Consider the following 72,089-nt stretch of genomic DNA (forward strand, 5'->3'; position numbering starts at 1 on the left):
TTTGAAAAACGAAAATTAAAAAAATAAATCCAATGGCAGCCCCTCAGTCAAATCTGGTCAGCCCACTTCAGCCCTATACATTTCGGCCATTTGAAAATAGACAATCTACTTGTAGATCTGCTATTTTTAAATATTTGAGGTTTGAAAACTTTCGTTCTGCATAATGAGTATAGGCTACTTTCTACTTTTGGTACTTTAACTACATTTTGATTTGATGATACTTTTGTACTTTTTACTCAAGTAAATGTTGTATTCCGGACTTTTACCTGTAGGTAACAGAGTATTTCTACATTGCAGTATTGATACTTTTAATTAAGTAAGACATGTGAGTACTTTTTCCAACACTGCCTACCATGCCAGTGCAGTGGAATTTTGAACCCCTACTAGACCATAGGCTGCTACAGTAGTAGGCTAATTCAATACTGCCATCTTGTGGTTATTCACCTATTCTACAACATTCATAAAATACTAAATATTCTGTCATATTCTTATGGTATTTGCAATAAAGGGATGGTCCGGGTCTCAGGACAGTTCTGTGATGAAGCAATGTGTCCTGAATCTGATCATTTGAAGAAAAAAAATCACACCTGTGTGAAGTGGCACTAATATATTAAAGTCTAACTCACGTTGATTAGGTGATGTAATGGTGATGTAAAACAAACGGTGACAAAACAAACATTAAATTCTCTTTATTGTTAATGGCATTTAATGTTTGTGTTAGGGACAAGATGATGTAAATTTTCCCTTCATTGTCAATGGCGTTTTTAAAACAAACATTGAACTAAAAACAAATATTAATCCTGTATATAAAATTGGTGGTAGTAGGCTACATAACACCCTCAACAGCCTGTTCTTTAATTCTCCTCAAGCTGGTCACCACACACTGTGGGAGTAGGATGGAATTCCACTCCTCAACCAGGATTTGTCGCAAGTCGGTAAACGTGGTTGTATTAGTCACTTTAGCACGAACAGCAGGCAAGCTGATCCCACAAAAGTTCAAAGTTCACTTTTCTCCCTCCTTTTGCACTCCCTCTATCGGCTCCCGGTTGCTGCCCACACCAAGTACAAAACACTGATGTTGTTGGCCTACAGGCAATGAAAGGCACGCTACCCCGGCCCATACTGTACCTTCAAAGCCTGATCCAACCCTACAACCCGCTCACTCAGATCAGCTAACACAGGAAGACTGTCTGAACCAACGCTCCATTGTCCTAGCCCTAGACCTATGTAGACTCTTCTCAGTCCTGCTCCCAAACTGTGGAATAAACCCCTCAATGCAGTCAGAATCAGAACTATAGACTCACACCGTAATCTGAAGACTAATCTCTTCAGACTCCACCTCACCCCCTAGGCCTAGTAGCATGTCATCCCTCGATCCCTCTACCCCTTCTTGCCACCTTCTCTCTCGATACTAGGCTAGTAACTGACCAAGATGAAGATATGGAAGGCTACGACTATGTAGACATTATTAGTCACTCCTCATGTTTTGTTTCTTAGGTTTGTTTTTCTTGACCATAAATGTTAAATGTAATTCAGATGCCTGTTATTTCGACAGATGCCAAGGTTAATTGTTTACCAAGGTTTCTTTGACTATATGCATGCACCTCATGGTACCATACCACCACAGACGCCCTAAAAAACAGGCTCCAGACATCCCAAAACAAAGAGGTCAGGCTACTGCTTGGCCTTACTCCTATACAACTCACCTTACGCCTGTTCATTTTGATAGGTTGGGATGGCTTATGGTAGACAACAGAAACAGAGTACAGCAACTTGCAATGTGCCTGGTCTACAAGTCAAGACACCCATGTACCTGTCAAATTACTTCCTAAACATCACCGCCACACACAATCATAACACCAAAAGAAGCTATACAAATCACATTCAACCCAGATTTGGCTCAAACGGGGTTGCATTCATTTCACTTCTATGCCACAAAAATGTGGAATGCCCTACCAACAGTCGTAAAGGAATGTGAATCCTACTCTCCTTCTAAACTTACAGTATATGGGTCAATGGGTGGCTGCAATTTGAAACTGGTCCCAGGAACTCCTAACCGACTGTCCGTTGATGTGATGTTTTTATGATGTTTTTGCATAGTACCGTATATTTGTATGTCATTGTCAATTCAGATGAATTGAATATGAAGGAAGACCCCAATGGAAACAAGCCATGCTTTCTTGCATAGTACATACAGTCAAACACGGTCTAGGATAGGCTGTTGTTGCATGTTTTCATGTTTCCATTCGTTTGCCATTCGTTTGCCATTCGCATTCCATAGGATGCAAATGTTTCCATTCGCATCCTATATGTATTCAATTTTCTACGCCTTTTGAATTTGACTCAAAAGGCCTAGATGGTGCAGTGCTGTGTGACAGTGCGAGTGAAATGCCTGTGGCTGCAAGAGTTAATACTTTTCAAGCTGTTTTCCAGAACTTAAAGATTCATGTGTTGCTTGGATGAGTCTATGAATAGCCTTGGGAGACATTGGCTTAAAAGCCTGTATTTATAACTGTCACAAATGCCTGTACATTTGGACCAGTGTTGTTTTCGTCGACTAAAAATAAGACGAAAAATGCTCGTCGACTACCTTTTTTCACTGACAAAAACGAATGGAAACTAAATGAAAACTAAGCTACGATGACTATTGCTGACTACTGCTATTGTGATTGATAATAAATTATTGTCAAGACTGTTGGCAACTTGGCAGGCCATTTCTCAGCCTATTTTCTCTGATCATAAACCCCACTGTGTTCTTTCTAATACTGACAGGCGAGACATCAATCGAGTCTAGATATGGTTTTGCACATTTTTCATGATGTGCAAACCCAGAGGCTCTGCGGCCCTTGTGTATCAATGCTCAATGCTCATCCCACAAATACATGTTCCTTACAACCATTTAAAAGTGAACACCATTAATTAATTAATCGCGCGAGATTGTCGCGTGCCAAAAATCATCAGATCTACAACTCGTCGACTTGTCGCGGCACGGGACGTTGATTTCTTGTAGATCTGTTTTTTTGGCACGCGACATCGTCGTACCCGGCCGGAGAGGCTCTCTCTATTGGCTGAGATGAGGCTACGATCATCGCCGGTCGCTGAACGCCTCCCGCGTTGCGCCATTTTGAAAGTGTATGCAGGCAGGGGAGAGGCAGGCAGCCAGGCAGGGAGAGACGGGCGAAGGGAAGAAGAAACCTCAAAGTGCAGTTCAAAGTCTGACAAATAAAGCTACACGGAAAGATTCGCCGTTGACTTTTCTCTTTGTTTGTAAACTGTTTTGGAGCTGTTTAAATCATCCTCGTGGATCGTAGTGCAAGAGGAGCCCTCGCAAGGTGTTCCGGTTACAGGTTCGCTGCTGCTAACGCCTCCTCTTAGCTAGCCGCCTAGCTTCCTCCACTGGTCTCCGGTCAGTCAGAACACTACACTACAGAACCACCCCAGCCATCCTGAACAACAGGGCCCCAAACAACCCGCAACAAACACCCCCTTCCTTCGCTCACCATGGCAGGTAAAAATAAATAAACGGATATTGTTGAAGCAAACCTTATTTAAGATGTCTGAAATAAAGTTGTATTATTCTGGATAACTACCAGGTTCCCTGCTGAGCATACAGGTGATATTATTTATTGTATGCTACCGATGCTAACGCTAGTTAGCCAGCCATACTTCTAGTTGCAAGATGCTGCGGTGTGATGGATGTCTGTCTACATCTCCCCCAGAACTCAAGTTGTTACACATGCAAAACAAATTTGTAGATGCGGGTAATCACTATATCAACGAACACTTAAATGAGGTAAAATGGGTAAATGTGTGGCCTTCCTTCCACCCTCATCAATGATGACTGAAGCGAGTTAGCCGCAAGCTAACGCGTGCAAAGTTGTCAGATCATGTTGGTGTGTGTAATTTGTGATTTTGTTTTGTGCTTTCGTACAGGAGCTGGTGGTGGGAGCAATGATGTGCAATGGTGCTTCTCTCAAGTTAAAGGAGCTATCGATGACGATGTTGCCGAAGGTAGGTCCATGTGATCGATGGTTAATAATAGCTCACAGGAGCACCTGCCTTGTTCGAATCGCCTTCTGGCTTAGCTTGCCTGAAGGTAATAATATTGCTTTCAGTAAATAAATAAAAACTACATGGCGTTTTGCGCTTCTGTACTTGTAAAGCGAAGGTATTTTAGACTCGCATCAACATTGTAATGTTGTCTCATTATGAAGGGAGGAGGGTTCAGTCTTCAAAGCAATCAATGTGGTGGTTTGGACTTGTTGCAGACAAAGGGCATCTTATCATTTCCCGAAACAAGACAGTTGTTAAGCTAACCCTTTGGATATTTCAAATCACGTTGCTTGTAACATTGTGTGTAACATAGTATCTGTGTCCTGTATTGACAGTGACAATTGGGGTAAGTGTGATTCCAGGTTTCAACTAGTGGCTGAGATGAGAATCAACCTGCCTTGCAGTTCTCGATGCACTGCTTTGATCTGTGGTCTTTAATTTGAGGCATATTTACGCAAAAATAAATGTATACCCTTGGTAACATTTTTGATGGTGCATGATCAAGTTTAATGAAAAATATTTTCCCTATACAAAGGGGAAAATGTACAGAATGTCTGCTAATGAGGGGTTGGTAGTTCCCTGTATCCATTTATCCAGTGAGTATTATAGTGATGCACACAATTCTGAAATGCATCTGTTTTAGTATGTGATGGATTCTTATTTGTGACGTACACTGCATGGTTGTTTACAGTAAATTGTGCCTGAGAACAAGGGTAACTGTTAGCCTGTCCTTATTGTGTCAATACACAAAGCAATATGGAGGCTTAATCGCAAGACTTGACACTAGGCTTGTGCAAGTTTTCCTTGTTGCCTTAAAAAAACATTCCTTCATTCTCCACTCTTTCACTCCCATTGTCTCGTATGCAAGTGCATGGAGTCAAGTTGTACAGGCCTGGGGCCATTTGTGTGGAAGCAGAGCAACTTGTGTGATTGTCTATTTTAAGGATACAGCTGAGATTTGTGCCAGGCTGTGATAAAGGATTGATTGTTATATTGTGGGATTGATGATACTCGTCTTGATTCAGTAGCTGCAGATGGCAAGTCATTTTTTCTCATACTAAGGGCCAATTTTTAATGTAAACAATACTTTTCACATTGCACATGATTATAATATATCATATTATCATGCTAGAAGATTATATCGGATAATTGGGCAAAATTGTGAAACTGTTGCTATTTGGAATTTGCTGAAAATATCACTTTATAAGATGCTCTGCGTTGACATCCACAAATTCCAGTAAACAGTCAATGGGTTCCATTGCCATCTCTGGTAGCTGGGCTCTTTGTCCCAACTGTCAAAATCAATGACTGCAAACTGGGGGAAAGATCTTTTGAAAATATGACTGTGGGCACAGAAAGAAATGTCTCTGTTGGGCTTATATAGGTGGTTGAATGATTTGTCTAAAAATACATGTGAAATGGCAGGAAACAAAAGCCTATAGATTAGCCTGTAATTACACTGGTCCCATTTAGAACTAGAGAGCATTAGCATTTGCTGTAGAATTTGTCGGCACATATGGCAAATGGGGAGTGGTTTGAATAATCGTCAGTAATTCAATTTCAATGTCTTTCTGACAGCTGACATCATATCTACTGTTGAATTCAACCACTCTGGAGAGCTACTAGCCACTGGGGACAAAGGAGGCCGAGTTGTCATCTTTCAGCAGGAGCCAGAGGTAAGTTGCTGTGACTCATTAGGGTTGATGTGAATCTGTGGCCTCCTGAAGCTTTGTCTTCATGTAGACAATAGCACATTTTTGATATGTAGAGCCCTACCGATCCCAGATTTGTGGGTCCGATCCCGATTTCTGAGAGTTCTAATCTAAACCATCAATTACCAATGTTTTGACTGCCATTTTTGTAGAAAGTGCAAAATCTTCTCTTCTATTTTTTAAAACAATTGAAAATGTTAATCTAATAAAGAAATTAAATTACATGGGTTATTGTGTGAGTTTATTGTAGGTGTGACACATTGAATGAATACATCTTAGTCATCAAATAACCGGTTCAGTGTTGTAACCCATCATTAAATTATTTTTTATAACTTCAACCAAAATGCCAACACGTATCTTTGTTCCATATGAAATGGAAAGTTGTGTTTCTGGCTGCTGTACATATTAAGCAATTTCAAGATGTCTTGGCTTGGGATAAATAAATGAGCATTTATCATGATTTTGTACTTTTACCATCATTTGATATAAATTAAAGTCAATGATGAATTGACGTCTCGTTGTAGTTCTGTGATGTGACGGTTTCATGTCATTAGTCCGGCAACTCGCATTGCTACCAACCGCACGCAAAGCCACATAGTTCGAGTAATGGGATGTCAGCCTTATGGGCAGTCTCCGATATGACTTGGGAACTCACTGTGGTGTTGTGTGTCATTGTTTAGAGTAAAAATCAGCCACAGTGCCGTGGAGAGTACAATGTTTACAGCACCTTCCAGAGTCACGAGCCTGAGTTCGACTACCTGAAAAGCCTTGAGATTGAGGAGAAAATCAACAAGATCCGGTGGTTGCCTCAGAAGAATGCAGCACAGTTCCTCTTGTCCACCAATGGTTAGTAACGAGTAAGAGTGTCATAACACTGTAAAATCCTGACTGTTAAGGTAGAGGCGGGAAAATAAATTGAGCAAGTGAGGACAGCATGCAGGTGTTTTTTATTCTTTGATTTGAACGTATGCTTCACCAGTGCACATTTAGTCTTAGCTTCTCTAAAACCTGTCTGCCAGCATTCTGTACAGCTGCTGAGTGAAGACTTTATCGGTATTGTTTTTATTGCCAAGTATGTTTGTATTGCCAAGTATGTCTACTTTGGACAAAGTAGAAATTTGACTCTGAGGTTGGTGTATTACACTGAAGGAACAATATAGGAAATAAATATATATATTTATAATGACATATGAAGTTACTACAATATATGTGTACATTATAGACCTGGGGTTCTCAACCTTTTTTATAACTGGACCAACTCGGTACTAATACTTGTAAATACAGCGGCATTATGACCGACAGTACAAACTAATGCTATGACGCTGCAATGATTTAATTACATATTCTGCTTAAACGACTCTTCTAAGATTAAGGAAACACAGAAAATAGCCAAAATGGAAGACAAGACAAGGCCAAACCTTATGTGACCGGCCCACAAATCGCCATTGTTAATACTTAATTCAAATTGGCAGGTATGTGTGTGTCGATCAGTAATTTGGCTAAAATAAAATCTAAATGATGAAAAAGGTCTAAAAAATAAAATCAATTTTAATTTATAGTTTAAAATATTTTGTCAGTTTCTGCATCCCACTGTGAGAAGCCCTGAGGACCACTGGCTGCTATAAGTGTACACAGAGGGGGGTAACATATAATTTACATACCACAATGAATAAATTGACCATGTTACGACCTGGCTGAGGCACTCGGGCCGCATTTAGATGGCGACCATCTCCAGATAAAACGGTAAAGTCCTGTTGCGTTCTAATTTTTTATTGACCCTTTACACGAGAACGCACACTTTATGAAAACGCTATAATGTCGCTAGGTGGCGGTAACAGGCTGCCAAATAGACCAGTCACCCACGTACAAGAAGAAAAACCATGTAGCCCCCCTTCACGCAACCCTATCAGGGTTTTGCTTCCAGAACACAACGTGGTTGTGGCCGTCGCTCGCTGCCTGCCTTCTACTAACGCAATACGCATCGAGGTGACAGACAGACAGACAGGCTGACAGGCAGCCCAGAGCATGCAGGTAGAGCGTGCCACAGGATGGTTATATATTTTATAATACCTTAGGCTACATAAACGCTGCTGCCGCCTATCACAATTAAGGCATTTTATTTACATCATGGTTTTACATTCACCATCTGCTGATGAGCAGCACTTTGTAGGCGAGGAGGGAGGCTTGTTCAGGAACTCCATTATATCTCATATGGCTCTGCATCAATGTAATAAACATATGCGCTGTGAGCCAACGTGATCCATGATGTCATAAGTTTTGCGGATTCACCGTTTTCCCTGTTTACACGGAGAAGGGATAAAACGGCGTATTCAAAGATTTCCACTCTGGGAGGTGGTTTCACTTTGTTGCGTTTTTACCTCCTGAAAACACTGTTCTCGTCTAAAGGGACACCAGCAAACGATACTTTATTTAGCCGTTTTCTATGAACACCATTCTCGTCTAAAGACCACCTCAGACTGGGTAACAGCCTGGGCACACTTGAACTTCCATGCGCGGACAGAAGAAGCTGTCTTTTACGTAATTTCCGGCTTTTTAGACAGCTGGTGGATGAAAATGAAGCTTTTTCGGGAATCTGGCCGATGCGGCAATCTGCCGCGTGGGTGGACCTTCATTTCCATCCACCAGCTGTCTAAAAAGCCGGAAGAGACCCCGGGAGTCAGCTTCCTTTGGCTGCACATGTGCGCATGGAATCTTAGATGTGCCCATACCCTAAATCAGTGTTGCTTCTTAAAACTTAAATTTATTGAAAGTCCTTTCCATGAATCAATTTTGTATTTAACTTGATGTTTTTATTCACTGCACTTAATATTTTATGCGCGTCATCATGTTTTTGTTTTTATTCAGTTTTATGTGAAGCACTTAGTAACTTTGGGTTGATAGGTGCTTTATAAATAACGTTTATTATAATAAGTAAATGAATTTCACCTGTCACTGAACCCTGGTGATTTATGTCTCCATGTTTGCAGACAAAACTATAAAGCTGTGGAAAATTAGTGAGCGAGACAAGAGACCAGAGGGCTACAACTTGAAGGAAGAAGATGGACGTTACAGAGATCCCCATACTGTCACAACACTACGGGTGTGTAGGCTGGCAGCAAGAGATGTGACTGATCATGTTTGGAATTTTCATCAAAGCCCTTGATGTGCATAGTTTTAAAAATGTTCAAATCACTTTGGTAGAGGTTTGGGCTGTGTATAGTTATCTTGTCATGATGTAACTCCAAATATTGGTGAGATATCTTTGATAGTCTGTCCATTGATTAGAAATTTGACATTCCAAAATCTCATCCCTGTTGAGTGTTGACTTAGTCCACAGTCTCCTTTAGCACATAAATGAATGCAAACAAAACAGATTCTGCTAATGTATAACACTACAAAACCAAGTTCTGCATTATTCATTTCTTTAAATAAAAATTAATTAATTAATTTTTGATTTTGCTATTTGAAAAGAAAAAACAGCGTTCTTAATGTTATACATTGAACATAACGTTAAACAAAGTTGATTCTGACAATGTGAATTAGTACTGTCTAGTCTTTGTCTTGCACTGTATGTGAGGTCTTTTAATTTAATTAAAAGCATTTGAAGCTTGTGCGTAAGACTCCTTCCAAAACCTGAGGATTAATTGTTGCACATCTCCCTTTTGGCTTCAGGTACCGGTGTTTCGGCCCATGGACTTGATGGTGGAGGCCAGTCCCAGGCGGGTGTTTGCTAATGCTCACACCTACCATATCAACTCAATCTCTGTCAATAGTGATTGTGAGACCTATCTGTCTGCAGATGACCTGCGTATAAACCTCTGGCACTTGGAGATCACTGATCGCAGCTTTAGTAAGTCTTGTAAAGACTTCTGATTCAATGGGGAAAACCGGGAAAGCATTTTCGATTTTTGCGTTGGCTATTCAAAAAATGGCAGATGCACAAGCTCACATCCCGTCACTTTGTGCATGCTGCAAGCTTGTACATCTACCATTTTTGAACACCAATTTGATGTTTTATTATGGGGTTGGGGGCATGGTGTGAAAGCAACTACCTAGGTTCCACTTGTATTTAATTTGTTAATTTCTATGGTTCCCTGGGAACTAGTGTAGTCCCTTGACCTGCAAACCTTTTTTCAGACATTGTTGACATAAAGCCAGCAAACATGGAGGAGTTGACTGAAGTGATCACAGCAGCGGAATTCCACCCCAACCAGTGCAACACTTTCGTCTACAGCAGCAGTAAAGGAACAATCCGATTGTGTGACATGAGGGCATCAGCACTCTGTGATCAGCACTCCAAAAGTAAGCGACATTTTCCATGTCTACCATGCCCACAGGTGAGATGTTGAAAGCTGTGACAGAACCAATGTTGAAGTCGGGCGGAGGGGGGGGGATATTACAGGAATAGACACTGCCAAAATTAACGCAGATGCAGCTTTCCTTCTGTTACAAAGTGTTTTTTTAATGGGCACACAGCGGCCACATTGAAATAGCTAATGTCTCTTTAAATCTTCTAACGGCTCCTTTAACTGTTCTAGATTCTGAATACAATGTTAATTGGATAACTGTGGCAAGGCTAGCTAATAAGGACTGCCAGTAAGGACTGACCTCTGGGGATGTATCCATTTATGGGCTTACTACCCATTAGTACCTCTTCCTTTTGTTCGAGTACTGCCTTTTTTCCCCATTCAGACATTGTTCATCTCAGATTAAATGATTACTGAACAATTCCAGACAATTATTTTCAGACTGACCATGGTGTGCTAAACTGACGACCATCCCCATTTTTGTATCAGTGTTCGAGGAGCCAGAGGATCCAAACAACCGCTCGTTCTTCTCTGAAATTATCTCCTCCATCTCGGATGTGAAGTTCAGCCACAGTGGACGTTACATGATGACCCGTGACTACTTGTCTGTCAAAATCTGGGATCTCAACATGGAGACTCGGCCAGTAGAGACGTATCAGGTCTGTGTATGCTGCATAATTGATATGATTTTTGGTACTGCAAGCTGAAATTCATTGTTCTTGAAATAATTACTTTTATCCATGATCATTAATGTTAACAAATGTTGAATTGATAGTCCTTCAGGTTCATTTCATGTAGGCACAGTAAATCTAGTCGTTTGGAGGCTTAGACCATTTCGCCTTGCTTATTTTGAAAGCAATGGCTTCTCAAAAACATTTCTATCATGGAAAAGTTCATTTTCAAGGGGAAACCTTCATATATTCTAGATTCATTGCACATAAAGTGAAATATTTAAAACTTTTTTTAGATGATTATGGCATACAGCACATGAAAATCTAAAATCCCTATCTCAAAATATCAGAATATTCCATGAGACCACAAAAAAAGTTTTATTATGCAGTAATGTCGACAATCTGAAAAGTATGTTAATTTACACACGTAATACTTGGTCTGGGCTACTTTTGAACAAACAAGTTAATTAACCCTGAGCGGCAAGGACTGAGTTCTCCGTTCAATCAATAGAGGGTATGTGCGTGACATCATCAAACCAGGAAGTTATGCAGGAACGCCTACTGAGTGGCAAAATACTACTTTCCTGGCCTTGACAGCCCATACATCCACACAGAACAGAATCTGATTGCATTAAACAACGTTAAACAATGTTAAACTCACTTTGCCTGTTGCTTTGCCACTCGATTTGCCACTCGATGTGCCATTCACTTTAAGCATGCGCATACCCTCTATTAGTAACGCCCAGTGCTCAGGACGGAGATCGCATCGCTCCACAGGCTGGGAGCGTCTGTTGCGCAACATTCGATGTTTTCCGGTGGGACGTCATCGAAAATGTTCCCCATTTTAGCGGATGAGATCGAAAATCTTAAAACGTGAATAACTCTTGATCTAAACCATTCCGTACAATTCTAAGTAATGATTATGTGTTAGACGGCCCATCGCGGTCCCGTCGCTAAGCGCGTTAGAATGAATCATACATCCCGTTGTTGTCATGGTTGTTTTGGCTACATCAAGCTACTTCAGCTTCATCCGGGATAGCATCCGGTCCGTCGCTAAATGTGCTCCGCTGCTATAAATCGCTGAGCTCTGATTTAATGGATTAAATAACCCTGGGCGTTCGGGGGTTAATGGGACGTGGCATGGAGGTGATCAGCCTGTTGAGATGTTATGGAAGCCCTAAATGCATCCTCTTGATAATGTTCACTGTTGAGATGTTATGGAAGCCCTAAATGCATCCTCTTCATCACTGTTGAGATGTTATGGAAGCCCTAAATGCATCCTCTTCATCACTGTTGAGATGTTATGGAAGCCCTAAATGCATCCTCTTGTTAATGCAACAGATTCTCTGCGGGGTTCCTGTCAGGCCAGTTGGTCAGTTAAGGACAGTAATACCATGGCCCGTACACCAATTACTCGTAGTTGGCACGGTGTCCAGCTGGAAAAGGAAATTAGCGTCTCCATAAAGCTTGTCAACATACAGAAGCTCAAAGTGCTCTAAAATGAAATCTCCTCCTAGATGGCTGTGTGTGAAGTTGTCCCTGTCAGTGATTATTTAGGATACCATGTCATCTGCTAGTGTTGGTCCACTGTGATTCTGATTCTGTGTTTTATCAAGTCCAAAGTCATCACTGCCATGAATAAAACATTGCATAGCTGGGTGGGGCATGCATTTCCAACTTGCATCGTTCCCGAGTAGGCAGGTGCCCCCGGTCTAGTACAGATAAATTAAGAGAAACTGCAGTTGGTGCTTAATTGTTTAGGTTTGAATTGTACCCTGGATGTCCGCTCACTATACTGCTCCATCTGGTGGACAATTTAAATGAATACACTTTTATTTCTGACATTTGGTGAGCCAAGATACATTTTCTGTCCTTAAGCTTTCCTGACATGAATGTGGATCAATAATGAATGTTCATCAATTCATTGTGTACATCCTTACTTTGACATTTTCATCATAGTATGAATTTCGACTATCCCTCAATTGCTTTCTTCTAACAGGTGCATGAATATCTCAGGAGTAAGTTGTGCTCACTCTATGAAAACGACTGCATCTTTGACAAGTTTGAGTGCTGTTGGAACGGTAATGACAGGTGAGAACCATATTTTCTTGTGTTTGGTGTAAAACCAGAGATTAAAGTTGTGATTGTTATGAAATAGTAACCAAATGTGCAGTTGTGACTTGTGACTGGGGCAGCGGTGGCCGAATGGTTTGCGGAGCGGTCTTGTTATCGGAAGGTCGCCAGTTCGTATCCCCGGACCGGCACGTTAAAATTACCACCACTGAAGTGCCCTTGAGCAAGGCATTGAACCCCTACCATGAAATGTTCTATGAGCAGGGTCTGGCTGTAAACAAGTTCGTCGAGCTTAGTCCATTCACCCTGGGTAAACAAAGAACTTTGCTTTTGCTTTGACTATCTTTTTTTCTTCATTTTGTTCTCTATATTTTGTTCTCTATTTTGTTCATCTTCCGAAGTTCCTCTGGCAATATCCAAGGCACATAATATGCATGACATACATTTTCTTGGTGGTTCTATTTAAACACTCTTTAAAACCAGCAGCTACAGGCCTTCGGAAGCACTGTCTATATCGGCTCCATGCTGAGCATATGGCTGTCCTAGTAGAAGAGCATATGCGTTCATAATGGAGTGAAATCATTTTTCTTTTTTACAATCCTTATTTTGGGCATGTCATTATATGCACATTTCCCCCCAAACTAGTAACAGTAGATCTACAAGCTCACAATAGGACTTGTTGTGAGTTTGTAGATCGTCTATTATTGTTATTTGTCATATGACGGGACAGGACTTGGTAAGTAGTAAGTACATTTTATTTTGGTCCACAGAGCTTAGACTTTGCCTACTCATTGGAGAGTAACAAATGTACAACAAAACAAAATGTTTCTAGGCTTCATACTATGTGGCTTACTGACCACATAATATGATTCCAGTTTACACAAGGATAACCTACTCTGTGGCTAATTGGCCGCAGAATATGGTTCTAGTTGTACATTAAAATATTGATATACATATACCAGTTATCAATTATCATTCACTTTTATATATTCAATTAAGTAATTGAATATATTGAATTGGTTGTTAAGAGTCTTAAGACTGATGCTATTCCTGCCCCACTACTAGAGAGATGTGCTGAGAGATGTATTGTGTGAGCAGTGACCAACCTTGCGTGACGTCATGTATAGTTTTCGGTGGTCACATCTTCACCGAAAACTGGACTATGAATAGGCCTTTATTCTCCCTGATTTCATTCCCTTGCAGCGTGGTGATGACCGGCTCCTACAACAACTTCTTCAGGATGTTCGACCGAGGCTACCGGCAGGACATGACCCTGGAGGCATCGCGAGAGAACAGCAAGCCACGGTCTGTCCTGAAACCTCGCAAAGTGTGCACAGGAGGGAAGCGCAAGAAGGATGAAATCAGTGTGGACAGCCTGGACTTTAACAAGAAGATCCTCCACACCGCCTGGCACCCTCTGGACAACATCATTGCTGTGGCCACCACCAACAACTTGTATATATTCCAGGACAAACTGAACTAGCATTTGCTGAACCAGTCAGATCCCAGTTTCTGCTTAAGCCCCACTGCTCTGAACCACCACCCATCCCCACCCCTCTCAAGGACATTATCTGTTTTGATGGCTGTTTGAGGCTGAGTCCCCACATCTTGACTGCAGAATCAGATTTTTCTTTTTCTTTTCTTTTCTTGAATTGTATATGATGGGTATGGGTATATGTCAATGATGAACTCATTTGCTATCATGCAATATGCCAGAGCAGGCCAACACTGGTGCATTTGAAAGTGTGACCCAAATTGGTGCAAACAGAATCCATAGTCATTTGTCTGGACCTGGGGATTCAGCCTTAATGGGATTCCTCTACTAGGAGCACTCCATCCATACCCCTGCTACCATATTTTAACTCTTGTTCACTACATCCCAAACCAAAGGGAAATGTTTCTTGAGTAAACTTATTTGGCTCTGTCACCATTACTGCAATGTTATTTTGTGCCATCATGACATGATTTTGTATGTCATAATTACCAAGTATTTTTTTTCTCTGTAGCTATCAAGTGTCTTTTGTTTTGGATAGTTTTGCTTTTCTCATCTTTCCGTCACAATTGTTTTGTGTAGGCCTAGAACACTGCAAATGCACGCTGTTAGCACTCCATATTTGCCCCAAATTGTGTCAAGTTGCCAATTTCACTTGCCTCTCCCTATTCCCTAATGTACAGTACAATGATACCCCTGACATGGACAGACTAGCGTCTGGCAAATGTCATATCTAGATTTTAATACAGTGTGAGGGTAGGCTATTTCTTGTAAGCATGGTGTCCTGCAAAAGAAACTTCATTCAAAGTGATTGAAAGCACTCGAGCTCAGTCCTTTGAGATTGACAGGCTGCTGTCCTTGACCTTTTTTAATCCTGAGACACTCAAGACATTCACCCATGCTACAATACTAAAAAGTCATGGAATACTATCACACAAATGGCCAAACCTGTAATAAATTCCATGCCAATGTGTTTATAAAGTCTAATAGTAACTATTTTCACAAAGGTTTAATTATGCCTTAAGTTGCATGCGAGGGGTCAAACCATCTGTTTTTCTTTCTAAATTCCTATTTATTTTGCACCAAAACCACTCTTTGGCATAAAGACATCAGGTATCTGGAGAAGATGGGCTACTCAGTGGAGAGACATTGACCCTTATGGGTGGGTGGAGGGCAGTACACAAGTGTACCGGGTGTCTTGGCAGGAACTCCCCGTCCCTGTGCTCCCCCCTACCTCCTGAGGCATTTAACAATGTGAAGCAGTGTTGCTGTATTTGAGAAATTTAAATAAACTAATGAAGTTACTCTTTAACATGCACCCAGAAATGTATATCCACCAAGGACTGGTTTTGGTGCAAAAGGATGCCGAATCATGAAAAAAACACTAGTTTGACCCCTCACATGCTACTTGTTCCCTCACATGCTACTTAAGGCAGAATTAAGCATTTTCCCTGCATGAGGTTGTAGCCTTGCAGGTACCCCAACTTTAAACCGCTGTCGTGTGTTCCCTTAGGTGTGTTGAATTTCAGCCTTTTGTGAAATGTGTTACTAGACGGACACCTTTTAAAGTTTAAACACATTGGCGAATACATTTATTCCATGTTTTTGTAATCTCCCCCGACTATACAGGTGGGGTCACTACCTATCGAAAGTCATAGTAGGGTGGTGTGGCCTATTCCCCATTCGTCTGGCACTTCTGCACCAATCTTGTAGTGGTGAATGCTTATTGATCGCGATACCATATGGATTTCTTTCTTAATTTTTTTTTCTTTTTATGATTTCTTTTTTATGATGTTTTGTATTGTAACTGTTAAAAGAAAAAAAGAATCACTATAGCTGGTTTATTTTTGTATGAATTAAGGCAATAGGATTACAGTCTGATCACTGTAGTTTCTTTAACTGTACGTCTTGGACTGATCTGTAGAAGGTGAGCACGTTGCCTTAGTTGGTAATCGTTTGTGTCACGTCTTTGGAAGCAGTTTGTCCATTCCGCTGCGTGGTTGGAGGAAAGCTAGAGAACATTTGTGTGAAATCAAGGGAGTCTGGTTGTTTTGATCGTTGGCTGTCCAAAGAAAAGTATTTTCAGGTGTCTGTACCTCTTCATAAGCACTATACCATTTTAATTTGGCTTACTGGAGCTAGTCTGGAACTGATTTGGATGCTTCTGAGTTGGTTGGATCTTAGTTTGGATCCTTTGAAGTTCCCTTTTGTGTGCCATGGTTGTTTGTGAGTCATTTGCTCGTTGTGAAAGGACGTAATCGAAAATAGGCCCTTTTGGGTCTAAATGGGAATGGCATTGTTATCTTGTCTAACAGTTAAATCTAGCTCAGTCTAAAGCTAGTCAAGTTATTTGACTAGAGAGAAGTTACTGATTATTGTTACTCTCAAATCATGCTGGGCTCGTTCTTATGTGAGTTGGTCAAAAGGAACTTGTGAAGCACATCACTTGCGGACAATTATGTTGAAACGATCATTGGTCCTAGGCTAGCTCACAGCAGAGGGTAGAGTAAAGCCTAATTTTTTTTCTGCTGTATGATCATGTCACTCAGAATCAGTTATTTGTGGCTAGTGACATGGTTATACGAAGTATATAAATTTGTCATAAAACACAGCAATACTGCTGTTTCTAAATCACCCTGTGGTTCATTCACATGCTGCCAGTTTTCTGGAGCGAGCGGGTAGATTATAGCACAAGTATTTTCTTTTTGTAGAACACTTGGATGACAAAATAGCCATTGAATCGGCATGAAAGTTGTTTTGTTTTTTTCCCACTGGATCATATTTATATTGGGTTAACATGTTTCACTCCTCTAGAGAATTGATTCCCACTCACTAGCAATGACACCATTAACCACCAGTACTTATGGCTGCTATATGTGGTTTTACGCTAATGTTGTGAGTGTCACTTCCTCAGGGCTCTGGGTAATGTGCGTGTCATGAGACAGACACTTTGCAAACCCTTTTTTTTTGTTCTGCAGAATGATTGCTTTTTTCTTCGCTCAAGGATGTGAATACATGAGGGTCAGTAAAGTTATTAGTCTCATGTCATTTGCTCATAAATATGCCTAACGTCATACCCTTATCCCATTCCATTGTCACATCACATACGTTGCATCAGAATGATTCAACCTGCCATTCAGAAGTGTTTTGTCTAATGATCAGCCACCAATTGATAGGTGTTCATTTTATTGAGGTCGGTTATCAGCTTAGTTCAATCTATTGTTATTCACTGATTAAATGTCTTTCTTTCTCATCTGAAATGCCAATTTAAATCAAGTCATTTTACTGTTCAAAGGGTTCTACAGTTGAGTTGACCCAAAAAGGACTGCTTTTACAGGAATATTCAGATATACTCTATCAAAAAACTGTACATGTTTCAAACTACATACTGTACATCCCAATCTGCACGTTTCACCCAACTAACAGATAAAATGGTTATCACAGCTAAATAGGGATGTTCTCTACATCATACTTTCTGCCACTCCCCAAACATCTTCATAGATATTGTGCAAGGCTATGGTGCAAGACCACAAAAAATGTAATTCAATAGAACCCTATTGCCTTTGTCATAGCATTTGAGGAAAAAACAAAACAGATAATCAAGTATGTTTCTTGTATTTACTGGCATGCCAGACAGGAGACTGCTCAGGGGAATTTAACCGCTGCTGTCCAATTAAAACCTTGTCTCTTCAACACATCAACTTTTTAGGAATTCAGGAAAAACAGCCTTATTTTCAGATAGTCAAACTTGCGTTTCTGAAAACATTTTCAATGGGTTGTGAATGGGATTCATGCCCTGGGGTCATGAAACGCTCTACCTATAAAGGACCATGTAAACCTTCAATTCAAATAAAGAAAAAAGAACACCAAAATTGGAGTTATGAGGTTTTTCCAAGACGGCAGCACTGCATACATATAATGTATCGAGAGTCGAAACAAAATGCACTTTTATTTTTGTGAATTTCATTAATTTGTATGTTTTTATTTCTTTCAAGGGGCTCTTGAATAAAGATTGTAGGAGATTTTTGGTGATCTGTTGCAAAAAGAAATCAATACAAAAGGTTCACTGTATAGCTCTGTTTGTCTTTGTCAAATGGAATAAAGTACAATTTAGATCAAAAGTAATACAGAATTTCAAACATGGATTCTGAATAAAAAGAAAACCTGAGTCATTATTTGTGTTAAGAAAATGTATTGAGTGTTATACTTTTTTTTATAATTTTGCAGGACATTGAATTACAAACCCTAAAAGGTTAATTAGGTAGTTGGCATTTATATAATCTGTAAAGCAGTTAGTTAATTTTACAATCCCTGCAGGGATGACCAATAATGCTGAGAGTCAAATACACTGTTATAAGAAAGATCCCTAGACACATTTAACATTCACTTGCCCTGCCCACTACTATTCTTCCACTTTGAAATATAGCCATTTCTTTGTGATATATTGAGGTAACGCACATTGACAGGAAAGCAGATATAGTTTTGTAGAATACTATAGATCTAAAAAAATAAATAGGAGAATTAAAATGAAAAACACTGAACAAGAACACCCAAAGACGTCAAAATATCGGTATGAAAAATACCTTAAGTAACCCTCCTGACTCCTGAGCCTCCTCCAAAATAAAGCAAAACGATAAAAAAAATTACTCCAATGAACCATCACTCCTTTTATTTTACAGGTTTATTATGGGAGGGAGGGGGGAGAGAAATTGATGACGCATAGGGAGATGGAGAGACAGTCTGCCATCAATCCATCCTCCCATCGCTGATCCAGGGTCAGTTTGAGGCGCGCTCTTCTGTCTGGACCTTTGGGTCGATTTTGCGCCTGCGCACAGTGTAGTTCGTCTGCGTGTCATGTTGATGAATGTTAAAATTGGGTAGTCAACATGTCTACCGCTGCTGCTGAACGAAACAATAACGAGGAAACTGGACTTCAAGGTACGTATTACCGCACACTTTTATCCGCACGTTTGGTATCAAAAAGTGTAGTTTGAATATGTTTTCGTGATTGTTCGCGCATTGCCTGGGTCCAGTTGCAATTATGATGTTTATATTGGAAAAGTTACATCGCGTATAGAATTTCCTTTTCTTCTGGGCGGGGCGGAAGCGTGATGTTAATATGCGTCATCGTAAATGCTCCAATGGAGTTGCGCTAAAGATTTGATTGATTGAATTTCAACCAACCATAGCTATACGAATCTGCGTTGGGAGGGCTGTAGCTATAATAATAATAAACAAGTTTCAGACAAAAGATGAAAGAAATATTAATTTGCCAGTCGTGGAATTACATTACTGTCATTGATTAGTGAGTAAGCATTTTTATTGTGAAAAATGTTATGCATTTTCAGTAAATGTTATAAAAGTAACGTATTATTTGTAAATAACAGTAGAATATCATATGGCCAAAAACATAGAAAACCCAAAGTGGGACATTGTCTTTCGTGTACGTAGCCTACTTGCATGCACACTACAAGACTAATTGTGCAAGACTATTTATTTTTATTTCATTTTTTAAAGTAAGTAGTTGTCTGTCCTGATGAAGGTCTAACGATCGAAGCGGGGTTTTTTTTAAAGTTCCTGACAGGGTGCTCTTCTTTGATGTCCGTATCAAAGATCCCCTTTTGAAAGAAAGGAAGTAAAACTGACACGTTCAGTGTGTCATTATTAGGTTTAGAAAGATGGCATCGAGTAATATCTATGTCTATATAACTCGAAATGTTTCGGACAGATTTCTTTGTCCATCAATTGTCCAAAACAATTCCAAAACGCAACGAAGCGAGAGGTTTGTTTACATCATGTTCTACTTCTACTCGAGGAACAGCGCAGCGACTCGCAGCTTATTTTCTGTTATGCAATATAGCTCATAAGGGAATGGACCACCTCGTACGTGTATATTATATTTAACTTGTAACTGTGGATCGTCATCATACTGTATAGCCGAATCACTAGTATCAATAGTATGTTGTGTAGTAGTAAATGTGTAGTCTCACATCATCGCACAAGGTTTACATTCTCTCTGACTCTCCGCGACTGCTGGCTGCTAGGGGGATTGCATAACTCCACTCCCTCCACCCCTATCTGGAAATAGGAAATGTGCAACCTATTTCTGGGGCAGTGGCACAAAGAGATCTATGCTGCAATCTTGAATGCAGTGCTAGCCTAGTGCTAGTCTACAAATGCAAAATGAATGAAAACGTAACAATAATACAGTATGTATTATTATTTTTTAAATCTCTTGAGTGATTTTATTGATGGGGGGGGGGGGGGGGGGGGGTCCCTTTTGTGGTGTTATATGTATTGCCAAGATTTGCACAAATGAACCCTGAATTCACCCCGCTTGTGCATACTATAGGGTCCTGGGTGGAGCTGGAGATGAACGGGAACAACAACACAGGGATGGGGGGTGTTCAGCCCAACCCTTCTGTTGCTGGAGCCACCGCCGCAGTCGACCAGCTGAATGGCAACACAGGGGAGAGTGAAACTCCACAGACCATACTGGACCATGTTGTGTCAGAAGAAGAGATCGATGAGAGCCTGGTCGGTGGATTGGAGCACGTGCCATCGTCGTCGTCCATCCACAACGGAGACATGGAGAAGATCCTGCTGGATGCACAGGCTGAGTCTAGCCGAAGCAGCTCTGCCTGTAATAGGTATGGATCAGTGGTGGAAAAAGTACTCAATTGTTTTACTCATGTAAAAGTAGAACTACTGTGTTACAAGAGTTAAAAGTCCGGAATTCAAAATGTACTTGAGTTAAACTACAAAAGTATTGGTATCAAAATGTACTTAAAGTACCAAAAGTAGAAAGTACTCATTATGCAGAATGTCCCGTTTGAACTTTTCAAATGTATCAAAATCTTTTGAAAATAGCCGATCTACAAGCTCACAATGCGTCGCATCGCTGAAACATGGCCAAACGACACATGGACGCAATGTATAGGGTTGAAGTGGTTAATGTATGTTTTGTTATAATAATCAAAATCTACACAGTAACTAGTAACTAAAGTTTTCATAAAAATGTAGTGAAGTAAAAGTACAATATTTGTACTGGAAAGTATTGGAAATTGGAAATACTCAAGTAAAGTACAAATGAAGGGCAGAGAAAATGTCTTTGTCTTCCCAATACCAGAGCATTCATTTCTGTCTATATTGTTTAGTTGTTTTTAATATGATCTTTTTTCTATAATGGCTCTCTCAGTCCCCCCAGACCACCCAGTCCAGATCAAGATGAGGGTCAAATCATGTTTGATGTAGAGATGTCAAGCGCAAAGGAAAGCCAGGTAAAACACAACAGAAGTCGTTGTTGTTGTTATTATTATTATTATTATTATTATTATTATTATTATTATTATTATTATTATTATTATTTCTGTTACACTTTATCTGTAGTCAGAGGATGAAGGACCATATAAAGAGGTTGAGGAAGATATCCTGATGGAGAAGGGGATAGACTGGGTGGCAGATTGGTCCAGCAGACCAGAAAACATTCCTCCAAAGTAAGTAAAATGTATTATACTGTGTAGCCTACATTGAACAAACATAACTACTCACATTTGGTTGAAGTGGTAAATGGCACTATTTACATCATACATCACTAAACCGATTATTCAGAATTTTATCATTTGTATTATTATTTTGGATCGATCAATCAATTATTTGGTTAATTGTTTCAGTTATTCTTTTACACTCACTCACCATTCACTGAACACAAATATTGCTTGTAGTGGCCAATTGTAGAAATCAAATAAAACCAAATCAAATGGTCACTTTTCCAGGCAAAAGAACAATTCCGTTGTCAATGCAAAGTTTATGTTTGTGTAATGGTTTAGTTATAAAACGAATTTAATTGTGGTTCCTGCTGCCACTGTTGCTTTGGTAAAAATCCATAAGCTCAGGTGCCCAATGTGTTAACCAATTAACAACAAAATATGCTAAACAAGAAAGTGATTACACTAAACAAATTACTAGCAAAAGAACATTCTAGTTTCACATCTAATCTAAATACAGCTAAAATCTAGAATAATCAAACAATATGATGTATTGTAAAAAATAAAGGTAATGGGTCACACGCACCAAGGCTGCGTTTTTATTTTTGCACGATGGAATGACAGATGTTTTGGCTATCGAGCCTTCATCAGTGTGATCATAAGAGCGGTGGTCACAAGAAAAGTTATCTATTATTAGTAAGACAACAATTCAAAACTAATAACAAATAAATAGCTCCTACATTCCTTTAATCGATTGTTTAACTAACCCATTAATTCTTTTTCAGGGAGTTCCATTTTAAGCATCCCCGACATTCATCATCTCTTAGTATGAGAAAGAGCGGGGTTATGAAGAAAGGTGGTGTCTTCTCTGCAGAATTTCTCAAAGTCTTCATTCCTTCCTTGCTCATCTCTCACATTATTGCTCTTGGCCTTGGGTGAGTCAGAGTTTATACACACCGGCACCGCATATAATTAGAATAATCTGTATGCATTGTAATATAATCATTTTAATACTAATAACTGGTTAAATTTAATTTTGTATATTTGTGTTTTTCATAGGGTTTACATTGGAAAGAGACTTGCCACGCCCACCAGTTCATACTAAATAGTAAAAAAAACAACTAAGCAGAGTGCCTGTGTGTGGTGTCAGAGTTGTCCTATCTACAAGTTGTTCAAACAACCTCATGTGGTCAAGTCGTCTCTCTCCCTCTCCCACATTTCTCTTCATGTTTGCATTTAGTTCTGTCAAAGTCTAGATTTGGTTTTGGACACATTGCAAAATGTGGTTGCACTGCTTCCCATTCTGGCACTGTATGGAATATTTTGCATTCACTCACATTCAGTCACTATCAGTCCAAAAGTTAACAGACCCTTCCTGCATGAGAGAATATTACTGATCCTGTCAAACAAAACCTAATTTGATGTCAGATGGCCTGGGAGTTTGGGATTTACTAACTTCCATGCTGATGTTTTGGTAGACTTATTGGAAATCTGGCAACCTAATCCCAGTGCAATTTATTGTGAAAAGGAGGCCAGCTGCATCTCTGCCTTAGTGTCCCAGTGGGCAGATTTCCTGAACCAAAAATATGCGGACATGTCACAGAAAATAATTAATTTGGGTTTGAGAGTGAGGGAGCTTATTGCATTGACCTTTTATGCTCAATATTCATGGAAGTTATAGGGAGCACAAATTGTGCTGGTCAGTGGGATTAGTTTTTAAATTCCACACTTTTTTCCCTAACAACAGAAGTTGTATAATAGTGGTGGTCAAGGGTTGATTTAGAAGCTTTATGTTTCTTTGTTGAATGTTGGGAAACTTAGACACTCTGATCAAGTGTGTAGGCCCAAAGGTTTCTGGTGGGGAGCATAGATGGTTGAATATTTTAATGGAAATCACTGGCTGGATGATAATTTAAAAAGCTAAGTATATAATATCTTTTGTTTTATTTTATTTTACCTACATATCTTTCAATAACACGCAATACCACAACCGTGGCAACGTGCCAAATTTGTATGTCATTCACCTCTGCACATGGGTGATATACTATATTTTCTTCTGAAATGTTGAAATATTTTAAATATATGTGAAAATAATTCAAGCTGTGACCTTCCTCTAAGAAACTACACCTCTGTTTTACATTGTATAATTTGTGTATTCATTATCATATTACTTACATGTGTAGCATATCTTAATTATTGTGGCAATGTATTTGTTGCCAATGTTTGTTTTTTGTTTTCTTGTTGTTTAACAATCGCCATTTTGATAATTGCTCAACTGGCAGTGGTAGGTATGAAAACATTTTGGGGGCCTCGTTTATGAAAGTGTTTTTTGACTTGATCCTAGAAGCCATCTTATGACAATTTCAAAGGACATGGTGCAAAACATTTATTATACTATACAATTATTATAGCAGCCATGTCTAGAATTAGATTCGTTTTTAATATATAATGGAAAATCTGTTGAATCTGATTTTGACATCAAGAAAACCTTTGGCATCGCTCACAACTGTGGCTTGGATTTGGTCATGAGCACAACATTTGCACATTACCAACTTTTATCAATGAGGTGCCACCTCTCCTGTTGACTGCTTTAAAGGAGAAGAGGAACATAATTGGTGTGTTGAAGATTTGCTTGCCTCTAATCCAGATTGTTTGCATGCCTTCATCTTGGTACTAGCACATTTATTGCCTAGATTCTAGATTCATTGGGTTGTAATAAGCTAGATCAGTTATATATCATTTTAATTTTATATGCATTGTTATTGCTACTTTTTATACAGCACAATACACTGACCATTGCTTGTAGGCAGGGCAGGGCCCTGAGAAATTCCAAGTATTATTCAAGTGTTCATTCAAGCAGTGATAACGGGTAGCAAGCATTGAGGGTTGTGTTAAAATCAAAGGTACAACTACATTGTAATCATGTTCAAATACTAACATTAAAATGTAAAATTCCCCATAATGTTCTACAGTACTGTCTTCCTTTAAGACAAGTAATAATATATATATATTTTTAGTGGCATAGAACCTGTCAGCATGAAATGCATATAGAGTGTATTACTGAATGGACAAATTAATGCAAGCTCGGCTCACATAAGGCTTTTGAGCCCAGCTTAAAGTCACTTCACAATTTTTCTTGAATTGAATACATAGGACCACAATGGAAACAAGCCCTCAGGGCAAGTGTCATCATTGATTGTATAATCATACCACTTTTTGCAAACTGTTAATAAAGTATTCAATATATCTTGTAAATTGCATAGTGTAGACTGCAGAAAACTATTATTATTACAGGGATTAAACATTTTTGTAAACTAAATTTACCATTCACCAATAGTGATTGGTAAATAGTGCATCTAGATTTAGAATGGTGAAACAGATGACAACATGCAAAAGATAAAAATAAAGCATGTATTTTATATTGAGCATTGGGGCGGGGCACTGCGCATGCTCAATGGTTTTTGTGGCTCTCGTCTCGTGCTGTCGGTACCTCTGTTGTTGGTCTCAAGGGACCTGGTAATAAATAATACTAATAGAAGCAATCATAATAACGCCTAGCCCTGCTGCAGCGTTAGCAAAAGCTTATGTTCGCTGACGTTTTTTGCTAAGACAATATAGTTAGTAATAAGGTGTGTGTGTAGCAAGCCTACTGCAGTGTGAATTTGCTCTGGGCGTCGACTGGCCATCCATCCAGGCACTGAGCAGAGCATCCATTCCTTTCACTGGTACTGTAGCTAACGTTAGCCAGGAGGCAATTTAAGGCACAGCTGTGTCGTCAAAATGTCGGGTTACCAGGGAAAGAAAAACATTCCACGCATTACAGTGAGTATTGTATGCTTTTATGTCGCAATATATATTTTTTTATTTTGCACTGACGATGTTTTAAACTAAATGCAGCAAAATATCACATCATGGTTGCTGCTACTATAGTAACGTTAGCCAAGTCTATCCATCCATCCATTCATTCAGTCATTCATTAATGCTGCATGCTGTCATCATCGGCTACTGTCACATCGCTGCATGCTATCACTGGTTTGCACAATGATCCGAATTAATTGGTAACAGCAAGTAACGCAGGTTTCTAGCTGTTATCATTGTTCATGTAATGCAACATACATTCGAGCTGGCTTTTTCTTTTTTTATCGCATCTAATTTTGCTGGCCTGCTTCAGCTTGCACTCTATTCAGTTTGCGTCTGCAATTTAGCATTGGATTAACAGTGTGGAGACAGGTTCCATCTAATCAATCGGTGATATGTGACATCCATGTGTCCAGCTGGACTGTCCAGTGATCTTCATGGTCATCAAGCATTCTGCATCAATTAACGTTTATTGTAGTTAAAATAGATGTGGGTTGCCATCCCCATTCCCCAGGTCCTATAACACATTACCTGAGCGGATTTACAATTCATGCAATTTCCTTGCTTTTATTTGAAGAATTTAAGCCAGCTCAGTGAGCCATCCACCCAACACAAGGCACTGCATTTAGGCCTAGCAACCGGAGGACATCATGATTGTTAAAAGTAGTAAAACCTCTTCTGTAAAGTAGGTCACACTGAGGAACATCCACCATAGCCCATTGCTTTATGCTGTGATCATAAAGCATTTATAGCCTGAGTGCATGCAGCTAAAGGTGAAAGCAATTCAGTATAGGAGGCATATCTATATGGATATATATATATATATATATATATATATATATATATGTTGTGACACTAACAGGATAGGCAGTGATTTCTTCTTGTAAATACTATTGCAGTTGGAACTTCATCCAATGATAAGGATGTTGTATCTGCAGCCAGTAGATATGCCTACAGTATACTGGCACTCAGACCATAGTTTGGATTTTGAAAGTAGCCCAAACTGCAAACAAAACATTTTAACGTGGCAACCAAAATGACGTTTTGTAGCCTACCTAAACAATCACAAGTCATGACCAAGTTAATTCAGCTTACCTGGCCTCAAAGATGGTGTCATAGACGGCATGGTACTATACTGTGTGTTTCAATTTAAAACATGCTTCTGCTTGATTAAGCATAAATCATGGATTTAAATGATGATAATACAAAACAAGCAAGCAGTTTTATGCAATTCATTTTATGATAATAGTGTATTGAACCCCTAGGGCCTTTTGACCAGTGAAAAGCCTGCATTGATATAATTGACTTGTTATGTTGATAGTTACTTAAACACTTCAGGACCATGAGGATATTAGTTTAAAGAAAGACGTTACATTGTAAGGCAGGGTAAGGCTGCAGGCAAGCTTATTTGTATATCACATTTCAACAAGAAGGCAGTTTAAAGTGGTTTACATAATGTACTGTGTATTACTGTAAGTGGCAAGTGCATTAAATTGAACTATTATATATTAAATATTCATCCTGTAATTGACATTTTAGAGTTTGTTCTACAGCAGTGTTATTTTGTTCACACAGACAGCATCGTAACCATCTAAATTTGGAGTTAGGCTATATCTCATGATGACCCACTTAGTGGAATAATGGCTTATTCGATCACATCAATACATCCAGTGCTTGAACACATTTAATGTATAAGCCCCATCTCTATGTCCATCCACCCTGACCATTAGTGACTGGACTATACATTGCACTCATCTTAGGTTTGTGTTTCGTCCTGTGGAATCGGGTAAAGCTCCATCTTCATTTGCTGCACCACCTCCACACATATGAGTCCACTTTGGTCCTCTCAGAGTTAAATGAGCACTGCACATTTTGTTGGGTGCTTTCTCCTGAGGCCTCATAGGAGGGTCGTGTGAGACACTCTCCTTCACACTCATTTTATTATATTGTTATTTTTTCCACGCCACTGTTCTTCCATCATTCATCCATTCAGGCGTCCTCCATTCATTCTTACCTCTTCAAGCACTGTCTAATTTGTCTCTGAATGAACCACTTTGGCCCAATGATCATTTTCCATAATTTCTACATGGGATAGCTGGTTCTCCAGTTACAGTAGTAAACAATAATGATCAATATAATGTTTATTAGCAATGTCTTGGTGGGATTCTTCCTAACTTCAGACAATCTCCATAATGGTCTTATTAAATTAATTGATTTAATTAATCATAGTCATTAGTGCATTTTTGTTACTCTTAATGCAGGGGTCTTCAACAGGGGGTCCAGGACCCCTAGGGGTTCCTCAGAGTTACTACAGGGGGGGCGCCAAATCTTTGTGTGATATGAACTATTTATTACATTAACCACTTTAACCCTTTTTTTAAAGGGAAAATAGCAGATCTACAAGCTTGTGATCTTGTAGATTGATTATTTTCGGCTAAGTGGTTTGGTGTATGGGGAAAGAACAGTACAACTGTACAAGTACAAGTTTTCCATGTATTAACATGAATCTAACACAACGCTAAAGTCTATGAATCTATGAAATCAATGAAAATGTTTGATTTGATAAAATAGGTAGTGGGGGTCCCTGCTTCATCCCTCTCAGCTAAGGGGTCCTTGGCCTGAAAAACATTGAAGACCCCTGTCTTAATCTATTGAACAGTGTACTAGACTTCACTGTCACCTCCTTCTTTAGAGTGACCGTCTCCTAATCAAAGGGGCGAAGATAATTAATGATGATCAGTCATTCCTGGCAGACATCTATATGGAGGATGGAGTCATAAAGTAAGTTTTCATCACATTCCTTCGTGGTTTCGTTTTCTTCAACCCTGCAGATTTAATTAGGTGGTAATAGCAGTGCTACAGTATGATGCATACAATTTTCCTGTAGGCTACTATAAATACTGCCACTGCTGCTATTAGTGGTCCAATATGACCTGATAGCCTAATTATCAGGAGTGTGTGATTTCCTCTCTTTGCTGGGTAACACCTATTCTACACTGTCAGCGATGCGAGTGAGCGAACAATGAAATCTCACTAGAATACAGGTTTACGTACCGCAAGCGTGCACTGCAGCAATGTCATCCACCCCTCCTATATTCGCTTGCAGAGTCTCTATTTGAGCAAATCTTTGTGGCCCCAAACACTTTTATTGGTGGAGATCTACATGCTACTATATTTTGTTTATTTGATTGGTTCAGGGTACGTCTCTCAACGCAATGGCCGACACTCCATATCAGGACAGTTTTTCGCGTGATATCGCCTTCAGAATGCTCACTCCTTGCCTGTGTAGTTGAAGTGTTATGCCACTGATCAACTGAAAAACAAAACAAACATATATTAATAATATTAATAATAATAAATAAATACAAAACATAAATAATTTAGCTGAGAATGTGAACTTGAAGTTAAATAACCCAGCCAAGCGCAAATTACTTGGTCTTAAGAAACAAGAAAGAAATGAAATCAGTGATAGCTTGTACTACCAGCATTACAAGCAGCATTTGATCTATAATGTGCAATACTTTTTGTTTTTATATATTGATATACCTTTTCATTATGAGGAATACTTGTTATCTAGATTTGACAAAGATGTATTCCTTCCTACAGTAGACCTATGTATTAGCAGTAATTCGACATCTTAAACTCTGAATCCTCTCTTTCAGGCAGATTGGAGACAACCTGATTGTCCCTGGTGGAGTGAAGATCATTGAGGCCCATGGGCGCATGGTGATTCCTGGGGGAATTGATGTTCACACACGCTTCCAGATGCCCGACCGGGGCATGGTCTCAGCAGACGACTTCTACCAGGGAACCAGGGCAGCATTAGCTGGGGGAACAACCATGATCAGTATGTATAGAACCCAAACGTCCCTATACTCGGGGCCAACGTTCATAGAAAATTGATTGATTGATTGATTGATTGATTGATTGATTGATTGAATACTTTATTAGCAGAAATGTAAACGGTACAGAGTACAGTCAAACACACGTCCAAAGGGATCACCGAAAAAAGTCCTTGCGGTCTTGTTTCTATTCAGATCCTGGTTATTCAATTCATAATCATGACATGAAAAATAACAACAAAATTCAAATCATCATAAAAAGTAATTATAATTAAAAAAAATCACACCCGTGTGAACTGAGTGGTGTAAGGTCTTATATAGACTGATCAGCTGTGGTCTGACGTAATGTCTGACGTAATGAAATCACACCCATGTGAACTGGGTGACCATAGCAACCATGCTCATTTTTTGGTACGAACAGACAGACAGACAAACTAACAAAGCCAGTTGTAGGAGTGGTTTACACCACTCAAAAAAAGATATCTACAGGTTGGGGAAAACATCAGGTGGGGCTAGTTACTTGACTTGACTAAGGGAGGAGCAATCATTTCCTCTCCCTTTGGCCTGCTGAAAGGTGGATTTTCAGGCCTGTTTTAAAGGATGCCAGTGATTTGCATTTTTTGAGGGAGGGAGTCAGGGCCTTCCACACTTGGGTGGCAGTGCTATAGAAGGAGAATTTATCCATGTTTGTTTTGAAAGTGGGTGGTACCAGATCGTTGTTCTAGCTTCCTCTAGTATTGTGCCAACAGCCAATCTACAAGCTCACAATGGCCATTTTCACCACATAGATTTGGTGTAGAGCGAAAAATGGAAGAGAGTATAGTCCCATGGGGGATTCCGGTCAACTATAGTATTTAAGTGGTTAATCTCAAGACAAAGAAACTCTTAGCATTTCTCAATCAAGGGGCATTGTCAAGCAGCTTTACTGAAACACAGTAATCCTCTTCCGACCATGATATCTCTAGCAGCAAATGTGCAGTGATGTCAAGCGTGTGATTGCATTATAACTGTGGACCGTGCACACCAAAGCCCACCTGTACTGATCATCTCTTGTTTCCAGTGGACCATGTGCTGCCAGAGCCTGGTGTGGGTCTGACTGCAGCCTTCAACCAGTGGAGGGAGTGGGCAGACAGCAAGTCGTGCTGCGACTACTCGCTGCACGTGGACATCACTGAGTGGCATAAGGGTGTCCAAGAAGAGATGGAGAGCCTGGTGAAGGACCATGGTATGCATACTCCCAGTGTTGATCTCGCCGACTAAAACTATGATGAAAAATGCTCGTTGACTAGCTTTTTCCACTGACAAAAACTAAATAAAAACTAAGCCATGATGACTAAAACTATGCCTAAATATACTGACAATTTCGTCAACAAATAAAAACTAGTTGTTAGGGTGGGACTAGTGGAGAAGAGATCATTTCATGTTTGGTTGCACTCGGGTGTTACGCTCTGAAAATAGCAGATGTACAAGCTCACAACGTGTCGTGTGTGTTGTGAGCTTGTAGTAGATTGTCTATTTTCAGCATGCAACCAAGTGTAAAATCTGCCATTACGACGCCATTAAGGCGCACCAAAATGCATTTTTAGTAACTAAGATCGTAACTAAAACTAGACTAACAGTAAAACATTTCAGGTGACTAAAATATGACTAAAACTAAATGTTTTTTTATTCAAAAGACTATGACTAAAACTAAATCAAAATTTGGTGTCAAAATCAACACTAATGACCCAACCGTTTGAGTTCATACCAGGACACATTATATAGCCTAACCAGCATTTTGCCACATGACTGAACACACTTCTATTGAGCTGAGTGCTGACAACCCCACACAGTTTGTCATTTAGCCAGGATCGTTTTTATTGAGTTTAAAAATGTTCTTTTCAACTGTCCTAGCCAAGACAGGCAACAGCCTAATTATAATATAATATAAACACAATTACAGACAGAAAATACAACGTCCATATAACATTGACATATTAAGGAATTTAAATCACTTATCCTCTGGTGGAAAGCTGCTATTTGTTAAATGCTTTTAGCACAAATTACTGTTCAGCAATATTTTGGGTTTGGTTAATAGATTGCTAGAGATCACATCTTCTTGTTGGCCGACATTGAGTTATCAGATATTTCCATGGAATGTTTTTATTGGATTATGGATATATTGAGGCTTATTAATATTCACAATTGGCTCAACAAGATAATCTCCACATTTCAACATACTATATTCATAATCCTTTTGGTAGAGCAATGCAAAATCACTTCTGGGTTGTAGGACTACAAACTGTAGCATTCTATTGCTTGGGTTGCTTTCATGGCTTTATCTGTTCTTACTGAGACTGTAAACGTAAAATAAAAACATATAAAATCTTGATTATGATCAAGAAAATGCACAAAAAGGATTTATTGGGTTAGGGTTACAATAATCGATAATCAATCTGAATAAAATCATTTTGAAATTGTAGTCGAAATCTTCTAAAAATAGAGAGAATAGCAGATCGGCAATCTCCGAACGCGCTGTGATTTGACGCGTTGTGAGCTTGTAGATCTGCTATTGCTCGCTGTTTTTGTAAATTTTAAATACAGCTTAAGTATCAGACTAATCGATTGTAAAAAAGCTATTACAATGTTTTTGCCATCGATTCGTTGATATTTTAAAAAATTAAACCAAAACTAAAATACTCTCTATTATTTGATTACTCCAAAAAGTTGATAGAATAATTGCTAAGAAAATAATTAATAGTTGCAGCCCTAAAGTTGATTCTCCTGATTCTAATTCAATTTAACATTGCAAAATCTTTGTGCTGAGCTTAAATTACTCGCTCTTAACTTTGCTGGTCTGTGGTTTATATCCTTCTGTTTTTACTTTCCACTTTCCTCTTTGTCTTTTCATCCTTTTGCACTTCTTATTTTATCCTTGGCTGCTTTCTGTAATTTTCTATCTGCAGGTGTCAACTCTTTCCTGGTCTATTTGGCTTATAAGGATATTTTCCAACTTTCTGACGCTCAGGTATGCTTGGCTATGTATCGCTATTAAATGGACACTGGAGGCTCTCTTGTCTCTCTCTCTCCGCTGCTTAGCTTTCTTAAACGTTGGCAGGCTAACTTGCATAATGACCAGACTATCCTTGTGTCACAATTCTATACGACAATCCGCCATGAGAAACGACAAAATATAATTACCGGTACTTACAAATGCCTATATTCAGCACTGTACATACTATGCGTGGTGTTGATGGGCATCATTGCCCCACAACGTGGAAGGAAGGAAGGAGTAAACAAATCAACTCATGCTGCCTTAAAAGAAGACAGTTACTGAAAACAAAAATAGAAACCCATAAATCATTGGGGGGGAAATCGGCAAGTTGTTTTGTGCTATATATATATCACTGTTGAATTTGAAATTTGTGGTATAATGATTACCGAAAGAGACCATTGTTAGTCCAAATGGTGGTACATGCATATTACTAGAAATCATTATCATCATTATCAATTATTACAAAACAAAATACCCCAAAGCTTTAAAAACTAAAAATGGTATATCTACTAACTATAAAAAAGTAAATGTATTATATTAGTATATAGTAGAATTGAGACACAGTTTGTATACAATCACTCTCTGTAGATGTATGAGGTCTTCAGTGTCATCCGAGACCTTGGAGCCATTGCACAGGTCCATGCTGAGAATGGGGATATCATTGCTGAGGTAAAAAAAAATCATTCAAATCAAAAAATATTGCGTTTATACTGTATATGTATATAATATCTTCTTTCTTTTTTTAATCGTAATACAATTGTTCTTATTTTGGGTCTTTAGGAGCAGCGCCGCATTAAGGAGCTGGGCATTACTGGTCCAGAGGGCCACGTGCTTAGCCGTCCAGAGGAGGTACGGTACTCTATAACTGCCATTCATCTCTGAAGTCTCACCTTCCCTCTCTTACAGCTCAGAGGTTTAAAGTGCCTAAAAACTCTAAAAAGTAATCTGATAATGGATACAGCATGTAAATATATTGTTTATGCTGTTTATAAAACTGTCATGTCAGCCAGAAAACCAGCATGGCAGCCAAATAGGTGTCTGGCTTAATTTGTGTGTGGTCTGTCCTGCTTTGCAGGTGGAAGCAGAGGCAGTCAACCGCTCCGTCACCGTAGCCAATCAGACAAACTGCCCTCTCTACATCACCAAGGTTATGAGCAAGAGTGCTGCTGATGTCATTGCCCTTGCCAGGAAAAAGGGTGAGGAGAATGAAAAAAACAACTAAAATTGGCTCCATTTTCTTCACTGCTTCAATTCTATGCAGTCTGACTTTTGACATTTTGACACTTGGGGCGTGGGGCATGTGTGGCCTGTCTATTGTAATAGGTGCTGTGGTTTATGGAGAGCCCATCTCTGCAAGCCTGGGCACTGACGGCACCCATTACTGGAGCAAGAACTGGGCTAAAGCTGCAACCTTTGTCACCTCTCCACCACTCAGTCCAGATCCCACCACTCCCGACTACCTCAACTCTCTGCTCTCCTGGTAGGTGCTCCAGTGACAGGGTCCTAAATATAGCTCATTCACCATGGTAAATGTCTTTTATATCCACCCAGCCATGTTTCAAACTTACTGTCATCAACTCATCTTACCAGGGTGCTTGTAATGTTTGTATTGTTTGATCATTCAGCATAGCTGTGTCCAATAGGTGGCGTAGTTGCACATGACATTTCTTCACATGTCATCTTCAATGTATATTGTTCATTGTGAAAAAGAAGATGCTTTTTCTATAAGAGCTGAAAGGAGGTTGACATTTTTTTTAGACCTTTAAAAAAGGAAGATTTTTTTTTCTTCTTAAAGGAGCATTCAGTGATTTGGGTGATTTGGAAAACCACCCAGTCCGCCCCGGTAACAAAATGTGCACATGCACGCTCTACAGTGGGGGGAAGTGCAACAGGCCAACAGCACGTGCACCAAGGCCCGCCCCCACTCGATCATGATTGGAGGAAGGTCCCACTCATCCTGATTGGATGAAGGTTTTGCCACCCGCCACCAAAACTGAAACTAGGGTTTTTTGACCCCAGGGGCTCACTGGGGACAGGGAGGAACTCCTTATATGGTCAGCACACTCTATAGTAGGGAGGATTATCCAGAAAAAAAGAAAAAATAAGTGATATTTGAATTAAGTCAAATCACTGAATATACCTTTAAATGTGTTTGAAGTAATACGCTCACACAAGATGAAGATTCAAATTGTTATAGTCTAGATCGGCTATTATCAAGGGCTGCCAAAATACATTTTGTCGACATCAACTGTAGATTTAGTCGACTAAAATCGTATGATATTTAGTCGACTAACACTAGATTAAACATTTTAGATGACTAAAATATGACTAAAAGTAAAACAATATTTATTCAAAGGTCTATGGCTAAACTAAATCAAACGTTGCTGTCAAAATCAACACTGTTCAATAGACATACAGTATATGGGGCAAATAGGCATTAGGAGGCACGGCTTGCTCTCACCAATAGGATGGCCCCGTTGACATATTGCTCCGAGCAGCAGCAGCAGCCATTTATTTTTAGTATTTATTTATCTATTTAGTATTTACGTGTACTGTATCTATAACCTCACGTCACCTGGCTTTCCACCGTGGAGGAATTTTAAACTAGAGGAATAATTTTGGACGATGACAAGTGGTGCCTGATGACGATGACGTAAAGTTATTTCCGCTCCGACTGGATCGGAAAATGGTATTGATCCCAGGCTAATGGTTCAGACCATGGTATTGATCCCAGGCTAATATATCTGTGGTTCACTTCAGACCATGTTGGACCATGTCCAATAGGTGTCAGTATGGAGTTCAAGAACAGCTGTTGTACCGGTAGTTGAAGTTGTTCATCTTTGGTTTTATTGGCATTGCCCTATCTATGAGTGACATAAGAGGCTTTTTATATATAATAATCCAATTCAAAGATATTAACATAAATGGAAGACACTTTACGTCTTCCATTTATGTTAATATCTTTGAATTGGATGATTATGAGAAACTTGAGCTATGTTTCAGGAAAGTAGCTATTGTTGTGGAGAATTTTATATGTCAGGCTTGGGAAGGAAGATAGAACACTGTATGAATCTGATCTGTAATATATTGGAATGTATTACCCTGTATGTAATTCAAACACGCTTGAATTGTAAAGTAGTGTATTTATGGGTAAATGTACCCATGAGGGTAAATGATACACTTCAATCAATCTAGAACGCAGAAACCTTTCTTGGAGAATCAGTTAGTACTTCTTTATGTTTATGTCCTTCCTCCAGTGGGGACCTGCAGGTCAGCGGTAGTGCTCACTGCACTTTCCACACCTCTCAGCGTGCTGTGGGCAAAGAGGACTTCACCATGATCCCAGAGGGTACCAATGGAACTGAGGAGAGGCTGTCCATCATCTGGGACAAATGTGTGGTAAGAGAGAATACCTATACATGTACAGAGTAGTGCTGCACAATTCATCGAAAAACGATCGAGCTCTAGATTCAGACACCTATGCAATCTCATTTTGTGAAGAATTGTGAAGAATCGTGCAGAACTAGTTGGCTGTCCAATTCATTGTAGTTACTCATTTTAGTAACTCTCTAAAATGAGAATTGTGTGAGAATCATGATCTCAATTCTTGTGAAGGAGAATCAAGATTCACTTTTCTGTTTGGATGTATGGGCTGTCAAGACCAGAAAGTAGTTTTTTTGCCACTCAGTAGGCGTTCCCACATAACGTCCGGGTATGATGATGATGTTACACACATACCCTCTATAGCACATCTACAAACTCAAAATGCGTCGCAGCCTGTAGGTCGGCATTATTCGCCACGTGACACCGTCATACAATGAAGTATAAAATTGGCTTAATGGTTTTAATTAGCACTCAGGATTGTACTTATTTCTACAAGGTTCCTATTATCGAGTGTGCTGTACCTGGGTGTTACTGACTAGGATTAACAAAATATATTTCATGTATATATAATGTTTAAAACGTTATCCTCTGTCCCACAAGGTGACTGGTAAAATGGATGAGAACCAATTTGTGGCGGTGACGAGCACCAACGCCGCCAAGATCTTCAACTTGTATCCCCGCAAGGGCCGCATTGCCGTGGGCTCTGATGCTGACCTTGTGATGTGGGATCCAGATGTTACCAAGATCATCTCAGCCAAGAGCCACAACCTGGTTAGATTTTAACAAACGTTTGCTGTTTGTTCCTCCTCATGGTTACGGTGATGATGATGGCCATGCATGCCATGTTTCTTAAGTTCCTCTTTTGATCTCACCACTTAACGCACAGAAAATAGCGGAATGGCAGCCGATTGCTTTGATAGGTTTGGATTTGGATTGATTTGATTCAAGTAACGTCCAAACCACACCCATGCCCAATTCAGTGCTGATTACCGTGTAGCGCATGTTTGGCACAGTAATAATAGCAAAATGGCATTGGCCACGCCTCCACGTGTTACTTTAAGACATAAGACCTGGTGGTCTTGCATGTCTTAATTAAGACGTAATAGGGCCCTGCACAGGACAACCTCTTTGTCTTACCTTTGCCTACCACCCTTCTCTCACATCTCTATCATCAGAGCTCTTCACTTCTCCCCCACAGGCTGTGGAGTATAACATATTTGAGGGCACTGAGCTGCGTGGAGGTCCTCTGGTGGTCATTAGCCAGGGCAAGGTTGTATTGGAAGAAGGTAACCTTCACACCACAGAGGGCTGCGGGCGCTATATCAGCCGCAGGCCTTTCCCTGACCATGTGTACAAGAGGATAAAGGCACGCAGCAGGGTGAGTCCTTTTTCCACATTGTAATCAGCTGAGCCTACCTGGTATAGTGTTCCATATATGGAGTGATGAGTATAAATGATGAAAATACTTACCGAAGATTTATCAAATTCAATATTTTTTATTGAAAACAACAAATTATGTTAAAATTGTACAATTAAAAAATATATATTTTGACTGCTGGATTAACATAATTCAAGATTTCAGTTGATAATTTGTGATGACCTGATGACCATCGCCTTATATTGCCATAATGTTATTATATAATTAGTTGCATAGATTAACCAAATGAATTAATCAACAACGACAATGGCCTTGGACACAGCTGACAGAGCTGCGAGGAGTTCCCAGGGGTCAGTATGATGGTCCAGTGTCTGAGGTGACTGAGCCTCTCAAAGTGAGGTCCACAGGGTCCTCGGTGAAGACCTCCCCTGCCAAGCAGGAGCAGCAACAGCAGCAAGCTCCCCAGCCCGCCCGTAACCTTCACCAGTCTGGATTCAGTCTGTCTGGTGAGTACAAAACAAAACTGCCGCAGCCATGAGTTGCCCAGTGTTTGCATCACCTGGCATTTGCAGATGTCCAATTATTACCAGAAGGTCAATGTAGCTGTCTAAATCTCTTAATCGCAGGTGCCCAATTTGATGATAACATTCCTCGTCGTAACACCCAGCGCATCGTTGCTCCTCCCGGTGGAAGAACCAACATCACCAACCTCGGCTAAGCTCTCGTCTCTGTGAACCGGGGTGTGGGCAGCAAGAGACCAGAGGCCGTTTGCAGCACAGAGGTTGTTTCATCTGGGTAACAACCTCTGGCACTCTGACACATCCCACCCCTCAAACATGCACTCCATCCATTTTTGGGAACACACTGCTACGTCATTTAATGTAAACACGATGTTTTGTTCTAACTTCCTGCCATTTTATTTTTTACAGAAGAGTCAAGTGAATTGTTGAGAATATGCACTGGTGGTGGAGTTATATAACCTGCAAAGTAAAATTATGCATTTAACATTTTGTTTGGAACTTGCAGTATTTTAGCAGTGGACAAAGTATTCAAACGTACAGATTACAAAGTACATTTTCAGAAATTGTGAAAATAGCAGATCTACAAGCCCACAACATGTACGCTATGACACATTGTGAGCTTATAGATCGGCTATTTTCACTATATTTTAAATGGGGCTTAATGGGGTTAATTCTTCATAATGTATTTTTGTACGTTTCGGTCCCTTCCTATAAATGTACTGGACAATAAAGTACATCACAGTACAGTACTCAAGTAAAGGTACTTAGTTACTGTTCACCACTCATTTTAACTTCTCCAGGTGTTACTTATGCTGTGTACTATGCATGCAGTCTATTATTGTGTGTCTTGCTGCTGCAGGTCAAACTAAACAATTCACTTCAGTCTTCCTTTGGTCTCATTGTTGCACATGCTCCTCTTTTCTTTGAATCGTCTTTTGTTTTACGTTTTTGCCTTGTGATACGACTGGTTTTGTGCCACAGTAAAACATTAACTCTGAATTATTAGTGTTTGAATGCACTGACTGCACTAAATGGAACTGAAAGGGTATTGTAGTGCTAACCCATTCAAGGTTATTATTTAGGGTCACCTCATTATTTCCCACCCCTTAGTATGGGAACCTTTGACAATAGGGGAAAGAAGTATGTACCGGTATTTTCCTGTATTTGGAAATATGTGAAGTTGTGAACCATTTGCCTCATCCCATTCCATTTTCAACGTCACTTGTCGGATGTTGCCGGGACGACGATGACGTCCATTAATCACACTGACATTGAGAGACCTGCTTCCCAACACCCTCTCTGCACTTGGTGCTATACATTGTATACAACCATTGCTGTGTATGTGCAGATAATGGTATATTAATATTATGTTGTTTCCTATCTCCACTTGAACCACTTTCAACCTGGCCTCCCTATTTTGGGCACGTCTTTATAGACATAGGGGAGACGGGACCACAATTTTCAAAGAATTCCAAAAAGAAAATCAGAAATAGTGAAGATAGTAAATCTAGATTGACTCATCTATTTTTCGTTATTTGTCATACAATGAAGTATATAGGGCTTAAGTGGTTTAACGCAGCAGCTGTAATGCTTTGTTAATAACTGTGGTAGGGGTAGCATTGCCATATAATCTGTTTTATCCAAATTGGTTTTGCCTTTGCACCTGTGAAAAAAAGATCCAAATGGTGAATACTGTATGTGAGATTGCAACCTTTGTATTGGATATGTCTGTACTATTGGTATGTATATGATGTTTGTTAATCATAACGACTTGCCTGCCTGTTCTATAAGATACTACATGTGAGAATCATGCATCTATGAAGGTTCTTTGAAGAATTTTTACCATAAGCTTTGAGACCTGATGAAAAGTGCTTCTTGTATGTATATGAAATCCACGACAGGGTGCTGATAATGATGTGTCCTTGGTCATATGGTTCCTTAGACTAGCTCCTCTAAGTCCTGTTGATGTTGTGAATGAAATTGAAATGTTCTCCTTCTATTGCCCGTTTTACCTATCATACGTTGCTGACCCTAAACTTGTCAGACGTACACTTTACAAAGTACACATATTGATACAGTATGTAGCACTGTGTGAAGTGCTCTGTTTTGACCAATCCTCTGCACATTGTAAAACTTGGAATTATTTCTTCATTGCCTTGTCAAGTGTTGGTTTTATATGCCAAGCTAGTGTGTGAAGTGAACTGCAGTTGGAGAGGTTTCTTGGTAGTTATTGTTTTTGTTTTGTTTTTTCTTCACATTGAGCACTGTTGTTGCTTATCTCTGAGCTCGTGTTATAATCTTGGTCACGTATGTTTTATAGACTATCAGGATTTGGGGGAATTCTACAGTAGTTCCTGACAGCATTCAATCCTATCAGTGTTGACGTCAATGGATTAAATCAGTGAAAATGGAACACAAAGGTATTTGCATCTATTTTTTATTGGGTATCCAAATAATTTGATGTCATTTAAGGATTGTAGGCAGGAGGTATGAAATCAAAATTGGAAAATAAAATGTTATGTTCTGCACGGCTCTGCTTTGAGAGAGGGAGAGAGTCTGACTATTTAGCCCACGCAATAACACTGCCAATGTTGGGTACCGAAGCAGATCCAACACAATATCCCAGCAATGACGGTCAAGCTGATGAAACGGCATGAAGTGCTGCGTTTTCGGCTTGTAATAAGTAGGTGAAACAGTACTGTGCTTGCATTTGAGACAACCACACTAAATGTATTTATTGTATGTATTCACAAGAGCACATACTGTTACTTTACGCACATGTACACACCATCACACTACTCTCAAAGGGCTAGGTGTAGTTAAACTTAGCCCGAGCTAAATTAATGCTGTTGCATTTAGATCTAAATGCAACGACATTAGAGCAGAGCTAAGTTAAACTAGACCCTTGCTATAATGAGAAGCGCTGACATTCTCAAATATGGATGTGTAAATTGTGCAGTATTGTTATACAGTAACAGTATTGTGTGTTTTCTATAGGTTTCCAAGGTTTGCCATAATTTGTACTTCTTATTTGAATGAATGAATGAATGAATGAATGGCAACAATAGAGACAGCCTTACACTAGGTGGAAGTATTGAGACACTGCAGATCATTGGGCTCTCCCTAGCTCTGGAGATGTCCATAAGGCTATGGACCAGAGCTAGGCTCTCCCATTGGGACACATGGATGTCCTAACATCCATGTCACTTTGAATGCACACACTAACCAAAGGTTTATGATTCCTTGGATTCAATGTCCTGAGAGTTGCAACGGTTGCCCAATTAGACTTTAGAAATGTTGCACACAGCCACACACTGCTTATAATCCAGGGAAGGAGGGCATCGTACCAGCTACTATGAGAGTCAAAGACATATTGTACAGGTTTTGCAGAGATGAAAGCTCACAGGGACGTGTGTTGGTGGAACATGATGAGTCATCAGTGTTAAATAGTTAGGGTTGCACTGAGAGGCAAAGAAACCACTACCATAGCACTATTCTGACCACAATTCCTCCTTGAACACCTTCCATTTGTCAGTTGTCACTGATAGTAAATATTTATTTGGCTCTCATCAGTTGAATGCCGTCAAGATCCAAGCTTTGAAGATGGCCTGAATTTCAGTCCAATTACATTCCAAGTGTCAAGAGACTCAAGACTGAGGGGTCAGAAATTTGCATCATTGCTCAAGTACAAGATATGACATGAACCCTAGTCAAACAAACAGACAGGATTAATGGTCAAGTAAATGTGCTACAAAATAACTAGAATGCCAGGTAAACATCAAACTTTCATCTGTCTAAACAGCATTATGCGTATGTCTAATAGAGCGCCGAAGTCCTGACGTCACTCGCTAGTCCCCAGTTTTTGATTGATTGATTGAAAATTTTATTAACAGTTTGCAGAATTACAGTACATTTCAAGCACAAACTCAATACAAAGGCTGTTAACTGTGAGTGGACGACCCAATTAAGCATTACACTTGTTTACAACAGGGTCCACCATGTTCAATTCATCAAAACATTTAGAGACGTACAAATAGACACTTCTATATAGACAAAGAACAGTACAGGAATTCATCATAATGGAGGTAAAAAGGGAAAAGAAACATATACAGTGAGGGGAAAAAGGGGTGTGTGCGGTGTGGGGGGATTCAGATTTTACGGGGGCCAGTTTCGAATTGCAGCCATCCGTAGGTGCCCTTTGAGAGCGGTTTTGAAGGAGTCAAGGGATTCGCATGTCTTAATGACTGTTGGTAGGGCGTTCCACATTTTGGTGGCATAGGAGCGAAAAGAATTTAGTCCCTTGTTAGTGCCGAATCTGGGTTGAACATGATTCGTTGCACTCCCTCTGGTGTTGTGGGTGTGGACTTCGTTAACATTAAGGAAGTATCTACACAGGTACATGGGTATCTTGGTGGAGTATCGAATCTTGTGGACCAGACCCATTGCAAGTTGATTCTTCATATCCAAATGAGTGAAGCGGCCTGGATGATTTGTTTATTTTTCAAACACAGTTCTTATATGAGGCGATCTAAAATCCCCCTATGGGGATTACAAGGCAAATAAAAGTACATGAACTGCGCCCTCTACCGATATTGACGTCAGACTTCGGTGCTCTATTGAATAAATTACATAACATGAGAACAATAACCAACAGAGGAACCAACAGAGGAGAGAATTGTACATTTATCAAATAAATACAAATATAAATAATTACAGGCGACAAGAAGTGATACAAGGAAGGAGGAGTGCTGGGGGATGGGTTGGAGTCTGAACCGGCAAGGTTTCAGATTGCGGCAGAAACTGGGGAGTGAGTCTGTAGTCGACTCCTGACTGAGGTCATTCCATAGCTTGGGAGCCAGGAGGGAGAAGAGTCTAGGACACTTGGATCGTGGGAAACAATGTTATTGTTGTTGACCTGTAAAACCATGTAGGCATTCTTTGGCATGAGGTTCTGTTCCCGTACAGTACATGTCACACGCTATCTGAGAGTCGGGGAGAGAGAGACAGACATATTGAGAGGAGAGAGAGTGAGGATATTAGGTCATCTGGTCCATCTGCAGTTTGATGGCCTGGATGCCATAACCATGACCTCCTAATGGAATCTGCACAGAGATAGTATGATTCATACATCCATAGAAATCCCAGTCAATGACAATGAGGACATTCCTTTGGCCACATTCTTGGCCCCTCCTACTAAGGAAGAGCTGTCAACTCAACTCCACCTCTAGACTTCTAAGCCTATAAATTAAACACTTTCAACCTGGTGTGCCTATTTTGGGCATGCCTTTATACAGTAAGTGAACCTTTTCAGAAAACCTCATGAGTAAAAAAATAATCGTGAAAATAGCAGATGTAGATCAGCTATTTTTGCATGACACCAACTCCAAAAGTGTCGTCGTGCATCGTGCCACAGAAGATGAAATAGCCTCAAGAAAATAAATTACTGCTATCAGCAGTGAAATTGCTCTCTTGCCCTTCCGAGCAGAAAACACTGCCAGCTATGAATTAGTTAAACAGCCACATGGGATGGTTAAATAGACCCTGTGGTTTGGGAAATACTGCCTACACAAACATTCTCTTCGTGTCTGTGCTTTACTGCTTGCATGACAGTGATTGTGCATCTGAATAGCAAAAAATAAACACAATTCTGTAAAAAACTGTTCTGTTCCATGGAAGGGAAAAAAACCTTGAGACCCAGTGTGATGGAACTTGTCATCTCTAAATCTGTAGGTTTTAAGAGGCTTGTGGGGCCAGTCAGGATTGAGGTCAGAAACCACAAATAAAAGTAATTTACAATTCCACAGTATATTCATATTTAAAAAAATCTCTATGTATTCCCAAGTCAAAAATATGGCAACATTTGTATTGTAAAGTGACAATGAAGAATGCTAACCGCCTGGGTTACTGATATAGAGTTCTTGCAGTGACCAAAAAGCTGGGTAATGCAGAGATGTGAATGACAAACATTATTTCACATTATTGAAATGAAGCAGCATATAAAAATAATGTCCTTATTTACATGATTCTGTGTATTTATAATATTACTCTGTAGCACAAAACTTGTAAACTTGACAAACATTTTGGTCCAGCACAGGGATTGCCTCCCCAACACACAAAATTATCTCAGACTTCTTATTAGCCTACAAATTATCTCCAAAATCAGATTCATTAAAATAGGGCTAAGTGTTTAGCTACTACAGTAAAAGTGAATTCTCCCCAATTATGACTTGTGAGAACATCATGTCAGAATGATAGTGACTGGTCTCATAAGTGAGTTCATTTGCATTAGCCTTGTTAACAGAGACATTCAATTCTCCGTACCCTCTATTTTCTATAAATAGTCCAGGACCTTGAGGGTGGAACATGACTGAATGAAGAGGGATTACAGTGGTTAAACAGGCTCTCCCTTTTCACACAGGGATAGCTGGTGGATTTTAATGGTGGGAAGCCTTCCGGAGGACGTGGGCGCAACATGGTTAGATTCCTGCGAGGTCGCGTCTTCACTGTGAATGCAGAAGAAAGTTCTCTGGAGGCTCTTACTGCATAGTTTGGCCATTTTTGCCCTGCCAGTCGCTGGTGCTCCTGAGTTAGCTCTCGGGCCCCCAGAAAACATCCTCCAGTCCCTGGAGAAGGGGGTTCTGGACAGGCCAACCGAGGAGGAGGAATTAAGTCGAGAGGGGGCCCCTTTGCAGTCCAAGGCAAGAGTGAGGGATTGCCCATGCCCCTGACCATGGTTAAGCCCTGTATTAAGATGATGGTGTTGTGGTTTGGGAGTTGTTCTCAGACAGCGTACTCCTAGCAGACTGCGGAAAGCCTTCTTGAACTCGAAGTTAGAGCAGGGGTAAATAATAGGATTGATGCAGCTGTTGAAGTAGCCGAGCCAGAAAGTGATCTTGAAGACCGTTTCTGAAGGTCTGTATGCAGGAAACATGGAGCCTGCAGGGACATTAGACACAAACCAATCAGATGGAGGATAAAGCCTGAGTTATACTTGGTTATGAATTGTGTGTTGTACACCAAAAATAGCTGATCTTGTACATTGTCTATTTTCAGTATGCAACAACACTGGCACACAACTAATTACAAAATCACCCTTCACACCAACAGTATTTACAGTAAAATGCTATGGCCATTTGAAATCAAGTCTTGTTACCCCAATTTAGTGGTGAGCTAATGGCAAACAAACTGAAAACCACAGTCATCATCACTCGTTAAGATCCACTTGAGCTGCTTATTAATAGTTTTATGCAGTTTCCATTTAAGGATCTCTACCAACTTCAAGGTCAATAGCTTCATTCAAATTGCATTCATAAATTGCAATTTTTGAAGGAAGGCGTCACATAAATTGCAGGGCCCTTAGTGAAGCGAAGGATAGAATGCTTTAACGGGCCCATTACATGCAGGCCTGGTTGTCACTGTAAATGTAGGTGACTCCTCACAGATCTGGCGTCTGCCAGTGGTACATCAAAATAATTAAATGGTTGTCTTCTTGGATGAGCACTGCAACTGAGCATCTATCTCCAAATATATAACCGAGGGAGATTTCTTGTTAAACATTTTATAGGACAGGCTGTTCCGAGACAGTTCAAAGTAGGTCTTTTGAAAAAGGAGACTGTGATGTGGACATGGCTCCACAACAGAGTTATTAGACTCACCGTCTGTACTACCATTTGAACCCATGCTATGTCAAAAAAATCACACCCATGTGAAGTGAGTGGTGCAATCCGAAATGGTTGAGAAATGACAGAGTTACCGTGTGGGGGTCCCCAGGGGGTCCCTCTACTGTACTGTACTGTACTGTCACACCCAAAATCATCATATATGCAGTTAATATGTGTGTGTTTGTTGTACAGTGACACTTGGTGGTGAAAACCAACCAAATGCAATTTTCAGGCTTGGGCGGATGGACGGACCCAGGCAGCCAGCCAGGGACACAGCCAGGCAGGGACACACATAGCTGTCTATAGGAGTGGTTGCACCACTCAACAACAGCCGTATTATTGTCTATGGATTCTTCCGACGTCCCGGTGGTCCGACTGGCCCCATTATAACTAACCCTATTCCTAACACTAACCTCACAATAACGTTTGTCAGACTATTACAGGAGTCAGGGACGTCTGAATAATGGAAGGTCGGAATTATGAGCAGACCTCATTGGCTACACAGTTGATTGTCTCCACCAGCCGAAGGCATGGGGAGAGTATGTTTTGCACTCTGTCCATGTGTGTCCGTCCGTCCGTCCGTCCGTGTGTCCGTTTACAGCTAATCTCCGGCACCGTTGGCCCAGTCGATGCCAAACTGTACACACACACTCCCTGGATGCCAACGACGAACCTCTGCACCAATTTTTCCACAACAGCCGGTTATAGCGCCACCATGAGGCAGATTTTTGCAAAACACATTTCTTTATATTACTCGTACACATTTGATCCATACACCACGCAAATCGGTATAGAGGGTATGTGCATGCATAAAGTGAATGGTAGATCGAGTGGCAAATTGAGTGGCAAAGTGAGCGACAAACTGAATTTAATGTTGTTTAAAGTAATTGAATGCAATCAAATAGGACTTTTCTGTTTGGATGTATGGGCTGTCAAGGCCAGAAAGTCGTTTTCTGCCACTCAGTAGGCATTCCCGCATAACTTCCGGGTATGATGATGATGTCACGCGCATACCCTCTATACACCATCTCTATAGTCATGTGATTAAAGCAGACCTGTCCACTTCCCCATATTCCATCCACATTGGCTAAGATTGCCTTCCAAAGTTTGCAAGATTGGTCCATTTTGAACAAAATGTCTCAAATCATGAACACAGAGTGCAATTTGAGGGAAATATTTCATGCACATTCCCACAATGCCCAGAAAGAAATGCCACTTGAAAATGTACACATCAGCCTCGTGGTGGCGCTATAACTGGCCCATTCTTGTTTTTACCTATAACTGCACCGTGGTGGCGCTATAACTGGCCCATTCGTGTTTTTACCTATAACTGCACCGATCTGTGTAAAACTTTGTATGGACACTCCCTAGAGGCAAAGGAAAAACCTCCATTTTTCGCATATGCTCTTTATAGCGCCACCAGGAGGCTGACTTATGTAAAACATATTTTTTTATATTACTCCTTCAGATTTCATCCAAATATCACGCAAATCCGTGCACATGATCTCTATAGTCATGTGATCAAGACAGGTCTGATTTCTCATATTCCATCCTGATTGGTTACGATAATACGATTCACTTCTAAAGTTTTGGATGTGAACCGTTTTGTACAAAATGCCGTAAATCATGAACACAGCGTCCAATTGCGGTGAAACTGTGCATTGCATATTCCCACTAGGCTGAGGAAGAAATGACGCTCCTATCCTGGTGGAGACCTGTGTCCCGAGGGGCACTTTTTCTTCTGCTTTTCTCATGTGCTTGTTCTAAGAAGCAAGGCTTTGATTGCAGTTGTTGAGTTGAATGTGTGATCATATAATGTTATTACAAAAGCCATAAAAAAAGCAAGAACCAGAACACACAACAAACCAGAACAGGTTAATGTAAATACAGCCTGTGGTGGACACACTGTCTAGCCCCTGAAATGTATATGCGGTCTGAAAGAGAGATGCACCCTCAAAACTAAATCTTGGCAAGGTGCATTCAACGGAAAAGAGCATCAGCAAAAAAGAAGTCCATTCCATCATGTTCTAATTCAAACATCACTGTTATGGCCAGACATATTTCTTTTGTATATTTGTATAATTTTATATTTAGATTATTTGTATTTCTTTTTGCATTACCAGTATTCTGTATTCCTGCTTCTGCAAGGTTGGGAGGTGGAGAGAGACTGGAGAGCTCATTACCACATTGTCTGTAAACTGTGGCAAATTGACAGAGTCTGTGTGGGGAATTGGTCCCTATTGATGATTTGGTGGCTCCACTAATGCCCTGGCCAATGATTGGCCGTGGACCCTAGCTGCTCGCTACAAAAAACCCTCACTTTGACTAGAATGTTCAGTCAGCTTCGGCAGCGCAGACTCTTTTCATCCGTCCTCTCACTGAACCAAATGTTCTTTTGTTAAAACTTTGTCTCACTTTAGTGGGAGGCTGATAGTGGGGTGCTGCTGGTGCTGCAGCACCTGGTGGTGGGAGGAGAAAAACTTTTTTTGTAGATTTGTTTTGTTTTAGTTTAGTTTATATATATATATATATATACACACACACACATACACACGTATCTATTAAAACAATGTATGTTAAGTTTGGGGAATAAAATGGATGTTGAAATAGGTGTTTGTTTTGAGTAATATGGGTAGGAAGTAGGAACCTATGTAACAGGTAGCCTACTGTGTGACACAGGAACCTGTTAATGGTTGCACCTCTGTTTACATTTGAGCTGTTGCAAACGCATTTAATAAACTATTGCCCGGTTGGATAAACTCATAGGGAAAAGGAAGGCACTTTCTCCCAAATATAGGTAAGACATACATTATTGTGTATTGCTGCTGCTGCTGCCACCATGCAGAAATGAGGTGTTAAAATGTATGTATTACTTCACTCAGTTCACTGTCTTTCTTAATGAGGATGTACATTGACAAGTGCAATATTTCCAAACTGAAACACTGCTTGGTGGTCTAAGACTTAAACTAACCCTGTGAAAGTACGGTAAATAACTTTAAGACCTTAGTTCATTGAAAGGGAGGCCACCACTGTGGTAAGGACTAAGGATACATGACCCCAACATGAAAGGTAACAGGTACAGTCGCCCCTTTTCCATCTCGCCCCACTACTCTACCTAGCTGTAAATAAACATAATTCATGTTGGTGATTATATAAAAGGTATTATCATATTAATGTATCATTGTTAAGTTCACTCTGTATATCCACGGGCATAATAGCATGATGATGCCATTACAAAACATGGGCTACATGGAAGAAATGTGTAAACTAAATGAACTGTTAACTACATTAAACATTTCGCGGGGCGAGTTGGTAAAGGGGCGAGTCGTTTGGTATTCACATGAAAAGCCCTCACTTAAACTCTAGTCTACTCGCTATATATACTCTATCAACATGAGTGTACACAGTGAATAAGGCATTCCCGGGTGTGAAGTGACTGTATAGGAGGGATGTGAAAAGTAGTTCCCATTGCCTTATGTACATTGGATTATCTAATGTGATTCCTGAGGGCATTGTAAGAAATGTATGTGATTCATATTCCTTTCTCACATTCCCTCCATGCATAAAGAGAGTGCATAGCTGGCACACTGCAGTGACTACTGGCTTCTGACTGTCCTTGACAGGGAAGAAATTTAATAAGCCATAAAAGTGAAGTGATGACTTCATCTACAATAGAGGGTATGCGCAATTGCGCATGCATAAAGTGACTGTAATGCCGTTACTGCAATCTGATCGCACTTTATAATGATGTCACGCGCATACCCTCTATTCTAGTGACGTCACATTGATAACGTAAGCAGATAAGTGAAAGGGAGTGCATGGAATCTAGCATTTTCAGAGGACCCCTTGCCTCTGTATTCAAGTATGGAATACATTACAGTATAAATGTTGGTGTACTTTACTGAGCAATGAGCAATGTGCTCATTTTCTACAGTGTTGTCTACTGCTGACTTTTGCTGACAGAGAAAGATCAGATGCTCTGAGAGATATGACCTAATAGAGTTGTATTAATGGCAGCTACCCAGAATGGTCATTAATACTGAACAGTGAGCTTGTAGACCTGCTATTTTCAGAGTGTGGCACCATATCATACGACAAAGTACAAGTCTGGCTTAAGGCACAGCTGGGCTCATCTGAATTGCACTAACCTCTCTATGAACTCCTTGAGAAGTAATTCAATTAACATTATCACACATATATTCATGAGCACAGTCCGGCAGTGCGAGAATCAATCGTTTCTATAATGAATGAATGTACTGTAGAGTAGACGTGAGATTACATTCTGAAAAGCAATTGTTCTCTCACTGCTCTGTCTAACCGTAACGCATGGACATGTTCCCACTTTATGAAATACTCAATTAACTTAACTGAGCTTAAGCACATAAATCCTATATACTTCGTAGTACAACGAATGGTTAAAATAACCAATCTACAAGCTCACAACACATGTGAGCTTCTAGATCTACCATTTGCATGCGCACACACACACACACACACACACACACACACACACACACACACACACACACACTTTTGTTAAAGCAAATAATCTAGCACACCCTAATCCTTGTTACTGTATATTAATGGCAGGTAAAATGATGATATCAGGCTCTCCTTGGCACTGCTGGAAGGGATGACCTTCCTCTAACACGCATAGAGTGTCGTATGGTCGACTTTGCCTTGTTGCTCGCTAGGCGTGCCATTCTGCTCAAATGGAAGGATGCTGCCCCGCCCGTGCTCCGTCAGTGGCTTCGTGATATAATGTCCTGTCTCGAGTTGGAGATGTTAAGGTTTTCAATTGCCGGCTCTGAGAAAAAGTTTTACAAGACCTGGGGCCCGTTTATGACATTCTACCACAACACACAAACTGCATAGTGTGCCGTGCCTATGCCTCGGCCAACGCCAAACCACAACAGAAACCAAATCTGCTCTGCTATGAAAAATCTGCATTTTATTTTATTATATTTTTATTTTTTGTAATTATGTATGCATGTATTTTGTGTATGTGTGTGTATATATATATATATATATTTATTTTATTTCCTCCAGACTGTTCCGACTATCCTTGGGATTGTGGGTGGGGGGAGGGTGGGATAGGGGATTGAGTGTCTGTCTAATACTTGCCCCTGGGCTACTGTCAAAAACCTGAATAAAAAGATTTTGAAAAGAAAATGATGATATCAGGATTCTAAAAATACATTTGATTAGTCACTCAGTAGTGCTACCTGTAGACATCTGTGTTGAAATGACAACACCTACCTCCTATTGCTGTTGGGCACTGTTTCCTGGCACGGAATGTGTCTTTGGGGAATGACTACGCACGACATTATCATCATCCGTCTGTGTCGTGACAGTAATTGCAATGAGTCTGTGTTACCTTGTATGACATCAATCTATATACATTCTTCTTAGCCTAGAATCTACATCCGATTCACTGGATTCCAGGCTAGCATTTTTATGTTATTTCTGACCTTTTAATAAACAAAAATGTTGATTATGCTGGAGTAAATTAAAGCCCAATTTAAACAGCCTGTCTTACTTACTAACCAAGTATACATATTTTATTTTTATTCTTATACCTTTGGTGATTTTCCTTGGGGGTGGGGTGGCTAAATTGTCTGGGCAGTTTGCCCAGAATAAATACTGGCTATGCATATATTATTTAAATATTATACATTGTATATCCTAAGACAAAATCCTACAAAATCAAATCTGGAGTGTTAATTTAACTCTAGTCGTTAGACTAGAGCAGTATCTGTTGGCAGAATACTTATGACATCAGTACTGTGTTTCCCAAACACTGGGTGAGGACCCATTTGTGGGTCGCGCAAACATTGTTATGGGTCCCCTTCTTACATTTGGTTTTTAATTATTATTATTTCAAAACGTTTTCAAAAAACATTCCCAAAAAAGCAAAACTTCATGAATTAAAAACAAAATTCAATTTTGTTTCAGTAATCTCATGAAGAAATGAAAATCGTAAATTTGAACAAATATTTAAGATCTACAAGTCGCTTCGCGCCACGTTGTGAGCTTGTAGATCTGCTATTTTCACTAGTTTGGGTCCTGGGCGAATATCTAATTTCTGTTTTGGGTCATAGGCTAAAAGGTTTGGGAACCACTGATATAGAGGCTATGGGTGTGACATCATTGTACCCAGAAGTTATGCAGAAATGCTTACTGGCACAAAACAACTTCATGGCCATGAGAGGCACAGCCCATACATCCAAACAGAAAAGTCCTAGTTTGATTGTTTTAAACAATGTTAAACTCACCAACATTGTAGCTGTATGGGAAGCTTGAATTGGCCTCTATCTGCAAAGTTTTTGTTTCATAGAAATTAGAGATGTCCCGATACTGTATCGGTATCGGAAAAGTATCGGTATCAGCGAAAATGCCAGTCTAACCACCGATCCGAAACAGGGGTAAGGGGTTGACACTATGGCAGGTAAATAAAATGTTGGAGTTTGTTTTCGAGTTGCCCAAACAGCAAGTGCACATATGAGTGAGGAGGCTGCTATAAACACAACACGAGATATATAGCTAGTTAGCTATAAACACAACACGAGATCACAACACCATGCAGGTGATTATTTTTTCCAAGTGCTTGTTTTCAATAGCACAATGTCCTGCTGCCTCCTGCATTATTAAGTGCAATTTAGAAGCAGGTGGTAAGTAGGACCGTACGGGTGCTTTCCAACGAGAGCTTCCAAACTCCAATGCTCCATGCTGCTCAATGTTTTGCCAATCAGTCTAGATGTCCCGGTGGAAAGGTGAAAAAAGTGGAAAAGCGACACATTTGCTCTCCATGGGCTATAATAAAATCTGACTTGACTTGACTACTGTGACATCATCTCCATATTTCAGTATAAAACTGAGATAGACACACAGAGGCAGACAGGTGCACAGACAGGCATTCCTGGAATTAATAGATTAACAATGAGGATTTAACAGTACAAGAAGATGTTGATGTAAATACTCACTAATCGGCAGCACCAGGAAGAAGGGCAGCCAGCACAGCACAAAGCATCCCACCACGATACCCAAGGTCTTGGCGGCTTTCATTTCTCGTGAGAAATTGGCCAGGCGCAGGGCAAAGTGTGAGCGGCTGTGCAGGGCCTCGTCCTCAGACATGGCAGTGTTGCCCCGGTGGATCCTTAGCGTCACACACTCTGAGTCAGCCTTCTTTATCTTCTGACCTTTCTTGAGACCGCGGCTCTCCCTGTGAGCCACCACATAGACCTGACAGTACATGACCAGGATGATGGTCAGAGGCAGGTAGAAGGAGCCCACGGCAGAGAAGATGGCGTAGCCGGGCTCATCGTTGACCATACAGGCGGAATCGTCCTCGGGCCCCAGCTTCTTCCAGCCAAACAAGGGGCCGATGGATATGACGATTGACAGCACCCACAGCGCCACCACTGCCAGCAGCGCCCTGCGCTCCGTCACTATGGTGGGATAGCGCAGCGGGTAGCTGACGCCGATGTAGCGATCTATGGAGATGGCACACAGGCTCATGATGGAGGCCGTGCAGCACAGCACGTCCACGGCTAGCCACCAGTTGCAAAATGTATGTCCAAACACCCACCGATCCAGGATCTCTAATGTAGCGGAGAAGGGCAGCACAATGGAGCTCAGGAGCAGGTCTGCCACCGCCAGGTTGACGATGAAAAAATTTGTGACCGTCCGGAGTGGTCTGTGACGTGCCACCGAGAGGATGACCAGGATGTTCCCCACAACTCCAAACAAGATGAAGACGCCCAGCACTACGCCCAGCGATACAGCCTTAACCACATTGAGTTCCGCGACCAACCCCTGGCTACAGTTGGAGCAATTCTGAGACGGGAGGTCGGGGGTCATGTTTTCAAACACAGGAAGCATTTGCTCCGAAAACAGGCGTTATGTGAGACCTGCGCCTTTTTAAAGTTCAACAAGGACATTAGCGCACTCCAAAATCCATTAGAATAATGATCACATTAAGTCTGTCCTGTCAAAACATGGTTTGACTGATGATGCCTCTGTCTAATGAGCTGTTACATCGGGAATGTATGAAGAAAAAGAAAACAGGATGCATGAGAAAAACATAATGCGTGTAGGGCAAGCCTATTGAGCTAGCATCAGATCCATCTTGAAAATGTCACTCAGGTTTATGGAACTGGAGTATTATTAGTAGTAGTAGTAGTATATACCAAGGGGAAAAGCACTGTATGTGACCATTATTTAAAAAATAAATACAAAATAAAACACTAACACTTTAGTGTTAAGTCAGGGCCCAAACTGGACGTCCTATCCCATATCTTCCTTTAAAACAAAGCATTACATTGAATGTTGAAGGTGGAATTGCCAAGTGTAATCACATGTGAACATTATTATCCAGTCCATTCAAGATTAAAAAGAAAAAAGGGAGACATTGCTTTTTCTGGGCAAACAACAGTAGAAAAAGCCTCAGGCGCCGTCTGCTGAATGTCGAGATGGGTAAATCTTGCACGGTGCTATGCACAAAGACGGTGGCGGTGACGGCGACAGCGACAGCAAGAAGGTGCCTTTGAAAAGAGAAAAGAAGAGAAGAATTTATGAGCCCCTGTCAACAAATGGAGACCAAAAAAGAAAAATCCAAACAATTGTCTTGAGTTTTCCATCTAGTTATTGGTTCCCTATAATGTTGTCCCTATTTATTTTGTTCTTCTCACTCTGTAATCCGTCATCTGGCTCCACCTTGTCAGAATCGATTTATACTTAGTTGAGCGTGGGTGTCGCACACCAAACATAGCGCATAGCTGATCCACAAACTCACACCCACAAGTGTAATGCTGCGTTCACACATACGGGCAGATGCAAAGATACAGTCTACCATTCATTTTCAATGGAAGCCACTTCAAGCCAGCGACATAAAGATTCAAAGATACATCTGACGTTTGTAGCTGCTGCAAAAGCTCCAACAGCTATAAAAACGTTGAGCTGGTTTCAACTTCAGCTACAAAGCTACAAATACGCTGTGTATCTTTGTATCTTTGTATCTCTTGAATGTGCCATTGTGAATGCAGCATAAATCAGGCACCACGCTGCAGACGACATGCATGGTGTGTGTCAGACCCGCATCAGTCTAATCAATGTGACTATGGCCTCGATCCTCATCTGGGGCAATCGATTGAGCACAATGTGAGGTTGAGGAATACATGGCCTGGACTGTCAGGCCTCATTCACACGTACCAAACACCAATCAAGCAAATGTTTGGTCGTTTTTTTGGGTCACCACAATGCTTTTCCAATGGGAGTCACATGGTTTGACCAAACATTTTTGTTTGATGAGGGGGGAGGGGCAGAACACCACCAGCAATCAGCAATCAAACACAAATGTTTGATCAAACCATGTGACTCCCATTGGAAAAGCATTGTGGTGGCCCAAAAAAACGACCAAACATTGCCTGATTGGTGTTTGGTACGTGTGAATGAGGCCTCAGTGAACTGTGTCATTGATATGGGAAACACCGCAATTATAGAATTGTGCATTGAGTCAAGCAACATGAATAAAAGAACATTGAGCAGTGCACAATCCTGAAGCATAGTGTGAAATTATGATTTAATTTAAAATAGAGGGTATATGCACCTGACATCATCATCATACCCGGAAGTTATGCGGGAATGCCTACTGAGTGGCAAAAAACTACTTTCTGGCTTTGACATCCAAACAGAAGTCCTATCTGATTACATTAAACAACGTTAAACTCACTTTACCACTCACTTTATGCATGTGCATACCCTCTATGTATTACTTCCCACCTCCTTCTTTGTTTAAGTTAAAGGATAAATAACATTGCAGGTATTTCTATGAATGGCAATTACTCTGTGGCCTGTCTGCACACAGTGTGAGAGTTCAAAACAACACACGCTGAGAGATCCTAACATCTGTTTATTCAGGTGTCAAGCCTAATTTCTACTCTGACCAGCGATACCATCGTGTGATGGACTATGCATAAGATATCCAAATGAAAAGCAGCAACACTTGCCCAAACTTTGTCTTTCCTTTGATTTTTAATATGATACTCAGAATGTACTTTTTTGTACTTTCAATGGTCACAATCTGTTTATCTAAAAACATCATCATCATGACGTAAAATAGACACTTACTATGTCTATTTGCTCAGACACTATGACGTAAAATTGTCCATTCATTGTCAATGGGAATTTAATGTTTGTGTAGGACAGTTTGTGCACACACACCAAAAGCTGGATAAAGGAGGGTCTAGCGCCCCTCAAATCGAAAATAGGTTCGGGCCTGCCTAGCGGTCCGGGCACCTGGGCTGGTGGTCCAGCCTGACAGCGTGTCGCAGGTTCGACTCCTGATCCCGACGACATTTGTTGCGTGTCTCCCCCCCATCTCTCTCCCCGTTTCCTGTCAACCTACTGTGTGTCCATCAGTGGAGGCACAACATTCACTGGGCCTTTAACACTGCTTATTCCAACCACATTCCACTCTCACTCTGATGCATGGCATTCCTGTCAGTGTATTTTCTCATGTCTGCCCTTTGACTTACAAACAATATCTTAGTCCAGTGATTAGGGTTGTCCCGATCGGATCGGGTGGTCGGAAATCGGGGCTAATCACATCATTTTCAAATGATTGGAATCGGATCGGGAGCCAAAAAACATGATCGGGACATCCCTATAGTATCAATATTATATCCATATCATGATATTAGACTGGAAATTGTCTGTGATTTGGGATATTGTACTATTGTGATATGGCATAAACGTGTTCTATAACATATAATTATTGGATCGGGAAAAATCGGTATCGGCAGATGCTCAAAATCAAATGATCGGATTCGGATCGGGAGCAAAAACAAACGTGATCGGAACATCCCTACCAGTGATTCACACAGTGGGGTCTGGGGACCACCATCGGTCCTTGAAGGGGTTCCAGACTGGTCCACAGCAAAATTAGTTAACATGCTGTACCATCACAATCAGTTTAACCACTTTAAGTGCTTTTTACATTGGACGACAAAGTGTACTATGTAATAACTATGGGGGGTTTCTCAATTGAATATTCCATTATGATCAAAGTCAAAGCATTCTTTGATCCAAAACTATGGCCTCTTTCTGCTTGAAGAAGAGCGGCCAATTGTTGACCCCAGAGGTCAAATGCCCCAAACGGCTCCGTTTACACACCCCAACTGTGTGCCCTGTGCACACACACACACACACGTGTACGCAAACTATGCACAGATATACTGATATGCACACATACAGAGTTTCCTAGACCCCTTGTCTAGAATACGGAATGTTGCTGGATGAGCTATGACTTTGCCTGCATGAGTTTCTGAGACTGATCTGTATTAACTGGTGATATAATGTCATTCATATTCAGTTAATGATAATTAATCATTCAATTACCACTATTAATCACTACAGCTAGCATGGATTTTCTTTCATGGATTTTACATTGGATGACATAGTGTAGCATGGCTTTTTTTCATGTTTTTTTCATTAGGCGACAGTACCATGGCATTTTTTACATTGAACAACACAGTAGAATGGCATTTATTTCTTCTTGTTGTTTTACATTGGACAACATATTTTAGCATGGCATTTTTAATGATTTTTACATTGGACGGCATTGTAGTATGACATTTCTTATGCTTTTTACATTGGACTACATAATGTAGCATGGTATTCCAAAATAGCTGATTTACAAGCTCACAACACATGGCGTCATGTTGTTGAAAAATATTGTCAAATTTAGATTTCTTTCCCCCCCCTTTAAAAAATATATTGATGATCTCTCATAGGCCTCACAACAAAACCTTTGGGGTCCACACACTGTCTGTCCAATGCAAAGTTCCACTGTTTGACAGATGCAAAGTAATTTTGTCCATGCAGATTACTGACATTTGCCATGACATTACTTAACTAATGTAGAATGGATTATTACATTAAAGCAATACAAGTAGTGAGACCACACCAACTGTTTTAAAGATTTTCATAAGCTGCTTTGTCTGTCTGTCTGTCTGTCTGTCTGTCTGTCTGTCTGTCTGTCTGTCTGGAGATGGCAAGAGAGTGGGCACTCCTCACAATAGTTATATAGAGTTCTGAATCATTAAATAACTCTGTGATCTGAGCTTTACTGCCAGTTATCATAATCGTAGCACTGACCTCAGTTTCTTAGAGTCAGTCTGCAACCTTTTTTAAATTAAGTGCCATGTTTTTATTATCTAGATAGTCAGTGTGCCATGTCAACATTAATTTTAATTGTACCGCATAAAAAGTTCCAACATATTTTGATCCCCAAATTCCTTATAAATATTTCCTTTCACATTGTTATAAGGATCATTAGACTCGGAGCAATAACCCACCTGTCTCCCAGACTGGGCCAGACTCCCTCCCCGGTCAGAGTTCAGGTTTTAATGAATGGAGAATTATGTGCAGGATGTCATTTACATACAAATGTGAGGGACTTTTTTTTTATTATTGTTTATTTTAAACCAGAAATCCTGTCTCTCACACATACGCCTGCAGTGTGCCAGTGATCGGACCCTCCTTTGTGCCAATGTTGGTACCGGTGCCAAAGGTTGCCTACCCCTGAGTTACATAATTACATGATGGGATGGTGTGTTTAAAGGGATAGTTCAGATTTTTTGAACTTAAGTTGTATGAAATACTTGCCATTAATATAGTGGTTGCAACTGTATTAATTGATTGCCCGAGTCCTGTGGTGGGAGTTCTGCTCTGGTTTTGGTGAAATATCAAGTAGTTCCGGTCATTTTGTGGGGGGCACTGGGGGCCACACAGTAAAAGTAAATTAATCCACAAAACTAACGTCATTTGTATTGTTGACCTATTTCTAAAATATTAGTGCAACTTCCGTTCTTTTTTTACCCCTCTATCACACAGAACTATGTTTTTTGTGTCCATATCACTACGCCCAAAAAATAGTTCCATGTGATAGAGGGGTCAAAGTTGGACGAAAGTCGCGCTAATATTTTAGAAATAGGTCAACAATACAAATTACGTTCGTTTTGTGGATTCATTTACTTTTACTGCGTGCCCCAGTGCCCCCCACAAAATGACCGGAACTACTTAATATTGACCAAAACCAGAGCAGAACTCCCAACATGGGACTCGGGCAATCAATTAATACAGTTGCAACCACTATATTAATAACTAAATAGCAAGTATTTCATACAACTTAAGTTCAAAAAATCTGAACTATCCCTTTAAATGATGAATGCATGTAGCCTATACTGTATCATTCCAGTGACAGAGTCTGCATAGAGCCAAAAAGCCCTGTGAGAAATGTGAAGTGATGAGTGAGAGCTGTCAACGAATAATACAACCTACATCTAGAGCACCATGATTAAATGGTTCAACAGATTGTAACTGATAAGTAAATCCAATAGTTCTCTCGTGCTGTGCATGTGTGGGTGTGTATGTGCATGTTTCTCTGTGCATGCGTGCATGTTTGTGTATGTTTGTATAATGTTGATACCAGTACAAAACACGACGTAGTCCTGCACACCCTCCCGTGCATTCACTATTTTGTCTCTGTCTGGCATTTCATTTTATAAGCAAAGAATTTCAGAATTTTTCAAAACATTTTAGAAATAGTGAAAATAAAAAGGCTCACAAGCCTGTAGATCTGCTATTTTTGTGTGACACTGTCATACAGTATGTGTTTAGTTTGGGGGCAGAGTGGGCACTATAGGGCAGAGTGCAAAATCTGAAATATATGGGCGTTAATATTTGTGGAATATATATAATATATAAAAATCACACTTGTGTGAAATGAGGGGCGCCCAGTACTGTATTTATATCGGCCAACTGACGTCTCACGTCATCAATAATTGTGGGCTGCGATTCGATTAACAATATAAGTGCTCTAAACAAACATTAAAAAGTCCATAGACTTGACTGCCATATGACGTAATTTTCAAAAGCCATGCATGAGAGATACAAGGTTTCTGCCCGACAGCATCGGTTTATTCTGATGCTCCTTGTTTTTGACCTATCCCCTTTGCTGCAGTAACCCCACTGTGGGATTAGTAAAGGATTATCTTATCTAACTCTTCTTTAGTTTAGGCCATAGCTGAATGGGTAGAGAGATATGGCACCTGGGAAACAGAAGGTCCACGGTTTTCCCCCAAAATGACATAAAGGTAGAGTGAGGTAGAGTTTGGTTAAAACAAAAAGATATTCTGATAGTAATCATTGCTATAGTGTGTTTGTTCAGTAACGTGAGTCTCCCTCTCTCTCCGGCTCTTTAATAAACAGAAAATATATTTGCAGGTAGGTGACAAAATTTCTGCCATACAGGAGAGGGTAGCCATTTATCAGCTTAACGTTTATAGTCTTCCAGTTCCAATTTTGTCAGCTCATTTCTTTGTGTCATCACTTACAATTTCAACTGTATCCTGACTGCGTTCTCTATCCTGATTGGATAAAATTGGTATCCCGACCTGAAAATGCATTTTCTGTTTAATAAAAAGTTGGAGAGATATTGAGACTCCTAGTAACTGAACAAACACTCTAGTCTATAGCAATTAGTGCTATTGATTGATTGATTGATTGAAGAATTTATTAACAGTTTGCAGAATTACAGTACATTTCAAGCACAAACTCAATACAAAGGCTGTTAACTGTGAGTGGACGACCCAATTAAGCATTACACTTGTTTCCAATAGGGTCCACCATGTTCAAATCATCAAAACATTTAGAGACGTACAAATAGACACTTCTATAGACAGAACAGGAATTCATCATAAAGGAGGTAAAAAGGGAAAAGAAATATATACAGTGAGGGGAAAAGGGGGGGGGGGGGGGGGGGGGGCGGTGGGGGGGATTCAGATTTTACGGGGGCCAGTTTCGAATTGCAGCCATCCGTAGGTGCCCTTTGAGAGCGGTTTTGAAGGAGTCAAGGGATTCGCATGTCTTAATGACAGTTGGTAGGGCGTTCCACATTTTGGTGGCATAGGAGCGAAAAGAATTTAGTCCCTTGTTTGTGCCGAATCTGGGTTGTACATGGTTCGTTGCACTCCCTCTGGTGTTGTGGGAAATATAGAGCTATCACAATATAGAGCTTTTTAATTCTTATTAACCAAAGAAAATCAAAGAAAATCACCAAAGAAAATCACTTACTTTAACTTCTATCAATTAAACACCCCCCAAAGCCTTGAATTCATGGAGATTTTCTTAGGTTTTGTCTCCGGTAGGAGACTCAAGGAATAAAGGAAGTCTCCTACTGAGTGAGACTGGGTGTACTCTTTTGTGTAGGACACTGAAAGAGTCTCCTACTGAGTATCCTGTTGACTGATGACCTGGTCAACAATTCCTAAGCTAATAATTTGCCAATAATTTAATGACCAGTGGAGTCTTCGGTAGGAGACTCAAAGAGTATAGGAAGTCTCCTACTGAGACTCTTTGAGTCTACTCTTTTGAGTAGGAGTCTCCTGTTGACCTGGTTATCAAATTATTGGGTTAGGAATGTGACAAGAACAAAACAAGAAAATTACATTACATTTACATTACATTACATTTATACCAGCTTGCGGCAAGCTAACCCCCTTTTTCTATGAGTCCTAATGTTTTCCCATTCTGCCTTGCTTTCATTGTTTTCAAGGCAAAAAACAAACCATGTACAGAAAATACAGTTTAATACAAATACAATGCTAAAAGGATTAAACCCCAGAAAGCACTATGGCTTGTTTCCATTGGGGTCCTGTGTATTCAATTCATTGAAACATTTTGTGACAGACAAATGTACAATACTATGCAAAAACATCATATAAGTCCGTTGACTGAACTACTCGATCAGATGTTGTCTTTCATGTTTACATTTCTTTACTTTATTATTATTATTATTATTATTGTTACTATTATTATTTATGATTATTATTATTTTTCAAATGTGTTACTTTTGATGTTGCTGCTGTCTCCTTAGGGAGACAATTTTGTACTGAGAACCGAATTATGCTATGATGCTTGTGTATAAAATGTATTGTCTACCCCGGCAATGACAATAAAAACAATAAGTTGGAAAAAAACCCATTGAGAGCTTCTGCTCTGCTGTCAGTGACGCTGTGTTGTGGGGTAGCTGTGGAAAGCCCTAAAGCCTGCCAATGTCGCTGTGCATGCGCGACTATAGTGTCTGTCTGTCTGTCTGTCTGTCTGTCTGTCTGTCTGTCTGTCTGTCTCCCCTCTCTCTTTTGGGGGGCTGGGTACCCCAAAATTACACCAAAATTAAAACAAAATACCCCCAATATTTTGGGGCTGTAAAACTGGCAACTGCATTAGTGCACTATTAGTGGCTTTACTCTTTCTTTATTACATCTCTCTTACTGTGTATATATATATATATATATATATATATATATATATATATATATATATATATATATATTTTACTGTAAAACTGCATTAGTGCAGTTGGCAGTGGCTGCATTCATTCAGCGACTAGTCTGTCTGTCTGTCTGTCTGCCTGCATGCCTGCCTTTCTCTTTTGGGGGGGCTGGGTGCCCCAAAATTACAGCGAAATTAAAACAAAATACCCCAACTTTTTTCCGGTTGCACGGCGAAGCCCAGGGGGGCCCTGAAAATTTGTCTAGCCCGGGGGCTCTTGGGAGAGTAAATCCAGCCCTGACCGCCATTCAGAGTATGGGAAAGTACTGCGGGCTCTCCATTTGCTTAAAGGACAGCCATAATGACAATGTGATCCAATCAATCCATGTAAAGCGCCTTGGATAAAGGTGCTATATAAATTCACCATTTATCCAGCTCTGCAAGCAAGCTGGTAAAAAATTCCATATAATTCAATATATGAATTGAGGTAAATTAATCCACTGTGATTAGCTGAGGACAGATCATACTTTGACTTTAGGCCTGACCTAATTTATCTCAGTATGGCTCTTCACTCTGCTTCTGTTGCATCTAAGAGCCCCTCTGAGAGAAACCAGACGAATCTGCCATTGCAAAATAAAAAATAAATGCCCTCGGCAGATTTGGTCTGGCATCGCTTTGTGATTGGATTTCACTCCCCCCGAAGTAGTGAGATTTTTTGTCAAATACGAGACACAACAATATACATCGGATGACAAAAGATTGACATAACAATACATACAAAGGACACACAAAAAAGGGACACATGGGTGGGATCGATGACCATCAGAAAGCAGGGATAGTTATGAGTCCATTAGTGAAAGATGCACGGTTGCACCATAGCATAGCAGCCAGATATACAGAACATGTACTCAACTATCAAGCACTGCCAGGAATGGCATCCACGTTTTTTGGAACTTCACTATATGTGTGTATTCTGTCCATCGTGACGGATTTGTTCCAGCTTAGCAATGGAGAGCATCTCATTGAGCCACCTCTTGAAACATGGATAAGTTGGAGACGTCCAGTTTATCAGTATAATTTTTTTGGCAGTGACCATACTGTACCTGCCTTAAACATCTGTTTTTGGTGGGAAGGAAGGGCTCTTTGGGCCCTTCCTTCCCACCTTCCCTCATCAAAGCAACCAAATGTTGCTAAACAGCAATCTGGCCGATTAACCCTTTCCAGTTGTCTGGACTCTGGAGAACCAATTACATATATTTCCCCAGAAAGTGGTTATTACTGGACACTGCCATAATTGATGTGACAGAGAAGCCTCTGCAATACCACATCTATCACACGTAGGGGAGGGCATTATTATTATTATTGTTATTATTATATAATTTCTCCTGATAATATTAACCAGGTGGACCTTTTCACCGGGTGCCCAACAAATCCATATGACCCACACAGAACAGCTGTTCACGCTGGCTGATGGCCTCCTGGTAGCCCGCTCTCAGCATACACTCAGCGTGAGCTCCTGTCATAAAGACATGCATAAACACCTGCACAGCCTGCTGTAAGGAACACAACTTGTACAGCGTTCAGCTGTGATAATATCAAACATGGAACTCTCAACTTAAAAGTGAGTCAGAAGTCAGACACTATTCTTATTATTTTATTTTTTATTTTTTGTTCTTCTGTGTTATTTGTGTCACTTATTATATATGATTACCAAAGAGCTCATCACATTATGGGGTGGGAAATTTGGAATTTGGATACTGATAAGTAGACCTAGTTCAGGACCTGTAAAGTGACTTGAATTAATGTAGCGTATAGCCTACTTTACATTACTTAAGGCCATTTTCAAAATTCTTAATTTCTTTACATTTTGGAAAGAAATAGCCAATTTATGACATTGAGGTGCCCACAACTACAGCAACCACTCTAACTGTGCATGATCATCACTATATCTGGCAATCGCCCAATGCCAGATAGTTTTAACCAGCTTACAGATGCTGATTAATCAATAATTTAATAATAAAACCTAACATCTGAGGACTGGGGAGAAAGTTGTGTCACTGCAGTACACCCAATCAGTACCCTAGCCTATAGGGACCCTAGGTTAGGGTTAGGTAGCCTATAGCCCTAGCTAGTAGAGGCCATGATCCCAGTAGGGGATCATGGCCCACCCCTGAAAATGCAGATGTTCAAAGGCAAGAATGCATTCTTCAGTAGAGTAAATGCAGAGACTATTAGGTTAATAATGCTGCGGACAGCCTACCTCGCCCATCTGCCATCTCTGCAACTATTTTGATTTGAAACAAGAAAACGCCCATTCTGTCCGAGAATCTCATGGATGAGATTTCATCTGTCGTCAAACTGGTATATTCAGACTTTGAAAGAACAGTGACACTTAAGGCTCCACTTATACCAATTAGCCTGAAATTGTCAGGGCATTTCACTCGTTTTGGCTGCATGAAAATGCACATCACTTCAACTCTGCTACTCGTCATTCTTCATATACAAGGAAAACAGCACAGCAATATAGTCTAGATTAGAACCATATGGGACCCTGTTAGATCTTCAGTCAGATATCACGGGCAGATTAAGAGATTAGTCTACTTTACAAATATGCGGCTATAGAATAGCAGCCTACAATTAGAGATTTATTTCAGGGTTATTTTCTTTTTTACGCTGAGGCATAAACAAGTGAAACGCTCTCGACTGGATTTGCGATTTATATAAGCAATAATATACGAATGTGGCGGAATTATGCCTATATCTGAATGTTTTATGGAGTGTCTATTTACACAACAAAAACGAAACAACTTTTATGTTAATGTTCGATTTAAAGTGATGGGTGGAAACGGCCAACCATTAAAAGCATAAAAAGCGATTTTACTTTACTCACCATAATAACTTTGATGTGTCCGTCTAAAATGAATGCAGCCAGTGCGGTTGGATAGCCGGACTTGCGACAGTGACAATCTGCTCCCTCCGTGAGACTATAGCCTAATATCAAGATCAAGCAAAGTGCGTTCATCCAAAAGAGCCATCAAAGCCCTCGATATAAATACAGCAGGTCTTCACTCTTCAGGTGCTTCAACTCTCTTGGAACGTGACAAATGACTCACGTCCTGACGTCCCTCCAGACCCCTTTTTGTCCTGTCTATATCTCACCCCATGATCACCCCTCCTCATCTTCCTACATGCCCCCGCTCACATATCTCATCCCCTCTTCAGCATCACAACCGCGGCGTTGCGTCATCAAAGCAAAACTATGGTCTGCAACATCGTTCGCATTTATTCACAAGTTGTGAATCACAACTATATAGGCTATTGTCTTAAAGTTATTGACAAAAACGAAAAAGCAACTTGATGTGCCACGGCAAGCTTTCTTTAGAGTTGCAGGAAATAGCCTATAACTGAAATGTTATGTCAATTAATTAAATTAATTCTCAAATCGACAATGCTTGGGAATCCTCATGATTTAAACAATTATTCCCTATTTTAGCAGCTAATCGTTCACAACACAATGTGGTAGCAACAGCACACATATAAGCACACGCACAAAAAACTGTTGTTCATAAATGAACAAACAAAGGGAGGTAAACAAAGGTGGAATAAATATCACAAATATGAGGTACAAGAAGAAAAAAGACACTATAGGATGCAGCTCTTCAGTGTTTTGTTTTCCAATGCAAGGAAGCCTATCCTGTTACGTGTATTTCTTCATTGTTACTCAGCACTTTTTGACCCTAACTTCCGTTTTTGCATTCTTCTAATCAGAACACGGACATGGAGATTGTCGTCTGTTACTATTATCTTGAAAAGAGTTGCCAAGTTTGACTGTGGGGGAACTCCATAGTAGGCTATAATGAAATATTGGGACTAAATAATGAATCACGCCATTGGTGTGTCCCTAGTGCCTGAGTCATGCTTTCTGTGTGTTTTGCATCTTAGCAAATGCTATTTGAAGTCTTAAGAGACCTGTTGGAAAAGCAATTATCTAGGTGAGCTATCATGCATCGAGGCAAACTGCTGACGGAGTTTGAAAGCTGGTGAAATCAATACTTCTGCACAAGAAACATTTCCCGTTACTTACAGAGGCAACTTTCTTACAACAGAGCATCCAAACTATTAAACTATGTTGACATTTAGAGTGACATATTCAGTTAGGAGAGTTATTTTCATGGTTCTGACTTGCTGATCCACTCCACTCTCAAAGATTACTTATGGGTGCACCTGCAATTCGAAACTGGTCCCAGTAAAAAGTCCAAGTCCACCCCCCTTACTACACATATTATTTATTTTGATTTCTAACCGTTTATATGATGTTCTTGCATAGTACTGTAAATTTGAATGTCATTAATAGGCCATTCAATCTAAGGTTTGAACCCAAATAAATTGCAATAGTAATCGTTTAAGGTTTTTTTATGATCCTTAGGGGCTTATTGGACCTACACCCTCCGCACACTACCTCCTCCTGAGAAGGGAGGCTTATTGGACCACACCCTCCGCACACTACAACCCCATGGATTAAATGAGGACTATGAGTTATCTGCCTTCCTGGTAACCCTGTGAGCAAGGACTTAGCAATCAGATTCCCCTGTGTGAACTGTATGTTGATCTTTCATTTTTCGGTCGAAACGTCGTGTCTTATACTATGGTGTTTCAATAAAAGAACACCATTGGAGCAATCCTGTGTGCGGACTCTCTTCTTTCCACTGTACTTGCCTTGGTCCGGCACCAGCCAGGAACTGCATGTGCGCAAGCCACCTGCCTTTTAAACTCATCCAAATAATATGCCAATGAAATAATTAGTGGATCATGGTAAATTCAGGGGTTGAAAGTTGGGTTACCATTAACAACCTATAAGGCAACAATTTATCATTTTCATTATGCTTTAAGTAGCATTTGATGTGTCAAACTACTAACTAGGGTGGTTTTCATGATTCTGAACCCATCCCAAGCATTACTTTTGCACGAAAAACACTCCTTGGGCTATAGGCCATAGCCACTTGCCCAAATGTGCCCAAATGTGATGACCTCATCACATTTGTGATGACAGCTATGGTCGTTTTTAGCCTTCTTCTTCTTCCTCTCCTTTTCTTCGTTTTTGAGTGGTGCAACCTCCTACAACCTGTCTGTCTGTCTGTCTGTCTGTCTGTCTGTCTGTCTGTCTGTCTGTTTGTATGTTTAGGGTACCAACAGGGGGCGCTGTTGCACCACTCACTTCAGACAGGTCTGATCCATTGGTCGCGAATACAAGCGGCCGAAATGAGTTTTCTTCGACGGGTGGCTAGCATCTCCCTTAGAGATAGGGTGAGAAGTTCAGTCACACTAGAGAGACTCGGAGTAGAACCGCTGCTCCTTAGCCTGGAAAGGAGCCAGCTTAGGTGGTCCCGGCATCTGGTTAGGATGCCTCTCGGGCGTCTCCCTAGGGAGGTCCTCAACGCACGTCCAGACCCCGGGGCAGACCAAGGCGCAGTTGGAGGAAACACATCGACTGCTCACTGGCCTTGGAACGTCTCGGGATCCCCCAGGAGGAAGTCACTAATGTTGCTCTGGAGAGGGAAGTCTGGAGCACTCTGGTGGAGCTGTTGCCCCCGCGACCCGACTACGGATAAGCGGTTGAAGATGGATGGATGGATGATTTTCCATTATACTGTGATATGCCAATTAGTAAATGGTAAATTGCTTTTATCATGTGAGCAAATACAGAGAGCAACGTTTTGCCTGTAGGTTTATACTAACGTTTTGTCTGGTATCCTTTTCCTCTTCTCCCCAATTCAGTCGTCATGCCAATGGATTTCTCTCCACACACATTGCAGTGTGTTGTATGCTACTGACTCACCTGCCAGTGGGGAGCCACTGGGAGGAAGTAGAGACTCCCATAGATTGAAAATGTCAGAATCGATAAATACATCTGCGAGAGTCTAAATCTTAGGCTAGCACGCATGCACACACTGTATCAAAAACCAAAATTGTGTCCAGCTAGGTCAGGTCACCTCGAACCGTTAATTACCGTTAATTGAGAAACCTGTGAACATTCCCACCTCAGAAGATCACACTTCTTGAGAAAGCTTGACCTTTCTTTCTTTTTTAATGAAGATGTCTGCTCTTATATGGAACTAGCCCAACAAGCAGGGTTGAGGAGATGACTCAGGGAAATAAAATGTATAGTGTAGGCATACAACTCTGTGATGATGGGGTCAAGAAGAGGAGCTTTCCTTTTTGGTGTGATATCTATGTTTTAGATCAATAATTGCATTTCTGGAATACTTTATAAGACTAGATGTTAATTTAGCCTTAACCATGCCAAACTGTGGTGCATCCTTGCAACATTGGTTTTAAAAGAGCAATCAAGTACTAATCTTGCAGCTCTATTTTGTGCTAGCTGGAGGTTGTTCTTTAGCAGCAGAGGACCACACAACCATACAGTTGAGTACTCCAAATGTGAAAGAACTAATCTTACTTCCTTTCTAATGGTGTAATTTAGGGAGAGCATAATATCCTGCCCCATTTTTACAACAGTATGAATATGATCTGACCTGATCTCCAATCCGACTCCTCATTATTCGCTCAGCCAACAAAGGCAGTGCTTAATTTGGCTGTCCTCAATAAGCATGACTACAGGACAAGACAGCTACAGGACACCATGACTTCTACAGTATAGTCGTCTTTTGTTTACCAAGTGATCTTACAGTCCAATTTCTGAAGTCCTAGCATGTTTTTCTCACTCAGGACAAACACACCAAAAAGCATTTGAATTTCTATCTGTACAAAACCCCATAATTCCAGTCTTTTACACTATCCCTAAGGTTTAATAAGAATCCTATTTCATCCTCCTGGACGCTCCATAGCATTTCTACTTGCAATAGCAATAACATTATTATTTTTCAGAGCGACCTTCCTTTGTGAAGGATACAGGTGTCAAATTTTAGGTTGACCTTGTTGAACCTTTAAGAAGCCCCAGGGCAGCTGTGTTTCTTATCTCTACGGCAGCTGTGATGATAGTAAGCCAGCTAGCCTGGGGAGGTGTGTCAATGTTGGAGACCCTGGCCCCACTACCCTCAGACATTAGTCACTTTTGCTGTGGAAGCACCGAAGCACTAATTTGTTTAGTGTTTTTGATACCTGGGTAATCCGTAAAGTCCTATACACATATTTATACACTAAGGGGCTGCCTTCACGAGGACGTCGCGGGCTGTTCCCCGCCTAAGTTTTGTGAACGATATAAAACTTTACTGCGTCTACATTGCGGTTATGTTAATTATGTACGACGTCCACTCGAGACCGGTAAACTGCTTCGTTTTCAAGATAAAGATGCAGTACACATGGCTGGCCTGTAGATGGCCACAAAAAAAAGAAAAAGCTTATTCTAAAGGCTATATGAAAGCGTTGGTATTTCACACAGGTGTTGCCAAATAACTAATTATCTTGATCAGATGCGCATATGCGTCATATCAATTTAATGAGCAGAGCAGTGCTGCTTCTCTCTCTGAGTCTGCACACACTGACTGACCAGCTAAAGTGTATGCCTACTAAACCATAATATATGACAAACCTTGGATTAATTCTTCTGAAAACAGCAGCAAGCACAAAGTAAGTGAGAGAGAGAGAGAGAGAGAGAGAGAGAGTGTGAGAGTGAGAGAGAGAGAGAGAGAGAGAGAGAGAGAGAGAGAGCGAGAGAGAGCGCGCCCCTTCTATTTTTTAACACGCAGCATCTCTCTCTCTCTCTCTCTCTGTGACTGTGACTGCGACGCGGTCAATAATATATAGCATAAATAATAGGCCAAATATAACACTTTCCCTCTATCTGTGATCAGCTCCTCACACACAACTTCTCTCTCGTGCATGCCTGCTCAATCTCAACAACGGTTTGCATGCGTGCGGGCTGCAGATCGGCTATTTTTGGAGAAGAGATTTATAGACATTATGTGCAAATATAAAATAGCTGTGATACTTATATGTAAGTGGTTATGGTGAAATAAACCATTAACACTGGTTAGTTTGGAGGGGCGAGGGGACTATGACATCACCGTTTCAGCAAATTAGGCGGCATTCGCTGTACACACGGAGACGTGAAAGTCGCGTCTCCAAACTTTCCCACTCTGGAAGGTAGTTTCAAAATTAGCCGTTAAAGTCCCCCAAAACGCCGTCTCCGTGTGACAAAAAGGGTAGATCGGCTAATTACTTGCCCCAGAAACACCGAATACGTCCTCGTCTGTACAGGCCCTAAGCCCAATGACGGTAACAGCCTCCTCAGAGAACAGCTTACCTTACAGTCAGCTTTGCAGGCTTACAAGTTAAACGCATCTGCAAAGACCCAAATGATTTCAGCACTCATCCACAATGATTGATAAGACAACAAGGTTATACAAAATAACTACCTCATACTGCTGTTTATATAATTAATCAGAAACCCAGAGCTGTCCCTACATTTCTTTTATCATTACATTGTTCATTACAAAATACTCCAGAAGTGCTGAATGTATCAAGTCCATTCTAAACAGCATAATATTGAAATCTTACCCATCTAGAGTGGTCTTTTCTAGGGGTAGAAATCTGAGAGTTTAATTGGTCCATTCTGACCTCCCCTCTCCAGACATTAAACCACAATGCACAGCCCGATGGGAATTACAAGTGACTTGATAGGCTACCGTAATAAACCTTGTCTCAGGTATGAGAAATGTAAAGAGCCCGCCCACAGAATATTTCTACTGGGAACATTAATAATGGAGGCAGAACTTAAAATGTCACATGAAATTGATAACCTTAATTTATTTCATACCCCTAGCCCCCTGTCTATCTTCAGGGGGCTAGACAGATAGCTCAGCTGGGCTTCGCTCTGTGACTGAGCACTCAGCACACAGTTTAGTAGTGTCCTTTCCCCCAAACAATCATCTTCAGCGGCCTCAAATGATCAGCTTCAGTCTCTCTGTCACTATCATGTGAGTGCCATCAGTCTGTGATTGACACTTGGTGACACATGGTAAATGGTAAATGGTGCATATACCACTTTTATCCAAAGCGCTTTACATAGATTGTGCATTACATTCACCCATACACCGATGGCAGAGGAAACTATGCAAAGCACCAACCTGCACATCGGGAGGAATTATGGGTCACTTCGACACTGACTCTGCCAACGCACCCATAGGCTAACCCAGGTTCACTATACAACTGTAAAGTAGTGTAGCAGCCTACTGTCCTTTGTATTATTACTCTGTCTATATGGATTGTACTTGACATCCTGTTGTCTTTAAGGATCTGTATTAGTCCCCTTGAGATAATTTGTACTTTTTCACCTGTCCTCCTAACCACTGAGCTGCACCCTTACAGGTCCTTTTGGTTAAATTTTTAGAACCATCTCAGAGTTAATGAAACACTCAGGATGTTGCTATAGGAGCAGTGAGCAGAGCAGCACTGCATGTATAATGACTTCATGAGCACTGCCAGTTGAAGACCCACATGATATGAACATGAGGAGAACTTAACATGCAAACGCCACAGAGAAAGGTCCAGTCTGGTTCAAACGTAGCACCTCCTTGCTGTATGGCAACAGTATGGGTTGGCAGGTGAATCCAGTCCCAACATTTTAGTCTAATAAACTTGTTAATTCTATAGAAAAGACACAAGGCAGTTTTATACAGATTCAATCAATGTGATCGGTGGCTAAAACTAGTCTGATGTCATGTGAGATCGAATTAAATGAAAATACAGGTGATTTGATTGATTGATTGAATACTTAATTAGTCGGAAATGTAAACGGTAGAGTACAGTCAAACACATAGGGCTAGGGTGACCAGATGTCCCTCTCTGCATGGGACAGTCCCTAATTTCCAAGACTTTTGAGGCGTCCCACAAATTGAGACCCTGTCCCACATTGTGACTGATGACAGGTTATAGAGCGTCGCAGTCCCGCCTCCTACCCTGGACCAGGAAATGAAATCCAATGCATTATTCTCATAGACATTTCTTAAAGTATTTATTTAAAGACGGTTACCCCGCGGACAAAGCCAACTCGAGTCGTGACAACTCATGACAACACAAACAATATTTTGGACCAAACAAATAATTAGAAAGAAGAAAAAAACAGCAGTACAACACTTTTTTTGTTGTTTTTCTTCTTTCTAATGTGGCTATCTGTGTAGATTATTTCACATTTAGAAAAGCCTGGTACATTACAACGTAGCACTTGGGCACCAGCTAAAGTAGCCTAAATTGAAAGCTCAGCCAGAGGGAGAAATTGCATAATGTTCAAGTGGTATAATGGCCGGGGCCCATTGTCGATTT

The 72,089-nt window shown here is 40.4% G+C and overlaps 4 protein-coding genes across 5 annotated transcripts; 3 read left to right on the top strand and 1 right to left on the bottom strand.

Moving 5' to 3' along the window:
• Window positions 1-3,025: 3,025 nt before the first annotated feature.
• Window positions 3,026-18,476, top strand: LOC306933151 (serine/threonine-protein phosphatase 2A 55 kDa regulatory subunit B alpha isoform). The gene is made up of 10 exons (XM_079515215.1): window positions 3,026-3,508; window positions 3,934-4,011; window positions 5,632-5,729; window positions 6,446-6,611; window positions 8,753-8,865; window positions 9,438-9,615; window positions 9,903-10,067; window positions 10,562-10,731; window positions 12,743-12,834; window positions 14,020-18,476. The coding sequence occupies exons 1-10, from the start codon at window positions 3,502-3,504 to the stop codon at window positions 14,297-14,299; spliced, it is 1,347 nt and encodes a 448-aa protein (XP_079371341.1). The 5' UTR covers window positions 3,026-3,501; the 3' UTR covers window positions 14,300-18,476.
• A 653-nt stretch (window positions 18,477-19,129) lies between these two features.
• bnip3la (BCL2 interacting protein 3 like a) lies at window positions 19,130-24,757 on the top strand. 2 transcript variants are annotated; one of them, XM_079516679.1, is made up of 6 exons: window positions 19,130-19,246; window positions 20,661-20,958; window positions 21,507-21,588; window positions 21,698-21,804; window positions 22,581-22,730; window positions 22,855-24,757. In XM_079516679.1, the coding sequence occupies exons 1-6, from the start codon at window positions 19,195-19,197 to the stop codon at window positions 22,898-22,900; spliced, it is 735 nt and encodes a 244-aa protein (XP_079372805.1). In that variant the 5' UTR covers window positions 19,130-19,194; the 3' UTR covers window positions 22,901-24,757. The 2 variants fall into 2 exon arrangements, with proteins under 2 accessions (XP_079372805.1, XP_079372806.1); XM_079516680.1 differs by lacking the exon at window positions 19,130-19,246 and adding an exon at window positions 19,526-19,613.
• A 723-nt stretch (window positions 24,758-25,480) lies between these two features.
• LOC306933205 (dihydropyrimidinase-related protein 2-like) lies at window positions 25,481-40,210 on the top strand. The gene is made up of 14 exons (XM_079515329.1): window positions 25,481-25,617; window positions 28,346-28,434; window positions 29,316-29,500; window positions 30,556-30,720; window positions 32,441-32,502; window positions 33,118-33,198; window positions 33,310-33,378; window positions 33,605-33,725; window positions 33,853-34,009; window positions 35,787-35,928; window positions 36,514-36,684; window positions 37,112-37,291; window positions 37,614-37,797; window positions 37,918-40,210. Exons 1-14 carry the CDS (start codon window positions 25,576-25,578, stop codon window positions 38,007-38,009), a joined length of 1,740 nt encoding a protein of 579 aa, XP_079371455.1. The 5' UTR covers window positions 25,481-25,575; the 3' UTR covers window positions 38,010-40,210.
• Window positions 40,211-44,203: 3,993 nt separating this feature from the next.
• On the bottom strand, window positions 44,204-53,354 carry adra1aa (adrenoceptor alpha 1Aa; the record flags this gene model as incomplete). The annotated part of the gene is made up of 2 exons (XM_079516337.1): window positions 44,204-44,748; window positions 52,457-53,354. The coding sequence occupies 2 exons, from the start codon at window positions 53,352-53,354 to the stop codon at window positions 44,204-44,206; spliced, it is 1,443 nt and encodes a 480-aa protein (XP_079372463.1).
• Between the last annotated feature and the right edge of the window lie 18,735 nt (window positions 53,355-72,089).

The sequence above is a fragment of the Electrona antarctica genome (assembly GCF_951216825.1).
Source record: "Electrona antarctica genome assembly, chromosome: 12".
In the NCBI taxonomy this organism is placed as follows: Eukaryota; Metazoa; Chordata; class Actinopteri; order Myctophiformes; family Myctophidae; genus Electrona; species Electrona antarctica.

Coding starts and splice junctions, on each gene's coding strand:
- bnip3la (XM_079516679.1), top strand. CDS start 19,195: ATGTCTACCGCTGCTGCTGAACGAAACAATAACGAGGAAACTGGACTT. Junction 19,247..20,660: donor CGAGGAAACTGGACTTCAAG/GTACGTATTACC, acceptor TGCATACTATAG/GGTCCTGGGTGGAGCTGGAG. Junction 22,731..22,854: donor ATTATTGCTCTTGGCCTTGG/GTGAGTCAGAGT, acceptor TGTTTTTCATAG/GGTTTACATTGGAAAGAGAC.
- LOC306933205 (XM_079515329.1), top strand. CDS start 25,576: ATGTCGGGTTACCAGGGAAAGAAAAACATTCCACGCATTACA. Junction 29,501..30,555: donor TGGGGGAACAACCATGATCA/GTATGTATAGAA, acceptor TCTTGTTTCCAG/TGGACCATGTGCTGCCAGAG. Junction 35,929..36,513: donor TCATCTGGGACAAATGTGTG/GTAAGAGAGAAT, acceptor CTGTCCCACAAG/GTGACTGGTAAAATGGATGA.
- LOC306933151 (XM_079515215.1), top strand. Junction 10,068..10,561: donor CTGTGATCAGCACTCCAAAA/GTAAGCGACATT, acceptor TTTTTGTATCAG/TGTTCGAGGAGCCAGAGGAT. Junction 12,835..14,019: donor TGTTGGAACGGTAATGACAG/GTGAGAACCATA, acceptor ATTCCCTTGCAG/CGTGGTGATGACCGGCTCCT.